General features: G+C 39.9%; 1 protein-coding gene across 1 annotated transcript; it reads right to left on the bottom strand.

The window, feature by feature from the left end:
- Positions 1 to 42,985: 42,985 nt before the first annotated feature.
- On the bottom strand, positions 42,986 to 63,873 carry LOC137040011 (SLAM family member 5-like). The gene is made up of 4 exons (XM_067415418.1): positions 63,555 to 63,873; positions 48,047 to 48,361; positions 47,767 to 47,945; positions 42,986 to 43,051 (listed from the first exon to the last, which is right to left on the bottom strand). Exons 1-3 carry the CDS (start codon positions 63,844 to 63,846, stop codon positions 47,770 to 47,772), a joined length of 783 nt encoding a protein of 260 aa, XP_067271519.1. The 5' UTR covers positions 63,847 to 63,873; the 3' UTR covers positions 42,986 to 43,051; positions 47,767 to 47,769.
- Positions 63,874 to 72,089: the final 8,216 nt, after the last annotated feature.

Genomic DNA, 72,089 nt, shown 5'->3' with positions numbered 1-72,089 from the left:
CTGTATAGGCTGGAAAGCCTACTACCAATTCAGCATATTAGGTGATGTGCATCTCTGTAATGAGAAGGGGTGTGGTCTAATGACATCAACACCCTATATCAGGTGTGCATAATTATTAGGCAACTTCCTTTCCTTTGGCAAAATGGGTCAAAAGAAGGACTTGACAGGCTCAGAAAAGTCAAAAATAGTGAGATATATTGCAGAGGGATGCAGCAGCTGAAGCGTGATCATCGAACAATCAAGCGTTTCATTCAAAATAGTCAACAGGGTCGCAAGAAGCGTGTGGAAAAACCAAGGCTCAAAATAACTGCCCGTGAACTGAGAAAAGTCAAGCGTGCAGCTGCCAAGATGCCACTTGCCACCAGTTTGGCCATATTTCAGAGCTGCAACATCACTGGAGTGCCCAAAAGCACAAGGTGTGCAATACTCCAAGACATGGCCAAGGTAAGAAAGGCAGAAAGTCGACCACTACTGAACAAGACACACAAGCTGAAACGTCAAGACTGGGCCAAGAAATATCTCAAGACTGATTTTTCTAAGGTTTTATGGACTGATGAAAAGAGAGTGAGTCTTGATGGGCCAGATGGATGGCCCGTGGCTGGATTGGTAAAGGGCAGAGAGCTCCAGTCCGACTCAGACGCCAGCAAGGTGGAGGTGGAGTACTGGTTTGGGCTGGTATCATCAAAGATGAGCTTGTGGGGCCTTTTCAGGTTGAGGATGGAGTCAAGCTCAACTCCCAGTCCTACTGCCAGTTTCTGGAAGCAGTGGTACAGGAAGAAGTCTGCATCCTTCAAGAAAAACATGATTTTCATACAGGACAATGCTCCATCACACATGTCCAAGTCCTCCACAGCGTGGCTGGCGAGAAAGGGTATAAAAGAAGAAAATCTAATGATATGGCCTCCTTGTTCACCTGATCTGAACCCCATTGAGAACCTGTGGTCCATCATCAAATGTGCGATTTACAAGGAGGGAAAACGGTACACCTCTCTGAACAGTGTCTGGGAGGCTGTGGTTGCTGCTGCACGCAATGTTGATGGTGAACAGATCAAAACACTGACAGAATCCATGGATGGCAGGCTTTTGAGTGTCCTTGCAAAGAAAGGTGGCTATATTGGTCACTGATTTGTTTTTGTTTGGTTTTTGAATGTCAGAAATGTATATTTGTGAATGTTGAGATGTTATATTGGTTTCACTGATAAAAAAAAATAATTGAAATGGGTATAAATTTGTTTTTGTTAAGTTGCCTAATAATTATGCACAGTAATAGTCACCTGCACACACAGATATCCCCCTAAAATAGCTAAAACTAAAAACTAAAACTTCCAAAAATATTCATCTTTGATATTAATGAGTTTTTTGTGTTCATTGAGAACATGGTTGTTGTTCAATAATAAAATTAATCCTCAAAAATACAACTTGCCTAATAATTCTGCACTCCCTGCAGTGACTGTGATGTACTCGGAAATACAAGCATGCAAAAACACCATACTTAAAGGGATCCCATGGTGTTGAGACTTGTATAGCTTAATATAACATAAATGATGTCTCTTACTGAATTATGTAGTAGAAAACCCATGAAAGATCTACGTTATTTAAAAAAAAACGATTTTATATTTGGACCATGGGCGGCGCCATTTTGTTTGCGTTCTAGGTTGATGACGTAGAATGGTTGCACTCCTCAATCAGCTGGCGTTACCCGTAGCTATTTTTACCACAACGCAACTCGAAAATTGTTTCAGAGTTAAACAAAACCAATGAATTGCTTTGTAATTGTACTTAAAACACACTCAAACATACATGTGCACACAAACTCTCTCTTTTTCTCTCACAGACTCGCACACACCCCAACAGATCGGCGCGATCTCACACACACACACACACACACACACACACACACACACACACACACACACGCACGCACGCATGCACTGCATGCGCGCATACATAACCCTCAATCACTATTCCCTGTGTTGATATCATAGATAGACTGTTGATAAGCAGTAGATTAACTGTAATGCCTAATGTATCCAGCAGAGGAAAATGTCTAGGTAGGACGATGTGATAGGGTAACGTGAGGAAGAGAGGCAGGATGTTTTGGTGATGATGCATGGGATTGGTTTGTGCATTAAAGTTTGAGCACAAGCTCAGTGAATTAACCTCAATCTTTAAACTTTCATTTTTAAGACACAAATAACATTCCCTACTTTTGTTCACTAATACAACTTGAACAACGGTGCAACGTGAGACTGATGAGTGCACTCGAACATGTCCACTATGGTGTCGGACAACACTACAAATGGCCGTCCCTTCAAATAAGGCCCTATTTCAGGGTATAGGGGGTCGATTTCAGATTCAGCCCCTGTCGTGGAGACTGAGCAGCCCAACATCTCGATTGAGACAGAGCAGTCTGTCAGGTGTGTGTGCGTGCCCGCCGATCTGTTTGTGACTTGTGTAGGTGAGTTTGTGTGCACATGTATGTTTAAGTGTGTTTTAAGTACAATTACAAAGCAATTCATTGGTTTTGTTTAACTCTGAAACAATTTTCGAGTTGCGTTGTGGTAAAAATAGCTACGGGTAATGCCAGCTGATTGAGGAGTGCAACCATTCTACGTCATCAACCTAGAACGCAAATAAAATGGCGCCGCCCATGGTCCAAATATAAAATCGATTTTTTTAAATAGCGTAGATCTTTCATGGGTTTTCTACCACATAATTCAGTAAGAGACATCATTTATGTTATATTAAGCCATACAAGTCTCAACACCATGGGATCCCTTTAAGTTCTCAAAAATATTAATATATATATAATGGAGATCAAAATTAGAGAACAATTTAAAAACAGTAGAATTTTTTTTTTTTTTTAAATAGTGTTGATATTCAGTGGTTGAAATTTGAAGGAAGATTCGCTGTGGGTATACCATTGTTGTGCTAGCATGTCTTACAAAATAACAAGGTACTTATTTTGTCGAAAACACTGTGATCAAAATTAGAGAACAATAACCACTGCAGTACAAAAAAAAAAAATTACAACTAAAATGTGATGCTTACATCAGTCAAAAAATAATAGTAGGAGGTATAGAGGCCCTTGCTTTGAATGAGCTCAGCACATCTGCAGCCACAGGACATCACTACATACTCACACTGCTCTGCTGGGATCTTGATCCACTCTTCTCCAGTCTCTTCCACAGTTCGGTAACTGTAGTGGGTTTCTTAGCCATAACTCTGTTGCCAATGATTTTACATAGATTTTCAATAGTGTTTATATCAGACTCTGGACTGGCCACTTCATTATTTCAATCAAGCCTGCAGTCTCCCTCTCAGATACTGAAGCTTTCGCGCCTCGATCGCCCGCTCTGTGTTTTCTAATGGATGCGAGGCAAACTAAATAATAAAATTACACTTCAAATATTTTTTAAGTTATATATATAAGTTAGTTTGTCACTGAAGGCAGTTATCATCACGATGATTTCATTTCAAGTGTTCGTTTTTAAAATAAGTTTAGTTTTAGTTAGTTATTGATGCTATATAAACGGGGGGTGTGACGTCATGATTGACAGCTGAGACTGACGTCTTCTCTGAGTGAAGTTGTCACTGAGGCACTAACGGACTTTTTTCGGGATTTTTGGGAGCAGATTAGAGCTTTAGCTTAAATTTTTACATTTCCATAACTGTTTATTTCACACCAACATAATTAATTGTTCTGCATCTGCGAGAGTGTGGGCGGGCTTTTGATATCGCAGCTGTACTTCCTGCTCTACTTCCTGCGCTCTACTGCGCAACTCTGGTCCTGAAATGGCTACTGCGCAGACTCTGTCCCAAGATGTCCGCGCCGTGCAGGCCGCCTAAAAGCTTCAAATCTGACAAGCGGAAACGGATGATGTCGAGTCGTCCATATTTTTTTACACTCTATGATTTCAATGTTCTAATTTTCAAGGAACTGCTTTACCCGTTTTGCAGTGTGATAGGGGGCATCGTCTTGCATAATAATTGCAGGCTGATGGGGAGATGCTTGCAGTAAAGGAACCACATGTTGATGAAGGAGGTTCTGATAAACAGGTTCTGAGGTTCTGCGATGTAGCTGTATAATAGGCCCAACTCCTGCTGCAGAAACATCCCCAAAACCATCCCACTTCCTCCTCCATCTTTCACTGACTTCTTTGGGCACTTTGGGTTCAATCTTTTCCCAGTTTGATGCATAACAAAATGAACATAATGTTTCCCATCGGACCCAAATAAATTAAACTTGCATTCATCACTAAAATTAACTTTGGACCAGTTCTCCTCTGTTCACATAACATGCTCCTCAGCAAAGGTTAGTCTAGCCTTTTGATTCTTTCTGCTGATGAGAGGCTTGGTCACTGCAGAGTGAGCGTTCAGTCTGAATTATTTTTGTATTTTAGTGTTTTTTATTTTTGAACAAGCATACAGTACATTTTGCAATACAGGAAATAAAACTTATCCCCCCCAACCCCGCAACCCTTTGCACTCAGGAAAATCTTAAATACAGTCACGGTACAAATATACACACATACAGAAGAAGAGAGAGAAAAAAATAATTAATTTTTGCTGTAGATTAAGTAACCATCAATTCTTTAATTTTATATATCCAATCTTTCCACCAAGGCAGGGCCATTGGTTTAGCCTGGTTAGTTTGTGCGGATGACAGTTCCAAATATAATATCTCCAGTAAAGAATGCAGCCATTGCTTAGAAGAAAGTTCATGAGGTGGTTTCCATCGTTGAACAATTAACTTCTTTGCTGCCGTCAATGCAGCTAGCCAAAGTTTCCGTACCTTCTCATTTAAAGGCAGTTCAGAGTTGTCGTTCAACAGTAGAATGACTGGATCTTTGGGAAAACGAATCTTAGTCACCTTGTACAACACATCAAGCATCATATCCCAGAATTTTTGCACATCAGGACTGTCCCAGAGCATGTGTTACAGAGTGTCCAGGCATCCAGGTCCACAAAAATGACAGTATGGGTAGGGAGATATACAGGTTGTCCACTTGAAAGTAAATTCAGATTGTGCCAAATAGGAGTCTGAGCGTGCCGTATGATTTTAGGTGAACAGGCTTCGATCTTTTAAAATATTTGCAAAGTGTAAGAAAGTAAAGGTCCGTAATATAATGAGCATTTCCTGTGTGATAGGCCTGAAAATAAAAAAATCTTGCAAATGGATTGGTGCAATGCGCTCTTTTTCTATTTGCTTCCATGAAGGCTGTGAGTCTGGATCAAACCATTTCGCCACCGAGAGCAGGATAAAGGACCAATGATACAATTTAAAATTAGGGCAGCCCAATCCCGCAGCCCCCATTTATTTTACTTCTTTGAAGTGTAGACCATTTAAAACGGGGACGTTTCCCATTCCAAATATATCTTATCAACAAAGAATCTAGCTTTTTCCAATCATTTACTGGTGGGGGGAGAGGTAGCATAGAGCTAATAAAGTTAATGCGGGGAAGAATATTAATTTTTATAGTTGAGATTCGGGCAGATGGGCAGATGATTTCTTTGCCCGCCTCAATGCTTACTTCCTTCGCAGGATTTCGTCAGGCCTGAAAGGTGGTTGTTGACAACACAAACACAGCACCACACTGCAATTTTTAAGTGTATACACTCACAGCAAAGGACAAGGACTCACCCACTGCACTCCACACACTCTTGGTGAATTTAGGGTCAAAACCCCGTCTGACCAAGGACTCGTCCTGGAAATCGTGGAGACACTGATGCAACAAATGTTCAGGTTAATCGTCGCCGCCACGACACCCCAACTTCTTCTCTCACTCACTGGTTCCGGCTCACCCACAATCCTCCTCCACGGTGGGGCCGCTCACATACAATGCCACAAACTCACAACAAAGGCTCACAAATAGTTCACTCGAGATGATTATGCTACTGTACAATGGTTTTGGGGTACTCACACCGTTACTAACACGAGGTCTCCTTTCCCTCCTCTTTCCAGCTCCTGGATACTTCTCCTGCTACCCGTGACCTGTCGAAATAGCCTCCTTTGGCGATACTTCTGGTGAGTCTTCCTATTTTCAACCACTCAGAATTTGTTACACATGTCCATAGAGCATTTCACAGTTAGGTATACATCCCAATATACTCAGCACGGTTTCTGTTTCTGCCAAACCCTTGTCTCCGTCTTCGCCCCGCCAACAATATCCTCCGCCTTCTTTCCGCTGCACTCGCCCAAACACTCTAACTCGCTCGCCGCATCGGCTCCAAAAAGACAACCCCTTTCTTCAGTTTCTGTGGCCCTCTTTATACTCCCCCTTCACTTCACACTGCCCAATCCCCGATCGCCCCGCTCATCTATGCACCTGTGATCAATGAAACCCTGATTTCACACCCGGCACTCTTTTAGTTCTGCCCTTACAAGGGCACTTCATGACAAATGCAAACCTCTTTCCTTCTATTAACGTACAACAATATGCTACTCTACCATCATCATCGGCAAATGTGCTCTCAATGATAAAACTAGAGTTGCGTTTGAATAGAATTGTCACACCTTTTATTTTAGATTTACAACTTGATGATACTATAGGAATGTAGTGCCTATTTTGCATTCTTTGGTTGTCAATGGTGGTTAGGTGGGTTTCTTGAAGAAACACTACATCAATCTTTTTTCTGAGATTGAGTTTGCATTCGAGTATACTCGATGAGCTCTATCTATCTCGATCGGAGAAGAGCGCACTGTGAGCTCAGGGATCCATTTAGGTTGCATTTTCTGGAAAAACCCAACTGGATCATCCCCTTCCATTCCTGTTGGTATATTAACAAAGCGGACATTGCTGCGCCGTGACCTGTCTTCGAGATTGTTGCATTTTCGCTGGATTTGAGTAAGCTGGGACAGACAGTGGTTTGTGTCTTTTTTTGTTTTCCACAAATTGCCCTGGAGATCGTCCACTTTCGTTGTGACCGACGCCATACCTTTACTCAGAGAATCCATTTCTTCTTTCAACGAATGGAGGACCGCTCTGTTTTCATTGACAAAGCCATTAAAGGGATTGAGGGCTGATTTTATTGCCTCAGCCGGCATGCAGGAAAACGATGTTAATTAACAAAGATTCGGGAGGAGGGCTTTCAGATAATTGACACAGGTGGATAGCACTCAGCTAATCAACGAGAGGTGCATATATATACACAGCAGTCTTACCTCCATTCTGTTGACAGTTTATCAGCATCCCTCCTCCACCCCTTCTCCACTTTTTGCCCCTTTTAGTTCTAACCACTTACACGAAGGGGGGGGGGGTACTCTGGGTTCGGGCCAAGTTCGAGCTCGAATCCCTCCCCCCGGACAGCACGCCAAATACGCATTTATATTACTCTATATAATTATATGTAAGTGTGAACTCGTGAACCATTGCGCGCATAGCCTCCTGCTGTGCTTCAATTGCATGGCTAACAATTGAGGCTACGTCGTCCTCGAGTGTTTTGAGGTGTTTGCATCCCCCAGCCGATTTTTGAGGAGACATCTATTTTTTTGCTAGTTGCCATTTTTTAAGTTGACTCGTCAAGTTATTGAACGCTTGCTTTATATTTCCTCAATGTGGAAACAAAAACTTCAATTAGGTGGTTTTGGTCAGGAGCCTAGTGCTGTGCAGCCATCTTGCAGTGCGCACCACCGGAAGTCAGTCTGAATTCTCTTAAATGACAAGACACTGTATGGCGAGACAGATCCTTACTGTGTTCAGCTCTGAACTGGCGAGTAATTCCAGCTGCAGTGTTGAACCGATTCCACATTGAAAATCTCTGCATTGTCCTGTCCTCTCGTGCATTGATCTTGCATACCTTTTTGAGTACTTGAATGAATTAGTGTCTTTGTAAAGCTTCAATATTTTAGAAATTACAGATTTGGAATGACCAACTTCTTTTGCAATAGCTGAAAGGGTCATCCCTTTGGCCTTCATCTGGAAAACCTGGTGTCGTAGAGTTTCAGTAACCTTAGAGTGGCTTGCCATCTTGAAAAGTCAGTGAAAATGGAAAGTTTGCTTCAAGTTAAATAGGGTTTGCCAGATTATTACGGAAATTTGCACCAAGTGCCAGATTAACACCCAAAGCTTGAAGGTATCTGAAAGTGTTCTCTAATTTTGACCAGCGTTATTTTTCAATGGTCTTAAGTTGTATATACTGTACTTCAGAATATATTTAACTTGTGAAATATGCTTAAAAAACTGACCTTCTGCTCCTGTTAGGGTAATTTCAAAAAGAACTAAGCAGTGACCTTGAAATTTAGGAAATTGTATGTTGTTCTCTAATTTTGATCTCTACTGTATATTTTTACAAAATGAATAGCCTTGTCAAATGACTGTTGTTTTAACTTATATGGTGGAAAAGGTGACGTTTGCTAGAAGGATCGAGTGAACGATCTAAGCAAAGTATCTAAGGCTGTATTTTGTAATACAAAATAATATTAACCTTTGTCATTAGACACACTATTTAGTTTTGTGTGGTTCTTGGAGTTTCCTATTGTTACTGTACTTGCATCTTTCGTCATCTAGACAATGCTGTCTCTCTAAGAAACTTTCAATTTAATCAGAAATTGTTTAAACAGTCAATAAGTGGATAAATCGTTATTTACTGCTTGCAAGAATACAGTTGTAATTGCCACTTTCTTCAGTTTAAGATGCTGAGCGAAGCTTGCTTGAAATGGGCCGAACAAACGAACGATATTGAAATAAATTGTTGTGGTATCAGATTATAATAAACATCAACCATGACTGTTGACATTTTTTATATGTGGGAAGGGTAGAAAATTCATCACGTCTCCTGAACAGCCTGGAACATGCCGTTTTTGCTATCATCACGTGTCGCTTGTTTACCTGCAGTCCCGATGATTCGGTTTCATCATTTCCGCCTGACAATGAACATTTGGACAGATGCAAATGTTGTGGGCGTGCATATAAATGATCCACAATGCTTGCGTCACGGTTGGCGTTATGTTGAGAATCACTTATTTTTCTGTGGTGTTTTTCATTCACAAAATTTACATAAGAAGTAGGAGGCAATGGTGTTTGAGACTCACAGTATTGTCCATGTGCATGTACTGAACTCTTATTATTTCACAAAGGCAAGGTTAATTCAATTTTTAATTCTAGGGCACCTTTAAATATAAATGTTAAGACACGTACACACTTTGAAATATAGAACATTTTAATGTACTATATCATATACATTACAAAATAAATTCCTTGACTATATTCAAAGATTACAGCAGCATACAAAATGTCTTGACAAATACATTATAATAAATTAAAAATCAATGAAGTGCTATGGCAGAGCTATTTTCATCCACTTGTAGAACATTTCAGTTATACCTGTATTACTAAAAAGCACACTTTCTCACAAAAATGCTTATAAATAATATGAGTGTGCAATGTCGTGGGAATGTATACAGCAAAATGGGTTTTGGCGTTGTAACCACAATGAGTCTTGGGGAATAATTATTTCAAATGGGACTCATATTCAAGAGTCTATGAAAATAATTGGCTGGTTGTACATTAAATATTAACTTTTTAACGGGACTTTTAATCATGTAAAAGTAACCTTTATCAAAGTCGATTTCAGTCATCCAAATTTTCCTCTCGTCTTGCGAGTGGAAAATGAGATTTCTTCATCTAATATCAATCTTACAAGCTTGAAGAAACATTCATCTGTTTGATCAGGACAAATTATATTTTATAAGTTTGTACAATTTGTATTACTGAAATAGTAACACGAAAATCAAGCTTATTTGTAGCTAAGATCTTACGTCATTAGTGACTTCAAATATTTGAGCAAACAAAAAGGGTTCCCTTCAATGAAATTATTGGGTTTTAATAGAAATCTAGAGTATACAAACTAAGATTCACACAAGGGAAGCATGCATATGTGTAGGTAATAAAACCTAACATACAGGGAAAAATCTAAACTTAACGAATAATATAAAGTAAAAATATATAGAGAGAGAGAGCGAGAGAGAGAGACATACATACATACATACATATATATATATATATATATATATATATATATATATATATATATATATATATATATATATATATATATATATATATATATATATATATATATATATATATAGGTCCTTCTCAAAAAAAAATAGCATATTGTGATAAAGTTCATTATTTTCCATAATGTAATGATAAAAATTAAACTTTCATATATTTTAGATTCATTGCACTCCAACTTAAATATTTCAGGTATTTTATTGTTTTAATACTGATGATTTTGGCAAACAGCTCATGAAAACCCCAAATTTCTCACAAAAAAATTAGCATATCATGAAAAGGTTCTCTAAACGAGCTATTAACCTAATCATCTGAATAAACTAATTAACTCTAAACACCTGCAAAAGATTCCTGAGGCTTTTAAAAACTCCCAGCCTGGTTCATTACTCAAAACCGCAATCATGGGTAAGACTGCCGACCTGACTGCTGTCCAGAAGGCCATCATTGACACCCTCAAGCGAGAGGGTAAGACACAGAAAGAAATTTCTGAACGAATAGGCTGTTCCCTGAGTGCTGTATCAAGGCACCTCATTGGGAAGTCTGTGGGAAGGAAAAAGTGTGGCAAAAAACACTGCACAACGAGAAGAGGTGACCGGACCCTGAGGGAGATTGTGGAGAAGGACCGATTCCAGACCTTGGGGGACCTGCGGAAGCAGTGGACTGAGTCTGGAGTAGAAACATCCAGAGCCACCGTGCACAGGCGTGTGCAGGAAATGGGCTACAGGTGCCGCATTCCCCAGGTCAAGACACTTTGGGCTACAGAGAAGCAGCACTGGACTGAAGATTTGATTTTTCAGCACAACCTGGCACCTGCTCACAGTGCCAAAACCACTGGTAAATGGTTTTACTGTGCTCAATTGGCCTACCAACTCTCCTGACCTTAACCCCATAGAGAATCTGTGGGATATTGTGAAGAGAAAGTTGAGAGACGCAAGACCCAACACTCTGGATGAGCTTAAGGCCGCCATCGAAGCATCCTGGACCTCCATAACACCTCAGCAGTGCCACAGGCTGATCGCCTCCATGCCACGCCGCAGTGAAGCAGTCATTTTTGCAAAAGGATTCCCCACCAAGTATTGAGTGCAGAACTAAAAATAATTATTTGAAGGTTGACTTTCTTTGTATTAAAAACACTTTTTTTTGTATTGGTCGGATGAAATGTGCTAATTTTTTTAGATAGGAATTTTGAGTTTTCATGAGCTGTATGCCAAAATCATCCGTATTAAAACAATAAAAGACCTGAAATATTTCAGTTGGTGTGCAATGAAGAAGAACAGCGTACTTTGATTAAAATGTTGATTAGAGAGGGGAAAACCTATAAAGAGGTGCAAAAAATGATAGGCTGTTCAGCTAAAATGATCTCCAATGCCTTAAAATGGAGAGCAAAACCAGAGAGACGTGGAAGAAAACGGAAGACAACCATCAAAATGGATAGAAGAATAACCAGAATGGCAAAGGCTCAGCCAATGATCACCTCCAGGATGATCAAAGACAGTCTGGAGTTACCTGTAAGTACTGTGACAGTTAGAAGACGTCTGTGTGAAGCTAATCTATTTTCAAGAATCCCCCGCAAAGTCCCTCTGTTAAAAAAAAAGGCATGTGCAGAAGAGGTTACAATTTACCAAAGAACACATCAACTGGCCTAAAGAGAAATGGAGGAACATTTTGTGGACCAATGAGAGTAAAATTGTTCTTTTTGGGTCCAAGGGCCACAGGCAGTTTGTGAGACGACCCCCAAACTCTGAATTCAAGCCACAGTACACAGTGAAGACAGTGAAGCATGGAGGTGCAAGCATCATGATATGGGCATGTTTCTCCTACTATGGTGTTGGGCCTATTTATCGCATACCAGGGATCATGGATCAGTTTGCATATGTTAAAATACTTGAAGAGGTCATGTTGCCCTATGCTGAAGAGGACATGCCCTTGAAACGGTTGTTTCAACAAGACAATGACCCAAAACAAACTAGTAAACGGGCAAAGTCTTGGTTCCAAACCAACAAAATTAATGTTATGGAGTGGCCAGCCCAATCTCCAGACCTTAATCCAATTGAGAACTTGTGGGGTGATATCAAAAATGCTGTTTCTGAAGCTAAACCAAGAAATGTGAATGAATTGTGGAATGTTGTTAAAGAATCATGGAGTGGAATAACAGCTGAGAGGTGCCACAAGTTGGTTGACTCCATGCCACACAGATGTCAAGCAGTTTTAAAAAACTGTGGTCATACAACTAAATATTAGTTTAGTGATTCACAGGATTGCTAAATCCCAGAAAAAAAAAATGTTTGTACAAAATAGTTTTGAGTTTGTACAGTCAAAGGTAGACACTGCTATTTTTTTGAACACACCCCTTTCAACTAATTGCGCAATTGCACAGCCTTAAGAGCGTGCATATCATGAATGCTGGGTCTTGTTTGTTTTCTGACAATCTACTGAACCTACTGGTAACTTGTTGGCCACGTAGCAATAAAAAATATACTAAAAACCTTGATTATTCTGGTTAGTCACATTGTACTGCTATTATTTTGAACAAGACTGTATATATATATATATATATATATATATATATATATATATATATATATATATATATATATATAATATTTTATACTTTAGTTACTCCATTACACACCTCAGACCACTTTCTCATCACTCTTAATCTCATACTGACTTTCGGCGTAATCTACGCTCACTCTCTCCCTCTCGCCTATCCACTATGGTTTCATCTTCACTCCCTCCACCTGCTCAGTTCTCAGCACTGGACACTAACAGTGCTACCGACACTCTTTGCTCCACTCTAACATCCTCCTTAGACAGTTTTTGCCCCTCATCCAGACCAGCCCGCCCCACCCCATCTGCCCCCTGGCTGTCTGATGTTCTCTGTGAACATCGCTCTGGACTCAGGGCGGCAGAGAGGAAATGGCGGAAATCTAAAAACTATACTGACCTTACCTTGTATCAGTCTCTTCTCTCTTCTTTCTCTACAAATGTCTCCACTGCTAAAACAACATACTACCACAACAAAATCAACAAATGCTCTGACTCTCGCAAACTCTTTAAAACATTCTCCTCTCTCCTTTGTCCTCCTCCTCCACCTCCTTCATCAACTCTTACAGCTGATGACTTTGCATCATTTTTCACAAACAAAACATATCTCATCAGCAACCAGTTCTCCTCACCACAAACTGACATGCACATCTCAACAACTAACACGAACACGCTTCCATCCTTCTCTCCGCTCTCCGAGGCAGATATTTCTAAACTCATCCTTTCCAATCACCCTACTACCTGTCCACTTGATCCTATACCCTCTCACCTCCTTCAGGCCATTTCTTCTTCAATCACTCCTGCACTCACTCACATTGTCAACACTTCTCTTCACACGGGAACCTTAACCACAGCATTTAAGCAGGCTCGGGTAACCCCACTGCTTAAGAAACCCTCTCTGAATTCAGCACTTTTAGAAAACTACCAACCGGTATCCCTTCTGCCTTTCATTGCAAAGACACTTAAGCGAGTTGTGTTCAGTCAACTCTCTTTGTTTTTTGAACAGAACAACCTCCTGGACAACAACCAATCCGGCTTCAAAAGCAGCCATTCGACTGAGACTGCCTTGCTCTCGGTAACTGAGGCACTGAGACTGGCAAAAGCAGCTTCCAAATCCTCAGTGCTCATTCTGCTGGATCTGTCTGCTGCTTTTGACACAGTTAACCACCAGATCCTCCTGTCAACACTTAAGAAGACGGGGATCTCAGGAACTGCTCTCCAGTGGTTCAGGTCTTACCTCTCTGGTAGGTCCTACAGGGTGTCATGGAGAAGTGAAGTGTCTAAGTCACATCATCTAGCTACTGGGGTGCCCCAGGGCTCAGTGCTTGGACCACTTCTCTTCACCATCTACATGTCATCATTAGGTTCTGTCATTCAGAAACACGGCTTCTCCTATCACTGCTATGCTGATGACACTCAACTCTACTTCTCATTTCAACCAGATGATCCTACAGTCAGTGTTCGTATCGCTGCCTGTCTGACAGACATTTCTGACTGGATGAAGGAGCATCTCCTTCAACTCAATCTTGCAAAGACAGAATTACTTGTTTTCTCAACCAACGCAGCACTTCATCAAAATTTCTCCATTCAGCTTGGTTCATCGACCATAACTCCATCCAGGACAGCCAGGAACCTTGGAGTTGTGATTGATGACCAGTTAAACTTCACTGACCACATTACTGCAACAGCCCGGTCCTGCAGATTTGCTTTATACAACATTAGAAAGATTAGACCCTTCCTATCAGAACAGGCTGCACAACTCCTGGTTCAAGCTCTTGTTCTCTCCAGACTGGACTATTGTAATGCTCTTCTGGCTGGGCTTCCAGCATGCACTATCAAACCCTTGCAGCTGATCCAGAATGCAGCGGCGAGAGTGGTCTTTAATGAGCCGAAGAGAGCGCATGTTACACCTCTCTTCATCAGACTGCACTGGTTGCCAATGGCTGCTCGCATCAAATTCGAGGCACTAGTTCTCGCCTACAAATGTAGCGTCTGGAGTCTCTCTCATCAGGATCAAAGATGAGTCAATTCTGATGTTTAGGGTGGATAGCTTTTAGCCACATATAAATTAGGGGCCTGATGCCAACGAGTCTGGGCAAGTGACACCTTAGACAGTTTTGTGACCGAATTGAAATGAGACAGGCAGCATCTTTGGAAAACTGTGACAACTTCAATCAGATTGTTATCTGGTCACATGACTTGAACCTTGTTCCCCCCCCTCAAATTCTTTCAGACAGAGAGACGTCGAAGCACAAACACACACACACTTTCCTTATGAAGTTTTAATTAAGACTATTCTAGACTGTATATGAGGTATAATTGTGTGTATGTATGCTCCCTATGTCATACCAACATAGTCATGATGTATAAACAATGTAAGTTAATTTTAAATGCTTGTATTCCTGTGTAAGAATGTATCTCTACTTTAATATCTCCCAGCCATAACGTGTTTGATATCCAAATATTCCTCTCTCTTTGTCTTAATCAACGATGCACAGAATAGGATTATGAAATGTATCATTAATACGTTTAGCAAACTTGGGAGTAAAACTGTATAAAATCGACACCCTTTACGACACCTGATAAAACATGCAAAGTAGGTCGTAAACAGAGACAAAGAGAATTTTTCCTGCTCAGAATTCACCCTCTGGATTGGGTAAACTAACCCAGAAGGGGTGTGGATTAATTGTCTTAAAAGACAAGTGGAAACATTTCTTTGGTCTCTTCTCTACTCGTCCTCGGACCTTTCCTCCCGTCCTCTGAAGCCGGTTCACCTCTTGCCGTGAGGCTTCGGCCCGGCTAAGAAGTGAAGTCAGAGTGGTTGTTTCCTTTGAAGTCAGCGCACTCCGCTACTCAGTCCTTGGACAAAGGCGGACAGGCACTGAACACCATCAAGGAACTTCCATAACTTCGAAGGAAACCTTCCTCTCCTTTGGCAACATTCACTTTCAAACTACCTTCAAACTTCCCGCTGATCGGAGATCACTTGGAAAAACTGAGAGAGAGCGCTCCAGCTCACAGAACACTCTTGAGAGGACCCTTACGCATTCTTTTATACTCAACACAAAGCAACCCATGCAAGTATAAATTCCATTGAAATTTAGATGCGTTTAAGACTAGTAACCCTGTTTAAGCTGATATTGTTCTTTGCTGGCTCTCTGTAGTAATGTTTGTGAAATGCCATTCTGAACCCTTCCTTTCTCTTCTTTCTCCTTTCCTATTTCGTTACCTGTCGTTATTCTGTATATACATGTATTCTTTATCTAGTCGTATGTATTCGTTGTATCAATTATTAAAACCATTGTATCCATGTTTAATTAGGGGCCAAGCACCGAAGGTGCGTAGGCACCTATTGTAATCGTAGCCGTTCCTATTCTTCTTCTTCTTCTTCTTCTTCTTCTTCTTCTTCTTCTTCTTCTTCTTCTTCTTCTTCTTCTGCTTCTTCTTCTTCTGCTTCTTCTTCTTCTGCTTCTTCTTCTTCTGCTTCTTCTTCTTCTGCTTCTTCTTCTTCTGCTTCTTCTTCTTCTGCTTCTTCTGCTTCTGCTTCTTCTGCTTCTGCTTCTTCTGCTTCTTCTGCTTCTTCTGCTTCTTCTTCTTCTTCTGCTTCTTCTTCTTCTTCTGCTTCTTCTTCTTCTTCTGCTTCTTCTTCTTCCGCTTCTTCCGCTTCTTCCGCTCTTGAGTCTATGGCAGCCCATAGAACCGTATGGTAAAAAGTTGTGAAATTTGGCACACAGATAGAGGACAGTCCCATCTGTCAATATAGCAAATTTTGAGTCTCCAACTCAATCCCTCTAGCGCCACCGCCTGTCCAAAGTTGCACTTATGTTTATGCTAATAACTTTTGAACCATAAGGCCTAGAAACAAAATTCGTTTTTCCCTTGATTCCTTGGCTCAAGCCGATTCGATTGTGCCCTATGACGTCATTTTCCGTCATGATTTTCCAAAAAAGCTACTTTTTCAAACTCCTCTTAGGCTGTTGCTCTGATTTTCACGAAAATTGAACCAGATCATCTTCAGACCATGCCAACAAAAAGTTATTTAAGTCAAGTTGATTCGTCGAATCGTTTTTGATAAATGTGCAAACAAATTTTACGTAGCAGTTGCAAAAATACTCTTAAGGCTGTATCTCTGCAATGCTTTATCGTATTCAACCCAAACTTGGTATATGTCATCAGGAGCATGACTTGAAATGATCTGCAGAATTTCGATGCAGTGCCACCTACTGGTCCGGAGATACAAAAAAATGCTATTTTGGCTTATAACTTCTGATGGGTTTTTCCAAAAATCATAAAAGTGGTCTTGTTAGATTCGGGACATCATGCCGAGTCGATAAATATCCAATTATCCCGTATCACCCATTTTGGGCGTCGGCCATTTTGAATTTTGTCTGAAAATGTTGTATTTTACGAATGCATTAGCATATCATTACGAAACGTGTTGTGTCTTCTGCACCATGCCCTGAAGGTGCTCAAAAAGTTTCGGGGCAGTGCCACCTTGTGGTCAAAATGTATAACAAAATATACACAAAGGCTAATAACTTTTGAGTAATTTAACCTATTATGATGAAACTGGTCATAATACATTCCTTGGCTACTGCTGAGAACATAGATATCAATTTTGCTATATTTGGTAAAACGTCATCTCCTCCATCTTGTTATTAGTTAAAAACATACTTTTTCAAACTCCTCCTAGGCCGTTTGTCCGATTTTCACCAAAATTGAATTGTATCATCTTCAGACCATCCCAAGAAAAAGTTATTGATTTCACATCAATAGATTAAATGTTTTTTGTTTAACACAGCGACGAAGCTGAGGCATGATGCCAAAATGACACCAAACTGTCCATGTGTCATTGTCACCTCACTCTGACCACACCACATTCATTTGGTCACAACGCCACCTATTGGTAAAAAGTGATTTATTATTATTATTTATTTATTTGCTTCAGCTTATGTTAATGGGTGTTTAATGGTTCATTTTTACAGCTGGTCACTCCCAGCCATGCTGGCATGTCTCATTTTCTTCTTTGCGCTTGGCCCCGGAATTGCTGCTTGCAGCTATATTTGTCATTGTTACTGCTCACAAGACATAAGTCACTTTAATGTTCAGATCTAGCGACAGCTCTCATGAGTATCTTTGAATACTTTAACTAATATCCCAATAGCTCAGAAAGTTTATTCTTTGTGGCCAGAAGAGTAACCTTCCCAGAGATTTGGTAGAAAGAATAAAAGCTTTGAGAGTTGATAAGAGATTGTACTGATCGTTCGTTAAAAGAACGGATCAGATGAGTTTTGAATTAATTCTTTAAAGGTTATTCTGTAATGATTTAATATATATTCGTTAATTGCAATCCATTGTTGTTAACCAAATTTATATTGCTTAAATACCTAGGTTAGGTATGTCCTATTGGGTGATTTGAAGATTTATTGTTTGATCATAACCAGTTATGATTAATAATAAATACTTAAATATTAATCCCCATAATTCCCTATTGAGCTCATTTAATTTATTAATATATGTTGTCCAGTCACTAAACAAAACACCAATATACCTAAACTCACTTGTTCAGACTTACACACCCTCCAGAAGCTTGCGTTCTGTGAGCGAGCGCCGCCTCGTGGTTCCATCCCAAAGAGGCATGAAATCGCTCTCACGGACATTTTCCTGGACCGTTCTCACCTGGTGGAATGACCTGCCGATCTCAATTCGTGCTGCCGAGTCTGTAGCCATTTTTAAAAAACATCTTAAGACACATCTTTTCCAACTGTACTTGACCAATACAGAATAGCACTTACTGATCACCACAGCAACGACCAAAAAGCGCACACTCCCGGATCATATCTACGTCTCTCATCCGGATTTGGGCCTTCAGGCGGGTGTGTTGAATAGTTATCATAGCTATCATAATCCGGTGTACTGTATTTTGCGTACGTGAGTTTTTGTTGTAGATGGCTATTGCTGCGCGTTTAGCTAGAATGCCATACAAAACCAACCCATTGGGCCACTGAATCTGCATTAACGACAACAGCTGGGGCAACAGCCTTAGTCCTAATGGGTTGTTATCATGGCTATCAAAATCCAGTGTTCGGTATTTTGCGTACGTGAGTTTTTGTTGTAGGTGGCTATTGTAGATGGCTATTGTAGATGGCTATAAAAAAAAAAAAAATTGTGTACTGTGCTAATTAATTGAGACTTCTTACAGCTCATACAGGTTGTTGGCCTTGTTTGTTTCGTTGCTTCTATTGCTCTCCCCTTTTTTGTAAGTCGCTTTGGATAAAAGCGTCTGCTAAATGATTAAATGTAAATGTAAATGTATTAATACGTTGAAGAGGTACTTTTCATCTAGATGTCCATATGTAGCTTATGTGTATGCGAATAACTCTCTCTGTGTACGGGTGTACGTGTGGGTCAGAGGTTGAAAGAAAGGGGGTTTGTGGGCTCTGGTGGCCTGTGGCGTCCAAGACTTCAATGCACAATACTCTGTCATAAGGTCTTTGGGACGACAATGCAGCTCTTCATCTGTTAATTTGTTGTACAGTTGTCCCATGTGATCGTGTTGAAATATGACATCATTGAATAAAAGTGAGAACAAAGCCCAGGTGAAAAGAACATCTATTAAATGTATTAAAAATGCACTTGAAATTCAAGTAGTATGTTTATATTATATTATATTTGAATTGTACTAAAAACATACTTAAGTAAATGTTTAATACATTTAATAGTAATAGTCTTTTTCGCCTGGGAGTGCAGAAGTGAATGCATTTTTTTCTTTACAATTAAGCCTGCAAAAGACCAAACGAGGAAACAGAAGAATTTAAATCCACACCACATCATGTTCAAGTGGACGATTACTTCTTTGAGTACGACTAGCATCCCATTACGATACGTCGGTTCTTGTACATTTGACCTGGTACAAAATCTTCATTTGTGTTCAAATGAAGAAACAAACACACCTACATCTTGGCCCTGGGAGTAAGCAGATAAACATCACATTTTCATTTTTGGGTGAACTATCTCTTTAACAGTTTTACATCCATGTTTAAATACATAATTTTTAAAATTGTCATGAACTTGCTTTTTTTATTTTTTATATTGTTGTCTGTGGTCAACTAATGATGTCCATGGGGTTTTTACATTCAAAACATCATAACTAATAAGTAATAGGCTATTTTCTACACTGGTTTTGAGTCTCTCTCCTGAACACTGGGTTCTGATGGGCCTGCCACTGGAGACTCTCAAGTGAACGCCCACGGCTAGGATTGGATAATATTTGCATATTTAATGAGCTTATGCTCTCATGTCAGTTCAGTTCACATGAGGGAGAGGAGAGATTGAGGGAGAAGAGGCAACCAGAATGATTATCTCGATCACAGGGCTCGTAAACGTCTTTATCAAACAAACAATGATTTTTTTTCGCATCGACATGTGATTGATTGGAATATTATTTGTATATTACACATCACAATTTATATTTTTTATATTTTATTTTATATATATTTTATATTACACGCCCGCAAGATCGGACGATATAAGTGCGAACCGAAGCGCCGCCCTTCAGATGTCAACAAGAGAGAGAGAGAATAGCAGAACAAGAACGGAATATTATGAGATTCATCAGCCTGCCGGGCTTTGCGAGCGATGGCCCGTACGTGTCTGAGTCCAGTGTGCTAAAAGTATGTTTATGTTAGACACGTACAGATAAGCAAAACCATCTATAACAATGCTGCACTATAACATATAAAAACACGTTTTACTCATATAAGTGTGTTGCACCATTCCTCCTGTCAGATCCAAATCCAGCATCGATCCAACGATCCCGCAGTGAACTGAAGTGAACATGTCTTCCCCACGTGAGCTGGAACTTCATTAAAGGGGGGGTGAAATGCTGTTTCATGCATACTGATCTTTTTACACTGTTAAAGACTTGGAATCCCATACTAAACATAGACAAAGTTTCAAAAGTTAAGGTGGACGTTTGATGGGAGTATTTCTTTGTCAAAAATACTACTTCCGGTTAGTCATAAGTTTCGGCAAGTTTTTTGAGATCATGCGTCCCCTTTGACGTTAATGGGGGCGGAATTTCCTTGTATGGGCCTTACGGACAATTCTACCGGAGGCGCGTGAGAGAGAGAGAGGGAGAGAGCAAAAGTAACAGGCTACGCCCATCAAAGCGCTAGCTTGAAGGATGCTGGACAGGTAATGTGCACATAACAATGTCACCAAAAAAGTGCGTTTTTGGTTGCCAGACCAAGACAGTCCTGCACAGATTCGCCAAAAACCCCGCGTTAAGGCAACAGTGGATGTAATTTGCTTTTCCGGATCAGCAACTGAGTTGCGCGAATGTTTATATCTGTTCGCTGCATTTCGGTGCCGACTGTTTCATAAACAAGGCCCAGCTCGACGCCGGATTTTCCCAATCGCCTAATGCTGAAGGATGGAGCAGTCCCAACGTTAGAAGGGTGAGTGAGACTGCTTCAAATGTCTGTTTTTTTTAGTCCGCTTACTGTCTACACAAACCACGCGTAAACACTCAAACACACATGCACAACTGCACTTCCCACATGTACACTTTCAAAGACAAAAATACGACGATATAATTCAAGTATAAATATGTAAATAACACAAGTCGCTAAGCATATTATATAGTTAGTGTATAACTTGTACCACATAGAGACGTCCTGCTCTAGTCGTTTTTGCTGCTTCTCCTGTTCAACTGCAGCCTCTGGGTCTGATTCCGGATCATAGATGTATGGCTGTATCTGATTAAAAGCCATATTTTTATTTTGAATAAAGTTTTTTTCCCGCTGTTAGGGATGACACAGCTTTACGACGCACTCGACTCAACACAATAGCAGCGGCGTGCACACGTCATTATTTAGCTCCGCTCACACGATACGCCCCCACCCGCTCGGCTTTTTTCGGAAAGACTCGGAACAGCGCATCTTTCTTATATAATTATTAAAAAAATAAAGACTTTTCGGAGATATGCAGGATGCAATGCTACTCTATAGGTACTCAAGATTGACATGACACTGACTGAAACTGAGTGTTTCACCCCCCCTTTAAAAATAAAGTTCAACCACTCATTCCTAATATTATGATCTGAAGGAAGCTTATGCAGCGACTGTGTTTTTTTCCACAACCGGGAATAGCGCAATATCTTAATCTTCCTCGGCGGCATGTTTATTGTTGTTGACCAGCTAGCATGAGCTGATCAGCTCCATGAGTCGGTGGGCGGGGCTACTGGATCAGACGCGCGGTAGAGGTGTGTTTCTTCGTGCAATGACGTCAGTATGAAGCACAGGACCGTTTTCTGGGCCTGATGTCTATAAAAGCTTTTCCGACGATCTTCATCGTCATTTTTCTCCTCGTCTGTCTTCACTATATTGCATTATATAAGTATTACACTAAAACGTCACTAAAAGTATGCTTGTGTTTAGCATATTTCTAAAAAGTATAAATAAGCATATATTTATTACCTACATGCTTTTAATATACTTTTTAGAAATATATTAAAATACAATTCAGTATATTTTTAATGCACTTCAAGTAAGCATTTTGGAAATACAAATGTATTATAAGCATACTACTTGAATTTCAAGTATATTTTTAATATATTTAATAGTACGACTTTTTCACCTGGGACTGCACGAGGATAGCGTTGACCACAGAAGTGTTTTTAAAAAAATACTTTTCCTTCTTAAATAAGATTTGCTTCTGATGATCACCTAATCAGCACCTAATCACTTAATCACCTAATTCAGTAGATTGAGGTGTGCCTGTGTTGGAATTCAACAGACATTGGAATGGAATGGCTTCCATTCTTGTAGAGATGCTGATTTAAGAAAAAATTGCAGGAGTCTCTGAATTTTATTCAGAGCTGCATATAAATACCAGAGTTCATACATTGTTGTATGAAATAACTGTTAATTTATTGCCACAAATTCATTCTCAGTAAAAACATGAATGAGAAGCATTGCGTCTGATTGTTTATTCACAAACTCTTGACATTCATTCTGATTCCGGTTAGAGTGTACACTGGCGTGTTTGACTGACACTGCTCTCCCGGCTTGATCCTTTTAAACTTTTAAACTGTTGTTCAGTTATGTGCACCTATATTACATTTTGGAGCTATCCTTTTTGGATTCAAGGGAGCGGCTGTTCTACCTGACTGCCTTTCATCTGCTAAAACCACGAAAACTAAAACTATATCTGATGAGGATTATTGGCACTCGCTGGCTTGTTTGGATGGATTTTCGGTGGTTTGGGATCGCCTGAACTATACCTGCCTACATTTCGTCCACTTCAACATCGACATTGGCTTTGCTGGAGAAGACACAATTTGTACTCACTGGCTTGTGAGTGCAATATTGGATTGGCCATCTCGGCTGGATGATGATCGTGGGATTGCCTAAACAACCTGCGTACGCTTTTTCAACTTCAGCAGTGGCTTTGCTGCAGCTTTCAGCTGGAGGATCAGCTGATAGTCGTGGGTATTGCTTGAATCACCTGCTTGCCATCTACTACAACATCGATCGGCTTCACCTACGGAGGATGCTGTCCTTTCTTCTCACTGCTCTGGTACGTTACAGTTGTTTTAATGTACTGAGTCCTTTTTACCCTGCTGTTTTGGCTCTTGGATATTATATCTGTCCAAATATGGTTATCTTCTACTCACCTCTGGATTTGCATAATCTGAACTCATCATATCGTCTTTCTGTGGACATATTGTGCTTACTTGAAAAACCGTGCCATATAAATTTACAGAGGATCTTGGTGCCGTTTCTGTAAGGACACACAGTTCACTTCTTTGGTTAACGATGTCATTCCAATCTTTAAATCCATCTTCTTTAAAGTCAGGCACAGAGTTATGGTCAGTAAACCTACTAAATTTGTTTTACAATCAAGATTTCATCTCCAACTGATCATCTCCAAATGAAAAATTGAGTCGCCGACGCTGAGGATGGCCTTGATAAATGTAAGGTAATTATCTAATAAATTGTTCATTTTAAATGACCTTTTCATTACATTTCATTACACTGGAATTTTTATTTGTGACTGAAACTGGATGAATTTTTATCTCTTGGTGAAATTTCTCCGCTGGATTGTGCCGTTTTTAGTACTCCCAAGACTCTGGCCAGAGTGAAGTTGTAACTGCTGTTTTTAAAAAAACATTTTAAAAACAAACTACGGATGTGTATTCCAGTTTTTAGGTACAGTTATTGAGACCCAACATATATAGGGGGTCCTGCATTATGTGCATTGATGCAGGTCTCCGAAATATAAAGGGGTGATGAACTGAGAAATCAACTTCCCCTTGAGCTTTTGAAATATAAAAGGTCATGGTAATATTATAATATCCTGAAAGTTTCAGAGCTGAAAACTTCCCTGTTAGTCAAAGAAAAACTTTTATAGACACCAGGCCCAGAAAATTATCGTGTTCGCAGCTTGACGTAATCCACTGATGAAACAGAATAATAAGCACGTGTAATCCAGTAGCTCCACCCACCGACTCATGGGATCATGCTAGCCAGCAGTAATAAACATGCAGAAGAAGATAGCAAGATATTGTGGAAGAACAGTCACTGCATAAGCTTGCTTTGGATCATAATATTAGGAACTTGTGATACTTCGTTTATTTTTAATGAAGTTCCAGCTCACGTGGGGAAGATGTTTGTGTGTTCGCTTCATTTCACTGCAGAATCGTTTGTAAACTAGTCTCAAGTGCTGAATTTGAAGACAATGTTGTGCTTCTATATTAGATCTGACAGGAATGGTGCAACAAACTTATGGGAGTAAAATATCTTTTTTATATGTAATAGTAGTCACGGGGCTATGTGTTTTCCAGACGAGCTACCAAAACGTAACCCCGTCGGCAGGCTAATGAATCTCAAATAGTAAAATAATATTCCCTTCTTGATCTGTGTGTGTGTGTGTGTGTGTGTGTGTGTGTGTGTGTGTGTGTGTGTGTGTGTGTGTGTGTGTGTGTGTGTGTGTGTGTGTGTGTGTGTGTGTGTGTGTGTGTGTGTGTGTGTGTGTGTGTGTGTGTGTTTGCGCGGTGTTCATGCTTATATCCCCTGATCGTGTGGGCGATATAATACAGAAATAATATTCCAATCAATCGCGGGTGGATGAGAAGTAAATAACTGTGCCCGAACTGAGTGTGCCATAACCGAGCCCTGTGGTCAATAGATCATTCCTGTTGCCACTTTTAAATCAATCCCTCATGTGAACTGAACGGACAGCGGAGCTGAAGCTCATTAAATATGCAAATATTATCCAATCCTTGCCGTGGGCGTTTACTTCCAAGTCTCCAGTGCGGCACGCCCATCAAAACCCAGTGTTCAGAAGAGAGCCTCAAAACTATGGAAGCTTATGTGTAGCAATATTCAATTTGCAATGCAATATGCAAAATGGTAATGCTTTATGTAAAATGGCAACGCATTTCAGTATTTAAATTAACATTTTCCATACCATTGGTGCAACATTTGGAGCAAAATGATCATTCAAATTGAATAATACAATTTACATTTGCTATTTCCTAAACTAGTTTTAACATATAATTTAAACATATAGTTTAATGCTTTATAAGTTGTGCAATTAAAATGAATATGTATTAAAGATTTTTTTTTTTAAATGTTCAAGAAAAAATTGTAGCAAAATTATCATTTAAATTATATTTTTCTTAATTGTTATTAATAAAGTTCTTAATTGTAATTAACTCTCTATTAACAGTTAAGATACTTGCGATTGCATTTTCATTACATGTCCCGCAAGGAATGTAGAAAAATTCAATGTGGAATTGAAAATGCAATCCGAGCCGATCAAGTCTAAACACCCCGTCACCCCCCACCCCCCAAATGATCAGCCAAACAGCGGCTCCACCCCAACACAGACACACATACCTACACACACACACACAAGTGTGAGACAACGAATTCATGAACCGTGACAGTACCCCTCCCCCTAGAAGCGTCTCCTGACGCTCACAGTAGAACCTACTTGTTGATTGTAATCATCGATAAGGGAGTGGTCCAGGATGTCCCTAGCAAGAACCTAACTTCTCTCCTCCGGACCGTAACCCTCCCAGTCCACCAGGTACTGGAAACCGCGTCCCCTCCGTCTCGAGTTTAGAATACGATTAACTGAATAAGTAGGTTCCCCATCTACGAGTGGGAATGAAAAACAGGTTTCAATTTGGATACATGAAAGGCGGGGTGAGTTCTCCTGTGCGCCGGAGGAAGTTTGAGGTGGACTGCCACCGGACTAAAGATCTTGGTGACAGTAAACGGGCAGATAAATTTGGGAGCAAGTTTATTAGACACGGAGCGGAGTGGAATGTTCTTAGTAGAAAGCCACATTTTTGACCCACGACGTATACGGGAGGCTTAGACCAGTGGCGACCGGCTTTAGCCTTAGTGCGCACGTCCACCTGGAACAGAGTCTCATGGGCTCTGGTCCATGTGTGGTGGCACCTCTGGACAAAGGCGTGAGCGGAGAGGACCGCGACTTCGGAATCCAGACTAGGGAAAATAGGGAGCTGGTAACCTAGACTACACTCAAAAGGGGAAAGGCCCGTGGATGACACCGGTAAGGCGTTATGAGCGTACTCAACCAAAGAGAGTTGTTGACTCCAGGATGAAGGATTATTGGACACCAAACATCGCAACACTCTCTCCAGATCCTGATTGGCTCGCTCAGTTTGACCATTGCTCTTGGGGTGATAACCCAAAGACAGACTAACTGTCGCCCCGTTTGTGCCCAATTTTGACACAAATTGGGAACCTCTGTCAGAGACCACGTCTATCGGGAGGCCATGTAACCGAAAGACGTGGTCTACAACAGCCACCGCTTGGCTGAGGGTAATTTGGGCGAGGGAATAAAATGCGCTGCCTTCGAGAACCGGTCACCTACGGTCAAAACGACCGCCATGCCATTAGAGGGCAGGAGGGCGGTGACAAAATCTAGCGCTATGTGGGACCAGGGTCTCGAAGGAATCGCCAGCGGCTGAAGTAGCCCATCAGGAGGTCGGTTAGACGTCTTACCAATGGCACAAATTGAGCAAGCCAAGACAAAACTGCAGATGTCGTGAGACATAAATGGCCACCAGAATCGTTGCTTTATTAAACTGCACGTGCGGTTTGCTCCTGGATGGCAAACGATGTTTGAACAGTGACCCCATTGAATGACTTCGGACCGTAACTTCTCCGGTACAAATAATCGACTCAAACGGGCGGAGACGTTACCTCTTCTAAGGCCAATTTGACCTTCGATTCGACCTCCCATTTGAGTGCAGAGATAACTATCCTCTCTTGCAAAATGCACTCGGGAGTAACCGGGCGTTCGGAGGGATCAAAAATGCGAGATCAACAATCAGGTTTGATGTTATTAGACCCGGGGCAGTACGAGAAAGAAAAGTCCAAATGTCCTAAAAAAAGTGCCCACCAAGCCTCCCTGGTGTTAAGTCTTTTGGCAGATCTAATATATTCGAGGTTCTTGTGATCAGTCCAAACTGTAAACGGTACCCCCAACCCTTCTAACCAATGTCGCCACTCTTCCAACGCTAACTTGACGGCCAACAATTCTGTGTTACCAATGTCAGTTACGTTCGGCAGGCGACAGACGATGTGACCAAAACGCGCAAGGATGCATCTTATCGTCTGAAGCAGAGCGTTGGGATAGAACTGCACCTACCCCCACCTCTGACGCGTCAACCTCTACCACAAACTGACGTGAAGGGTCAGGGGCCACAAGGATGGCAGCCGAAACAAAGTGAATTTTCAGGTTAGTAAATACAGCCTCAGCTGTATTAGACCACCTGAACGTAGTTCTGGAAGATGTCAAGGCGGTCAGAGGTGCGGCTAGTTGGCTGAAGTTGCAAATAAAACGCTGATAGAAGTTGGCAAACCCCAGAAACCTCTGTAGGGCCTTATGGGAATCTGGACTTGGCCAATCTACCACAGCCTTAGCCTTGTCAGGGTCTGTTACGCCCTTTAGGCATATGTGTCTTGTTTTTCTGTGTGTATGCTCTTTTGCAGGAGCCTGTTCCCTCATTGGTTCCGTCATGTGTACTTGCTCCAGCCAGTCGCTGCCTGTCTTGTGTGATTAGCCAATCACACCCAGGAACCTGAGATCATCAAAGACTATAAAAACCCAAGATGGCTGCTACACAGGACCCTTTTTCTTTTCTCTTTCCTGTGTGCTGGCCTGTGGCCTTTGTTGTAAAGTTTTCTACTTGTTTGTATTGTTTTTTTTTTAAATTGGGAACAGGTTAGGGGCCCTGCACATTTTTGCAACATGTAGTCCTCAACTTTGTCTAGTAACATCAGGTAAGGAGTGCCACACGTTGTAAGTTTTGTTTTAGTTAGAGTAGGAAGATTTATTTTTGATATTTTGTTTCTAGTAAGCTTCTTCTTACTTTGAGTTAGTTGGTCTTTTTTGGTTTTCCTTATTTCTTTTTGTTGGCAACACTCTTGTTCCCATTTCACCTTTTTGTTTTGTTCCCCTTTGTGGGACTGTAAATACGTAAATATATGTTTAATTACTTTCAGTAAAACTTTACTTATTTTTGCCCCAAAGTTCATTGGTCTGCTTAAGTCTTCTGTTCTCTGTGTAACCTGAATTTGTTTTAGCTGAACTCAGGTTCTAGTTTTATGTTTATGTCCCCTTGATACCTCTAGACAACTGGGGACGTAACATAAAATGATGGCTCGTCCGGGATCTCATTTAAATCATTGAAAAATAGATGAAACTGTGAACAGAATTTGAGTAGTAGGATGGCGTTGTTTGATATTAATCAGTTTGTTAGCAAACCTAGTGTTGAACAACTTGATCAATGCCGTAAGGATGATTTAATGGCAATCGCAGAGCACTTTGGTATCTCTGTATCCAGGGGTCTTGTTAAGAAATGGTTAAAAGTGGTAATTTGGGAAAAATTAGTGGAGTTGAAGGTTCTTAAAGGGCCAGTGCAATATGATGCAGCTAGTTCTGAATCTCAGCTTATAGGGGCAAGTATGCATGCCTCTGAAAGTGAACTAGATGTGTTGCAGGGGGATCTTAGTGCAACTAAGACAGCTGTTGATGCTAAGACTCCAGCTACTGCACCAAGTTTTTACCCATTTTCTCCAGCTTCCTCCAGTTTGTCTCCATCCAGATGCCAGGGTGAAGGTCCGTGTGGCACATCTACAGATGGAGGCTGAAGAGAGAGCCCAGAATCGTAAGGCTGAAATGGAGCTTCGTTTAGAAGTACGCAAGTTGGAAATCGAAGCTGATAAAGTTGTTCGTCTGTGTAAACTGGAACTGGAATCTACACGTCCTCAAGTACCAGTCACTTCTAATGTATCTTCTGCGGACCAACCTATGACTTCCTTTGATGCGAGTAAATACATTACTTTAGTCCCTTCTTTCCGAGATACTGAAGTGGATTCTTAATTTAGTGCTTTTGAGTGCATTGCAGCTTCCTTTCGGTGCCCGAAGGAAGTCTGGCCTCTTTTACTGCAATGTAAATTGTCTGGAAAGGCTCAGGAAGTAGTGTCAACCCTATCATTAGATGATAGCTTACAATATGATTTGGTTAAAGCAGCAGTCTTGCGTGCCTATGAACTCGTTCCTGAGGCCTACAGGCAAAAATTTAGGAGTTATAGGAAGGCCAATAGTCAGACATTTGTTGAGTTTGCCAGAGAAAAAGGAACTCTTTTTGACAAGTGGTGTACGGCTACCAAAGTTTCCGAATACAATTCTCTCAGAGAACTCGTTCTGCTGGAAGAGTTTAAGAACTGTTTGCCTGAGCGTATTGTGGTTTATTTAAATGAACAGAAGGTGTCTTTCTTGTCCGAGGCTGCAGTTTTGGCTGATGAGTTTGTGCTCACACACAAAAATGTCTTTGTATTTAAAGACCAAAAATCGATGTCAGTGTTTACTCCTTCAGCACCTGTCTTCTGCAACTGGTCAGGTAAAGTCACCATCTGTCCATCCAAAAGTTTTATTTATTTTTGTTGGCAACACTCTTGTTCCCATTTCACCTTTTTGTTTTGTTCCCCTTTGTGGGACTGTAATTATGTAAATATATGTTTAATTACTTTCAGTAAAACTTTACTTATTTTTGCCCCAAAGTTCATTGGTCTGCTTAAGTTTTCTGTTCTCTGTGTAACCTGAATTTGTTTTAGCTGAACTCAGGTTCTAGTTTTATGTTTATGTCCCCTTGATACCTCTAGACTACTGGGGACGTAACAGGGTCCATACACACTCCCTCAGACGAGATGATATATCCAAGGAAAGGAACAGACTGTGCATGAAAAGCGCACTTCTCTGCCTTGACAAAAAGCCCATTCTCTAGCAACCTCTGAAGCACTCGTCTGACGTGTTGCATATGTTCCTGGAGAGACGAAGAAAAAAATCTATATGTCATCCAGGTAAACATATATGAACTGATCAACCATGTCTCTCAACACATCATTGACGAGTGCTTGGAAAACCGCTGGGGAGTTGGATAGTCCTATGGCATCACAAAATATTCAGAATGGCCCCTGGGGGTGTTAAAAACAGTTTTTCATTGATCAACCTTCCTGATGTGAACCAAATGATAAGCATTACGCGAGTCCAACTTTGTGAAGATAGATGCTCCCTGCAACCTCTCGAAAGCTGAAGACATCACCAGCAAAGGATGAGTATTCTTAACCATGATGTTGTTCAGCCCTCGGTAGTCAATGCAAGGTTGCAGAGTGCCATCCTTCTTACCCACAAAAAAGAACCCCGCCCCCGCTGGAGAAGAGGAAGGGCGGATGAATTCGGAGGCAAGAGAATCAGAAATATATTTCTCCATGGCCTCCCTCTCTGGGACAGAAAGAGAGTAAAGCTTGCCTTTAGGAGGAGACTTGCCTGGAAGTAAATCTATAGCACAGTCATAGGGACGATGCGGAGGAAGAGAAGCAGACTGGGACTTACTGAACACTTCCTTCAGGTCGAGGTACTCCGAGGGCACGAAATTCGCCACCTCACTCTGAAAAACAGAACGGGACACAGACGGACAAGCAGATACAAGACAGGACTCATAACATTTAGTGCTCCAAGATGACACATAATTGTGTCCCCAGTCAACCCTGGGGCAATGCTGGATCAGCCAGGGATGACCGAGGACCAAGGGAGCCAGTGGTGAGTCCAGGAGAAGAAATGAGATCTGTTCTGTGTGATTTCCCGATGTGATGAGTGTCAGAGGGCCTGTGGTGAGCGTGATGGATGGGAGTTCTTGACCATTGAGTGCGCTGACAGATATGGTGTTCTCCACCACAGTACCTACAAAGACCACGGGATCTCGGTCTCTCTCTCCTCCCGGGAAAGCTGAGCACGATGCACCTGCATGGGCTCGGGATCGTAGACAGGGCTGACCGCATCCCAACTGCTGGCCTGAGGGCATTCGATACTCCCAGACTGTTCTCTTAGACCAGTGTGTTCTTAGAACCATACATATTTATGGTTGGAACGTCTTGCAGAGAATGTGCCTGGCGCTTGTGCACCTTACACGAGCGCGGACACGCTGAAGTGACCTTTGGTTTTCAACAGATTATTTTACTCTCAAATAATCTTAGACAAGCTGCCCATGATTATTGTTTGCTTTATCAGTATGATTGTAGTTTTTTTCTCCTTTCTACCATTCTGATTGTAGTTTAATGCATAAATTATATTAATAAAACAATGTGTAGTCCATCGAGGTGATGGGTGTTCTTTATAACAACAATAGGCCTAATAATAGGCCTAATAATAATAATAATAATAATAATAATAATAATAATAATTAAAGCTGCAAGCAGCATTTAGCGGGGTTCAAGCATTTAAGGCCTTTAAACAGTTAATGTCTTTTGCATTTAAGGCCTTTCAGCAGCAAAATAATTAGAGACAAAGTAATAAAGAGACAGGGACAGACAGACAGACACACTTCTGTTTTACATATCGATATTTTAAAATATTATTAGTAACAAAATGCTTACTCCTAGTCTTGTAGTCATTTTTACGCATTAATCATACCATCATTTGGGCAGAATTGTCAATACCACTGCTTAAATAAAAATGAATTGTTCAAATTTGACAAAATGTAATTGTAAATGTTATAATAGTGGTTTTATAATTTCTAAATATGAATTATAGAACAACAAGTAGGTAGTATGACAAAATGACTTTTTTAACCAGCAGGTGGCAGCAGAGAACCACTCATTAGCTAATTTGAAATGGCTGTTTATCATTAATGGGCACATTTTCCAAGTGAATGCCCTCAAACATGTTAACTCACATACACATTTTGTTGCTGATATAGATATTTGAAATAAATGATAGGTAACAAGTTGCTTATTCCAAGTGCCTCCGAACTGTCCTATGAATACTTCGACCTCGTCTAACATGGCGTTAGACAAAGTCTCCACCACAATACTGTCGCTGCGATCGCGGAGAGGCGTACGGTCAGCGTCCTTCATGGTGAGCGGGGTAAAAATCTCCCCCGGCCGCGCCTCGTTCCACACAACACTAATACACTTGCTAACTTCGCGATGAACACTCCGACCCCGGGAAACATTGTTCTCACCACTGACATTGGCAAAGGGCAAAGGACTGGGCAAAGGATTCACCGTTTATGCTTAGTGTAACTTGAGGGTTAGTTTCACTTTCAAAATCACTGTCATCTGATATTCACCTTCAGAATCAGGGTCCGCGAATGGAAGACCCAACACTTCATTGCGGGTAAGCTTTATTGATGCCATTAGAAAATAATAATAGTAATAATAATCTAATGCAAATACTCGCTGATGTTGACAATGCTCTGATAAAACAGCTCACTCGCACACCAGCTCCGCTTTTGTTCGCACTGATTCAATGTGTTCTTGCTCGAAGATTTTGTGTAGGATTATGATGTTTTTTTGAGTCGGGGATGAAGTATGACATGTCTAGCATCTAGTGGAAGGGAGGGGAGGAAATTTAACACCCTATTTGAAATCGTTTTATTCAGTGCGGCATCTTGTCGAGTATACTCGGCTGTGGCGCCTAGAGGGTTAAAACATATTTTCAGGTGTTATTTTTATTGTCATGTAATATTATTGTAAAAAACATACATCAAAATAACAAATGAATTGGTAAATATTGACAAAATGTGATTTGCAATGTTTTTATATGATTTTATCATGTTTGTATATGCTTAGTGTGTGGTTTTCTGCTGCCCTCTGGTGGTTTTATGGCAATTTTAGGTATAAAGCTTTGGCATTTTGAAACCTTTTTTACCTGTTATAGAGGCATCTATAGCCCGATCTCCATGAAATGTTGCATGCTTGTTTAGAGTCATATGTCACATGTACTTACCTCTTTTTGAGAAGATGTAAACATTAATAGAGGAGTTAGAAGCTTTCAGGAACACTTGGTCAAAATCACATATTGCTATGAACCTATTATAGACATCCAGTTGCAAAAGTTTTTTTTTGTTGATAATTATTGACTTTGAGTGTCAGAATGAGCAGCTCTAACAAATAATTTGAACATTATAATAGATGGAAAATACCATTTACAGCTAATACAGACAATTTATCGTAGGAAATGCATTGCTTTAAAGCTTTTTAACAGTTATAGTGCCACCTATTGTCTGATCTCCGTAAAACTTTGCATGCTTCTTTGGTATGTTATGTAACATATACCAAACAATTTTCGTGAAGTTTTGAGTTTCCCTAAGTATTAATAGGCTTTTGTGTGTATTTTGCCACACCTCTTTTGTAAATGAACCTGTTATAGCCATCCAAATGCAAAAGTTCAACTTTTTTTGATAATTATTGATCTAGAGAGGCCAGAGAATTGTCCTAGACTGGTTTGGTTCCGATCGGCCAAAAAACCAGGGACCAGTTTGCAAAAGTACATTTTTAACATAATCGTGAATCTTTAATGAACAATTTGATTGACAGCAATGGTTCTAGAGGCAAAGTTGTTCAGTATTAGGTGTTCTATCAAATGATATGCATATTTTGTGGAAGGGTGCAACACCACGTGATTACAGAGCCATAAAACTAGTTAGCGCCAGCTAGTGGCCGATTTCTTTCAAAGTTTTTACAGCCCTCTAAGATCATGAGTCAAACATGTCCATCAAGTTTCGTTCCGATCGGCCTCCAGTAACCTTGTCTTATAGGTGCTCAAATTTCATTGGCCTATGGTGGCCATGTTTTTTGAGATACGCCAATGTCCTCATAGACATACATAGTACCTTGGACCAAGACACTGCATACCAATTTCCAGGTTAATCGGACTAGCTGTCGCGTGGTTATAGCTATTTTCATGTTTTTTCACATTATAGCGCCACCAAGTGGTCAATCGTTGCAATTTTTTATAGTGACCTAAATTTGAGCTCATAGACATGTGAAACGAGTTTAGTGAAAATATCTAATTCCGTTCAAAAGTTATAGTCATTTTAGTAAAAGTGGCCACTGAGACATTGAAAATGTTGGTTCCCCTTAGCGACTATGCTGCGAAATTTCAAATTTCTTTTGTATTTATTAATAGTCTCTCTACAAAGAACATTTCTGCAGTGGTTTGGTTCTAATCAGGGAAAAACCTGTGAGTAGTTCGCAAATGGAGGTTTTTCAAAAAAAACAAAATATCTCAAAATTGGCGCCTGAAGGGTGAGCAAATCCAAGGCATGCTTCTGGTCCGTCCCAAGGATTCCAATGATACAAGGCACTTGAGGCTACGGCCAACAGTCTAGAAGTTATGAGCAGTTTCGTGCAATTGATCATTATAGCGCCACCTATAGGCCAATCTGGCTCATAATTTGATAACCCCTCCTCGATTTTTGTACTACCTATTGGCCAAGTTTCAAGTCTCTAGCCCTTACGGTTTGGTCTGCACGATGCGTTTTAAGGCAGAATAAAAAACGCTACAAATACAATAGGTTTTCAAGCACTTTGTGCTTGAACCCCTAAAAACGAGTGTAGAAAATAGCCTATTACTTATTAATTATGATGTTTTTGAATGTAAAAAACACACAAATGTCATAGTTGACCTCAGAAACAGTATAACATTTAAAAAAAAAACAGTTCATAACACCTTTAACAAGGACTTCATTCATCAGTTCTCTAAGTTCCTCTTAAATATTGTATCTCGTTTGTGATAGAGATATTTTTAGGTCAGGTGGTTCGGTCTGGACTTGACCCAAAGAGGAGTAATTATCTCCGAACAGAAACTGTTCGGACCAATGAAATCACCAGGGCGGGCTTTAGATGATGACGGACAGATGATCAACAGTAACGTAATCATCACGTCATCAAAGGGGCTTGGATTATATTTGTTCAAATCCTAAACGGAGAGCATTCATGTATTCCAGCCTGATTTCAGCGCACGTGCAGACAGGGTTGCCAAGTTTTTACAACAAAACCTGCCAACAACTAGCCCTAAACAATGGCTTCGCGGGGTGGTTTTCCGGAAAAAAATGTTGTTTAGGAGCTAAAATGTGCGTTATTTTGGCAAGATTGCCTGCTAAAATTCGTACTCATGGGTCTATATATCACATAATAGTCGCTTCAGCCCGCGGACATAGAAAACAACTGGCGGGGAAAAACGCAGACTTGGCAACACGGTGACAGTGGCAATACAGTTGAGCTTTGTTGACATTTGACAATGCGTCGCTTCGTTGCTCTGATTGGTTGTAGGTCTATCCAATCGAGGTCTTTCCTGGTTCGGTTGAAACACGCCCCATAATCACAGCCCATCTGAGCAGTTTCAGACTCATATTCTGACTAGAATTGGGTATGACCACGTCAGGCTAATAGACTGCTTAATGTTCTCTCTATATGTCTGCTTCCTTGCGTAAACTAGATAAACAGCAAGCCAAACTCTATTCAAGAGCCAGGATACGAGCATCTTGCTCTTTTAATGATCTCAACATTTATTGCAGTTTACATGGGCAGAAATCCGAGCCCTTGATCCGAGTATTAATCAAAATGGCATCATACTTAACAATAGAACAAGTAAATGTAGATAGAGAAAGATCGCTGACTCATTACGAGCATACAGCACTAGCGCCAATCCACAATAACATCTTCAATTATCACGTTTTAACTCCTGCAGTATATTACAGACAGATATATTATTCAGATAAACTTACAGCCAATGATTTCAACAGTGGTTAAGGAGAATTAAATCCGATGAATCAAATGTATGTTGAGCATTCATAGCGCCATGAGCTTATTTCTTGCTACTAACTGTGCGTTGCTCGTGAAAACACATCAAAATAAAATAAAATAAAAATCTCATAGAAACCTACACAATCGGGGCAGGCAAAACCGAAACTTAAACAAAATATCAACACAAACAAACAAACCAAAATAAACTAAATATTTATGACTGCAAATGTCCATTAAAAACTACACAGCCTCTTACAGAGGCAGAACACTGCTGATTTTAGGAGACTTTAATATTCATCTGTGCTGTCCATTAAAACCTTTGGTAAAAGAGTTTGTATGTCTTTTAATCTGTCACAATCAGTCGTTAGCCCTGTGCATAGTTTGGGGAACAATTTGGATTTGGTGTTGGCACATGTTTTTTCTCGTAACAAAACTGAGAGTAGCTGATGCTGCTATTTCAGACCATCTGCCAATTGTGTTTGAATCTGCCTGTGTTTTTCCCACCTCTAGTTGCTCTCTGTCTGTGAGTTAGTCTTGTTTTAGCCAACCTTCCACTGGCAGTTTATTTTCAAAGTACTATCAAGTCAGCCTTGCGGATACTGTCCTCTTCGACAAATTAAACACTGAAGAGATGGTGGAGGCTTTTTCTACAGCTTGCTCAATTTCTTTAGACTCTGTTGCTCCCCATAAGCCCAGAAGCTAAGAGAAAGGGCCCTGCTTAGCCTTGGTCAAATTATTTTACTTGGTTTCTTAAACAAGAGTGTCATAAAGCAGAGCAGAAGTGGAAAATTTTTCGAAATGATCAACAAAAACAAATAGAAAATATCTAAATATCACAAATGTATATATCACGCAATATCTGAATGATTTTAATAGGCTACTTCAACATAAAAGTGTACGTTTTAGGTCGACGCGTATAGCAGAGACTTGACTGGGCACACGACTGTTACTTGCTTGACGTTAAAAAGAGTTATTAAACGCAACTCCTTGCAGTCTCGCGCTGTCTGACACACATCGAAACGTGCGCACAAGCCACCTCTCAGAAAGCATGTAATCTCTTCAGTTCAGTTTCATGTCTGCATTACACTTGCATTACATTTTTTGTTTGTTTACATTGATAATAAAATTATATTGTCAGATTTGTGATATTAATTTTTGCTAAAACACTGCTGGTCACTTTAAGAAGTTGTAGTGATACTTTCTTTTCCCAGAAAGAATGTGAAACACAAAAATAATATCATTCTCAGTTCTTTTTTTTAAATGTAATTTATATAGATTTTAGCAATATCGTATTGCATTTCAAATATTGCATTATTTAACAAGGTATTGCATATCGCATTTTTCTTAAGTATCACACAGCCCTACTCCAAGTATGTTTAAGACTTGTTCCATCTCAGGAAACCTGTGAGAACTTATTTATTTTTAATTTGAAAAAAAAAAAAGTTTTGGCGATCAAGGTTTCCATTAAGCCAGCAGTATATAATCTCCTCTTGATCTGTTCATCAACTGATTCACTACCTTGTTTTCATCCAGTTACCATTAGCCTGGATGCCAGCCAAACTCAGCCCCGCCCACAACATTTGAGCTTGGGCGGTTCGGTCTGGACTCGATCCATAGAGGAGTAGTTATCTCCAACAGAAACTGTTCGGACCAATGAAATCATCAGGGTGGGCTTTAGACGATGACGGACAGATGATCAACAGTAACGTAATCATCCACGTCATCAAAGGCGTCCTGACACACACACTCAATGATTAAATTTGTTCAAATCCTAAACGGAGAGCTTGTTTGTATCTGCATTTACCTTCACTATTTCTCTCAGAAATGATCATGTTGGGTAAGCACTCTGTGTATCATTAAATTATTTTTTTTACAACACCGGCAAAGATCGTTTATTCCAGCATGCGTGCAGACACGGTTGCCAAGTTTTTACAACAAAACCCGCCAACTTCTAGCCCAAAATTCGCATTCGTGAGTCTATATCACATAATTGAGGTCGCTTCACTTCAACCCGCGGACATAGAAAACAACCCACGGGAAAAAACGCGGACTTGGCAACACAGTGCAGCTGAGTTCTGTTGACATTGGATAACTAACGTTATGCGTTGCTTCGTTGCTCTGATTGGTTGTAGGTCTGTCCAATTGAGGTCTTTCCTGGTTCGGTTGAAACACGCCCCATAATCACAGCCCAATGGAGCAGTTTCAGACTCATATTCTGACTAGAATTGAGTATGACCACGTCAGGCTATCTGCTCAATATAAGATACAGTTTTATCTACCGGCAAAAACTGACAGTTCTCACTTGGATATACAGTACAGTGTGACTGTTTTAATGCGATTAAATGTTGAATGGCTAGTCAATTTTTTTAATTAAATGAAAGCAAAAGCTAAATTTTGATTTTAGGCCCATTCAGGTCTTCATCTCCTTTTCATTTAGGCTTTTATCTCTGTCAGTGTTCAACCTAATGTAAGGAATCTAGAGGTTGCATTTGATTCATCACTAAATGTTGAGAAACAAATCAGTTCAGTGGTTAAAGGCAGTTTCCTTCACTTGAGATCAATTGTGAAATTAAAAATAATTAATTAAAATTAAATGAAATTAAAACATTTTGGCTCCAAAAGATTTAGACTGTAATCCAGGCCTTCATAACAACATGTCTGGACTACCTTATTTCCCTGTACTGTGGCCTGCCTCAAACTACAATCTCTCGCCTGCAAATTGTCAAAAATGCTTCAGTGAGACTTCTTACTGACACAAAAACGAGAGATCACATTTCTCCCATTTTAGCAACTTTTTGGCTTTCCTGTTGCAGTTTTTTTGTATAAGGCTCTAACTGGTGTTGCACAACAATATACACAAGTGACCTTCTGATTTCTTACACTCCCCCAAAGAACTCTAAGGTCTTGTAATCCTAAGGGTGGTCGTGCCTTCTGTCTAAGAATTAAATTAAATTTATCACAAGATTAAATTTGAAATAGAAATATAATTGATTTCACTTTTTTTTTTAAATTGAATGTTAATAAAATAAAAGTAAATTACAAGATCACATGGACAAAAAACAATAAAACTGACTATGAAATTTTTTTTTCCCTTGATATATACACAGACTGGTCAATTCAATACTCCAAAAAATAAAAAGAAGTAGAAGAAAAAAATATATATTTTTTTATAAAATATCTTTCAGAAAAGAGAAAAAATGCAAAGAACAAGGTAGAAAACTGGCCTCTGTTTCAACAGCTTTCACTCTTATACAGACACGTGGCCAACCATGGCAACAAAGAACTCTTTGTGAAAGTTTTGCTCTCACAGAGGTGTACCTCAACTACAGGCGTGTGATCATAAAATGGCGTTGTGAAGTAAAATGTATTTCTCTATATTCAGTTCTTATTCAGAATGCATCAAATTAATTCAATCTCCAACTTTCTCATAGTTTTTCAAAGATTTTTAATCGAAGATTTATAAACTGGATCACCACGATTAGATTGCTTCTATTCTTCTCCATCAAAGGCTGCGTCCGAAACCTGTAAAATGCTGCCTTCGGAGGACACATTTGAAGGCAGGAAGGCATCAAGCTGCGTCCGAATCTAATGTTAGCTTCTCTTCCTGCCTCCTGAGAGACCTTCATCTGATCGAGTTTTGAAGGCAGCGTAGGCTACATGTGTCTTTCGCTGCCTTTGATATCCCACAATCCTGTGCTTTCCATTCAGTGACAGTTGAGCTGGGAAAATAAGATTGTGTCCGAAAGTTGCGTTTGCTGGTCAGTTTGTGTGTAAATGTATGTTTTTACCAATATTTTCCACTTCTGATGTCATTTCTAGCGAGAAATCACTACTGTAATAATTAAATATGTCTTTAGTTCTCACCAGAGCTCTCTCTATTTTGCTGTCGATCATTAAACTGTTAAACTGCCTTAGAAGTCTTTCCGAAATCAGTTTCGTGAGATGCCTTCATGCACAAAACACTGCCTTCCAAGTCATTGTCTGATGAGGCAACGAGTCAGCAGCCTAGGTTTTCAGTCACTCGTCTCTTTTGTCATTGCGCATGCATCTCGTTGACATGCATGGTGCGAAATGACAAAGAGCTCTCATTGGTCAATCACTGAGCTTTATCTAGAATGAATGTGCTTTTTTTATATATTCTTAATTTGTACACTTCTTATTAACTTTTAGGGAATATGATATCCTAAATTGTATATAAATTAAATAATTCCCTTTATTTAACCTGTCTTACACTTTTCTGCTGCAGCACCCAAACTCTTCTGCCCTTCAATGTGCGGCCTGTTCCTTCTTTATCCAGGTTTTGTCACATGTCTGTCCTGTCTCATGTAGCACATAGTGTTTTGTTATTTTTTTTGTTATGTGCGCTTGTCTCTCTCTGATCCCAGAAAAATAAACTATTGCCGTATGTCCCCGTCTCAGCTCACAGATAAACACCACTGTCACAAGTATGCAAATCAAAATATATTTTATTCACAGAGGGGTTATAATCAAAATATATTGAAGCGTGAATCTTCTCGGGGGTATTCCAGAAAGCTGGTTATGTGACATACAAAGCATATGGCTTTCAGGGTATGTAAGTAACCATGGTAACTCACTGTCTGAACATAACCTGCTCTGGAGTAAGTTATGTTCAAGGATTAGTTTGCTTAAGAGTATTCAGATGTGTGTTATATCATTAATATAGTTATTTATATAACCAAATTTGTTTCAGTTATATAATATACAAGATATTAATTCTAAAGAATTATAATTAAAAAAATAAAAATAAGTCTAAATGTTAATGCAATTCAAATATATTTATTTTATTGTCATCTCTCATTTAGCAACAAGCAAACAATATAATCCGTATTCTCAGTGAATAAAATTTTTAATACTTATTAAAAAATAAAACATAGGGGAAAAAATGATTGCACAACCTCCCAATAGGTGGTTATTAATAGATGTGTATTAAGCATGTTATGTAAATCACCATTAAACAAAAGAAGAAGAGAAAGGAGAGTGGTGTGCTCTCTTTGTGTCTGTTTCCATGGTGAATTGTTGATTCTTCTCTCTGTTGAGAATGTCTTGTAAGTTAACCAGGAACACACTCGAGTTGTCTGAACTTACTCCCGAATGCATTTTTTGATACCAGCATATCTTGAGTAAACAAGGTTTGGGTTAATCAACCAAAGGAATCTTTACACAGCAAACACAGCACAGAAACCGATTCTGAAGTGGCATAAAATAAAAATATAAAATAAATCACAAAAATGTGCATTTACACAGACCGTTTCATTCTTCTCTAAAGCGGCATAAATGCATTTACACAGGAATTAAAATCGCAGGGAACAATGCATTGAACATTATTTAAAACTACAGTTTTTGCAAAGTGTTATAAATTAATTTAACACAAATAATGAAGTAATGTATAAAAATAGGCCTAAAATAAAAATACGGAATTTCAAATAATTTTGTTCTGCTCGTATAACATGAGCTTGAATATTTTACAATTCTGTTTAATTGTGAACAGAAATACACACGTCAATCCATTACTGACGATTTTTCCCCCGCTTCTTTATTAAATAGGCCTATAGCCTACAGAGACAGTTAGGTCTGTGACAGTTAGACAAATAGGCTAATAGGCTAACATACCCTAAATATGACATTAGGCTACGTTTTATTTAACCCTTTGTCCAACGAAATTAAGCGTCGTCACATTTTGTTCCTTTATCACAGCAGGAACAACTCACTCTGTAATTTTTTGCCATATGCTACAGATAGCCTAGGTGCAATAGGCCTACATAATTATAAACTTTCTACTCTTATGTCACAATAACAACAAAGGACATGGATTCTGGGAACATATTCTTTATGCACTTCAAAATTTCCAAACGCTGTCTTAATTCATTTTTTATTAATAAAAATTGTTTATTAAACGGAAAGTTTTAAAGTTCAAAAGCATTTCTAAATTCAGTTAATATTTCCAAAAAACAAAATTTCGGGCCAAAATAACGAAGTGGTAAAAACTACCACCATGCAAATTATATTTAGACCTTCTCGCGCAGTTAGGCTACAACCCGACTGGGGAATGGTAATAAGCTAAATGTTCTAAATAAATATGCACATAGCCTAATAATAATGATAATTAAAAAAATACACAACTTTAAATAAACTCAATTATTCTACAATGTTGCTTATAGACAAAATTACAACACCATAATGATTGAGTAGGCTACGTATAGGCTGCACTATGCCTAAGGGAAAAATCCAAACTTCAGTCTATTTTAACGACATGTAGGACAGCAGATAGAATATATCAGAAAATATCAAATCTAATGTAAAATATCATTCTCTCAAAAAGATTATTTTTGGAATATAATACTGGGCTGCACAGTGACACCGACTGGGTTAAGCATTTACCGTCTGAGGGGAAATGTTGCAGTGCGTTGATCTGCCAGTCTTTTCAAAGGAAGATTACAAACGGCGAACACTACAGTGGTTAGCTAGACGATGTGAGTACAGAAATTTTTTACTTTAATTCCTAGATGGTTTGTCTCCTTGCTGCTTCTTGATTCTCGCGCCTAGTGAGCTGGCTGACAGGCGGTTGTCATGACAATGATGTAGTTTAAGGCGGCACAAGTTAGTGTTCATTTACACTGAATCAAAACCGCTTCTATGTCGCCTTTGATACTAGGGGCCGAGGTGGGTCAGACCCGGCATATTTTAAGTCTGCTTTAATGCGGCATCGCGTCTTTACACAGAATTTTGAGCAGACACAGACCCGCGTTAGAGGCGCCTTAACTCAGGTGTGTAAAGATGCCTCAAGAGTTCAAGATATATGTGACGGTAAGTTAACCTTGCTTTCTGGAATACACCCCAGGAGGGGTCCAGTCCAAAATAACAAACAAACATACCTCTAACTAAGGCAAGAATAAAATTACTTACATAGCCAAAGAAAAAACAAAACAAAAAAGACAGGCCGACAGCAAATCTTACCTTTCTACCTAACTAAACCATAACCATGAGAAAACAATGATACAAAGAAAATGGCAACCTACTCCCTATGGCTTCCCAAAAAGAAATATACTTTACATACTTTACAACTTTACATAGCCTATTCGACAAAAGAAACCAAATGATATATGCACCTTAACTCAAAACATCATAATGAGAAAGAAACAATCACCCTCAAAACGGCAGCGCAATAAAGCGCTACTGTCTGGGACATAAGACAGAGGACAGTGCGACGACATCCACCCAATGGAACTCCACGATGCAAATACGGAGCTCTCCTTCTGCCATCCTTCTACTCCTTTTAAGCGCTCCCGCTCATCAACCCGATCAGCAGCAGCTGAGCCCAATTACCTACTGCACAGAGAAAGAGGTTAGAAAGAGAAGCTGTGTCTCATTTCAGAATTCTGCGTCCTCCGGAGGCCGCATTCGAAGGCTGCATGCGCCATAAGGCTGTCTCATTTTAAAAAAAGTGAGTATTCGGAGTGTGCATGAGGTGTATCCTTCGCTGCTGCAGATAACCCACAATTATTTGCGTCGCCGTTAACAACCATCATATTTAAGTTGGCTTGGGAGAGCCAACTTACTGAAATCCTAATAAACTTAATATTATTATTTTTCTGACTCAAATTCACAACTCTTTCTCCTCCTAGAGCTTTAACTCCACATACTCCAAACTCGGCTCAGATCTTCAGACTGTTTTGACTCGGTACTTTCAATAAAAAAGACTTTCAATTCTCCTTAAAAAAGACTCAGAAAACTCGGAAAAATATTGACTTTCATTAACGGAATGTTTAAATGAGCCAAGACTATTCAGAGACCAAGTGACCTTCAAATCTAAACACTGAAGCTCATCACACTCCACTAGCTGCCATTCTATGAATCTATATCTAAACCACTGAGACTCATTTAACTCCCAATCTGTCTATCTATCTATCTATCTATCTATCTGTCTATCTGTCTATCTATCTATCTATCTATCTATCTATCTATCTATCTATCTATCTATCTATCTATCTATCTATCTATCTATCTATCTATCTGTCTATCTGTCTATCTATCTATCTATCTATCTATCTATCCTCAAACTATTTTAAACTTTAAACTTATCAAACTTTAAAGGTGCCCTAGTTACAGAAAAAATTTAATTAACCTTGCCATAGTGAAATAATAAGAGTTCAGTACATGGACATCACATACTGTGAGTCTCAAACACTATTGCCTCTTCCTACTTATGTAAATCTCGTAAATCAAAAACACCACGGAAAAATAAGTGCTTCTCAACATAAGGCCAACCGTGACGCAAGCGTTGGGGATCATTTATATGCACGCCCCCAACATTTGCATCTGTCCAAACATGTTCATTGTCAGGCGGAAATGACAGAGTCGAATCATCAAACGACACGTGAGGAAAGCAAAAACAGCTCTCATGACATGTGTCATGTTCAAGCTGTGCATGGTTGAGGTTTATTATAATCGTATACCACAACAAATCGTTCATTTGTTCGGCCCATTTCAAGCAAGCTTCGCTCAGCGTCTTAAGGGGCAACTGTATTCATGGATGCAGTAAGTAGTGATTTATCCACTTATTGACTGTTTCAACAATTTCTGATTAAATTGAAAGTTTCTTAGAGAGATCGCATTGTCTAGATGAGGCAAGATGCTTACAGTAACAATAGGAAACTCCAAGTACCATACAAAACTAAATAGTGTGTCTAATGACAGGTTAATTTTGTATTACAAAATACAACCGTATTTGTCAAGTGTTTACTCAATCCTTCTAGCAAATGTCACCTTTTCCACCATATAAGTTAAAACGATAGTCAATGGAGATTGCTGAAATATAGCTTACTTGTTTATTAGTGTTTTCAGATTATCCGTGGGAGAGAGAGCGCTCGCGTGCATATGGTTGCCAGATGTTTGCGTATGGTTGCATATGGACATGTTTAGGTACAACACCGGAAAGTATACGGGTTTCTTTTCAAAGAAAAGCTCTGTTTGGGGGATTTAATTACTGAAATCTGGCAACCACACGAATGCGAGCTCTTTCTCGTGTGCAGATGATATGAAAACACCAATAAACAAGTAAGCTGCATTTTATCAATCTCCATTTGAGATGTTTTGCTTAAAGTGTCATTCAGCCGGTCTGTGTTCTGTCAGCACGGTCAGGACGAACTGCTGTGAGCTGCTGAAATAAGCCAATCAGAGCAGTGCTCTAATTTTAATATTAATGACTCTTCCAAATAAGGCAAAAACAGAGCATTACATCCTAGGGACATTTTATAGGGTTGTAAATGGACCTGTAAAACTCTATCTGGACAAATTTTGCCCTTAAATAAGCCACATACCCTCTATGTAGATATCAGAGAACAATTTACCATATTGTTTCAAATCATTCTAGGGCAGCTTTAAACTTATCGAACTATTTTAATTTTTTTCAAGCTTTCTGATCAATTCTCTCCCAAGCCAATTTAAAGTTTGTCTCGACGAACCTTTTAATCTATTTTTTTATATTATTTGAAAAAATGGCACCACCGCCATATATACATACAAGCTTAGATGTGGTGTTTAAATGGAAGTACATTTACATTTACATTTAATCATTTAGCAGACGCTTTTATCCAAAGCGACTTACAAAAAAGGGGAGAGTAATAGAAGCAACGAAACAAACAAGGCCAAAAACCTGTGAGAGCTGTAAGATATCTAAGTTAATTAGCACAGTACACCGTTTTTTTTTTTTTTGGACAAACAAACAAAAATTAATGGATAGTTAAGTGCTATTCTTTATTGGTCAGGTGCAATTGGAAGAGATGTATCTTAAGATGTTTTTTAAAAAATGGCTACAGACTCGGCAGCACGAATTGAGATCGGCAGGTCATTCCACCAGGTGGGAACGGTCCAGGAAAATGTCCGTGAGAGCGATTTCATGCCTCTTTGGGATGGAACCATGAGGCGTCGCTCACTCGCAGAACGCAAGCTTCTGGAGGGTGTGTAAGTCTGAACCAGCGAGTTTAGGTATATTGGTGCAGAGCCAGTGGTTGTTTTGTAGGCGATAACTAGTGCCTTGAATTTGATGCGAGCAGCCATTGGCAACCAGTGCAGTTTGATGAAGAGAGGCGTAACATGCGCTCTCTTCGGCTCATTAAAGACCACTCTCGCCGCTGCATTCTGGATCAGCTGCAAGGGTTTGATAGTGCATGCTGGAAGCCCAGCCAGAAGAGCATTACAGTAGTCCAGTCTGGAGAGAACAAGAGCTTTAACCAGGAGTTGTGCAGCCTGTTCTGATAGGAAGGGTCTAATCTTTCTAATGTTGAATAAAGCAAATCTGCAGGACCGGGCTGTTGCAGTAATGTGGTCAGTGAAGTTTAACTGGTCATCAATCACAACTCCAAGGTTCCTGGCTGTCCTGGATGGAGTTATGGTCGATGAACCAAGCTGAATGGAGAAATTTTGATGAAGTGCTGGGTTGGTTGAGAAAACAAGTAATTCTGTCTTTGCAAGATTGAGTTGAAGGTGATGTTGCTTCATCCAGTCAGAAATGTCAGACAGAAAGCGATACGAACACTGACTGTAGGATCATCTGGTTGAAATGATAAATAGTGTTGAGTGTCATCAGCATGACACTCAGCTCCCTCCACCTCTCTTTTAATGTGCTTGGACACAGAGCTCTGTGAACAGCCAGGCTCTTTTGCAATAACCTTTTGTGTCTTGGCTTCCTTGTGCAAGGTGTCAATGGTCATCTTTTGGACAACTGTCAAGTCAGCAGTATTCCCATGATTGTGTAGCCTACAGAACTAAGCTGAGAGATCATTTAAAGGCCTTTGTAGGTGTTTTGATTTAATTAGCTGATTAGAGTGTGGAACCAGTATGCACCGATCCGATACTCCGTATCGGTTCCGATCCGCCATTATTTGCCAGATTGGGTATCGGTCAGACAGGGCCGATCCAAATCCGATACAGTGCGTATAATATTCTGTGTCATTGTTAAGCCCCAGTGCCCCACCAAAGGCACAAAAACATTATAAAGCATCATTAACACTGTATGCATTATATTATAAGTGTTCTGAAGCCATTCTATAGTTTAATGTGAGGTACAAATGAATATTTAAGTCATTAAACTCAAGTTAACGTTAATGCATGCTTCCCTCCGCTGCGGCTCAGTCTCTCTCCATTCAGCTTTAAGTTCGGTTACGACAGTCAACACAATGAAACTCTCTCCAAGCTTGATCTGTAGATAGCGCTCTATGGTTTAGCATAAAATGACTTTATCTTGCTGGAGTTTATTGCTGTAAATGTATTACTTTCTACTGGGTGATCAGAACACTGGACTAGATATTGTATTGTTCTTCACACACAGTAACTGAAATATTAAAATGTTAAAATAAATGGCTTAATAAAATATTGCATAGATACACTACACGTTGATATATCTTCCCATTGTGTTTTGAACTGTGCCTCCGTCTTGCTTCAAGCGCATCATCCTGCACACGGGATGCACATACGCAGATGCACATACGCATGCTGCTCTGTATTATAATACTTTTGCACTATGAAAGATTATTAATATCCTTTCTTGTTCTGCCCTATCTATAATATGTTGCTGCCTCATTAAAAAGATGCACTATACAGTTAAAATAATTTAAATTTCTTAGTATAATATAGGCCCTATTTCTATAAATATTTACTTGTTTGTTTACTTGTTTTTCGTGTTTTGTGTAACATTTTACCAGATTTAGAGCTCACTTAATCACTTTTATGGTTTTCTTTATTTTTTCACCACTAAGTGTTTAGATTTTTTACAATTATTGTGCACTCGTTATTTTTCTAGAGTAACTTTTGCTGCTGAATTATCCACTAATGTAAGTTATTCACCATCTAGTTTATAGCACCCATTATAGTTTATACAAGTCAAACTTGTTCATGCTTTCATCACCACCACTTTCAGTTACATTTGGAATAGGTATCAAAAATATCTTCATATATGTTCTGAAGATGAACAAAAGTCTTATGGGTTTGGAACGACATGAGGGTAAGTAATTAATGGCAGAAATGTCATTTTTGGGTGAACTAACCCTTTAATTATTATCACCCCCTGGTGTCCTGGTATGAGAATATGATGTCTTTGATCTCTTCTGCTCAGCTCTTCTGGATCTGATGTCATAAATCAGCACAGAAACAGCAGCAACACCAACAAAAGCAGAGAGAGACAATCGGATCACAGCTTCAGTAGAATCACAGCAGAAGATGCAGTCTGGGGTAAGAAAAGAACAACACATAAGGAATTGTGCTTTTCAATAAACTCTCAATCAGACTTTGATACTTTGATAACCAAAACCGATAGAAAACCTGCACATGTGTGGCAGAGTTGAGTGATGTTGGGATGTGTGGTCTGGTTGCTGATGGGATTGTTCAGCACACAGCTGTAGGTGTTTTTATCCTGATATTCCACCTCCAGAGGTAGAGAGAGACTGATGCTGAGATCAGACACACTGATGCTGGACAATAAACTGTTTCCTTTGAGCCAGGAGAGAGTCACATAACTCACGTTCACCACTGATGAACACACTAGTGAACATGAGGATGATGATGATGATGATGATGATGATGATGATGATGATGATGAGCATTGTGAAGAGTTTCTGAATATGACAGGAACAGGCAGACGAGCTGGAAAACATGAGAGAATGTAAGAAATATGGAGAAATATACAGTTATTTTGGATGATTTATGATGATTGTGACTGTAATTACTCAATAAACACATCATATCATCTGTGCTGCCGTACCTTGACATGTGTGGCAGAGTTGAGTGATGTTGGGATGTCTGGTCTGGTTGCTGATGGGATTGTTCAGCAAACAGCTGTAGGTGTTTTTATCCTGATATTCCACCTCCAGAGGTAGAGAGAGACTGATGCTGAGATCAGACACACTGATTCTGGACAATAAACTGTTTCCTTTGAGCCAGGAGAGAGTCACATGACCCACATTCAACACTGAACACACAAGTGAACAATTTGATGATGATGAAAAACATTGTGAAGAGTTACTGATGATGACAGGAACAGGCAGACGAGCTAGAAAACATGAGAAATAAACAGGAAAAAAAATGTAAGGAATAGTGCACCATATTGTAACATTAATCACCATATTGTAACATCGGGCAATAATGAGGCGTGATAGTGAAAAGGGGTGTTTATTTGTGCTGTTGTAGGCCACAACCCACACCGTACACACCCCAACTTGAAAAGAGAACCACACTTGAAACAGCGAGGCACTCCTCTGCCCCTTTTTCTCTGCTTTTCCCCCCAAAAAAACCCTAGGGGTGAAGCCTCTTTGCATATTTAACTCAAACCTCCAATAACAGGTAATAAAGTTAATGAAAACAGTCCACAGCAGCAAAATGAATAGTGCCACATAAACATTAAACTCCTTGTCTACTAAAACACAATAACATTTAGAACATGTTACACTACCCCCCTTTTACTGAAGTCCTCAACCCCGAGGACAAAGTCTCTAAACTTGACTGGGGTTCTCCTTCTTCTCTTTGGACGCCCCCTGAGGAGCGTGTGACCTTGGCCTTCAGGTACTGATTCCTCAGAGCCCCTCAAAGACTCGCCTAGAGGGGTGTCAGTTAACATTGTCACTTGCTGGCCACTACTGGCCATCTCCGCCAATTCGGTTACCCCCTCTGGCCCCTTCGGGGTTTCAGCGTTTTGTGGAGGAAGCACTGTGCTGGCCCACGGTGATGCAGAACCCCGGTAAGGGGCCATCCTATCCCGATGCAGCAGCACTTTGCGCCCCCGAGGAGGCAACTGCACCTGATGTACAACCTCCCCCAGCTTTTCCAATATTGCGAATGGTCCCACCCAGTGGCTATCCTGTTTCAGGCACCTCCCTCTCTTCCTCACTGGGCTGTAAACCCAAAATAGCTCTCCCACCCCAAAGTCACGCCCCCCAGGCATGCATGTCATAAGCTCTCTTTTGCCGCACCCCAGCAGTCACCAACTGCCTTCTGGCATATGCATGGGTGGAGTCCAAGCGATCCTGGAGCTGTCTCACATATTCAGGTCCTGCGTGAACAGGTGGAGCATCTGGGGGCTGATCAAAGGCCATCTCTGCAGGGGTCCTAATCTCCCTACACAACATAAGCAGGGCCGGAGTGCATGAGGTAGAGTCCTGAATAGTAGAGCAACATGCCATCAATACCAGTGACAGATGAGTGTCCCAATCTGTTGATGAGTGGATGTTAAGATTGACAACTGCTCAGCTAGTGTCCTGTTGAATCGTTCCACAAGCCCGTCACTTTGAGGGTGGAGTGGGGTGGTGCGGGTCTTGTTGATTCTTGACCGCTCACACATGGAAGAGAATACCTTGGACTCAAAGTTTCTACTTTGTTCACTATGGATACTCTGGGGAACCCCAAACCTACTAAACACACCCTCCACCAAGGCGTTGGCAACAGTCACAGATTCCTGGTCAGGCAGTGCAAAGGCCTCAGGCCATTTAGTAAAATAATCCATTGCAGCCAAAACAAAGCGATTCCCCTGTGTGGTGCGAGGAAATGGCCCCATGACGTCTACCCCCACATGCTGCATTGGCTCCCCCACTGGAAATGGATGTAGCTGGGCCCTGGACTGACCGTATGGCCCTTTGCGTGCTGTACAAAGATCACAGCGCCTGCAAAAGTCCTCCACATCACGCCTCAGCCATCCTCAATAGAAGCTCTGACGCAGACGTTGAAGTGTCTTTGTCGCCCCAAAATGGCCAGATCCTTCAGAGCCATGCATGACCCTCAACACTGTCTCTTGCATACCCCCAGGAACCACTACTTGCCATCTCTTTTCTCCTGTTGCTGGCACCACGCATGCTCGCTGGAGAACCCCCTCCATTAGCTGCAAGCATCTGAACTTGGGGAGAGGGCTGCTACCTCCTCCCAAGGTGGCCGCTGCTGTGCCTCTACCCACAGCATCATAGGCTGCAGGTCCGGGTCCCGCCTCTGATTCTCTGCCCATAGAGTGACATCCACCTCTTGCAGCTCCCTGCAGACCAATTCAAGTTCATCACTTCCGTTGATTTTCTGGCTAAGTTCCAGCTCCCGGGCTTCTCTGCGCTCACAATACTTGCATCCCTGCGTACTACAGGACCGTCTCAACGGGGCGTTTGCGTTACCATGCCGTTCCCCCGCACGATGTGTCACAGTGAACTCTGCAATTCCTTGAGCCAACGAGCCACCTGGCCCTCTGGTTCCTTGAACGTCATCAACTACTGTAAGGAGACATGGTCGGAGCATATGATGAAATGCTGACAGCATAAATATTACTTGAAATAACAGCACTCGCCGTGTGACACAATAGCTCTTCTCAGCTTTACTAAGCACCTTGCTGAAATAGGCCACTACTCTTTCCCCATCTGGGTATACCTGGGACAGGACTCCACCTATTCCATTCCCACTTGCGTCAGTGTCCAGAATGAAGGGCAGGTGGAGGTCAGGAGGTGCCAAAATGGGCGCGCACACCAGGGCCTGTTTCAGAGTATCAAAAGCTTTTTGACAGCCCTCTGACCAGACAAAGCACTGATCTTTCTGTAGGAGTTTGTACAAGAGAGCAGCAATAAAGGAAAAGCCCCGTACAAACTTACTGTAATATGATGCTAAACCCAGGAAGCTTTTTAGCTCTCTTTGGCTCACCGGAACAGGCTACTCCCGTACAGCTGTCACCTTGTCTTCAGCATTGCCAATTCCCTCACTGCCTATGTGATGTCCCAAGAAGGTCACCTCCCTGCTAAACAGCCGGCATTTATTGGGATGTAACTTCAGACCTGCTGCTCTAATTTTCTCTAGCACTGCCTTCAAGACTGTGTCAGCTGAATTGAAAGAGCTCCCATGTGCCAGTATGTCATCCAAAAACACCAGACACTGCTGCTGTGGAATGCCTTAAAGTACCCTCTCCATTAAACGCTCAAATGTGGCAGGGGCATTGCAAAGACCAAAACAGAGAACTTAAGGCCGTCTTAGGTCTCGCCTCCAATGTCAGCTGCACTTGCCAATACCCACTTCTCAAGTCCAATGATGAAAACCTGCAAGACCCAGCTACATGATCCAAACATTCATCCACACATGGAAGAGGGTACGAGTCTTTCCGTGTCACTGCATTGAGCCTCCTGTAATCGACACACAAGCGCCACTCCCTCCGCCCTTGTTCGGTACCATGACTACTGGGGATGCCCAGGGGCTTTCAGAAGGTTCTATTATACCGGCACGCTGCATCGTCACTAAAGCCTGCTCCGCAGCCTCCTGCTGTCCTAAGGGCATGCATCTTGGTCGCTGACGTATGGGTGCTGTATCCCCTGTGTCGATATGGTGTTGCACCAGGGAAGTCTGACCCAGGTCCCCTTCATCACAGGCACAACAGTCCTGGAATTCCACTAGCAGCTCCCACAACTGTTCTTGTTGCTGCTTGTCCAAGCCGCCGGAGCTCCTCTGCATTATCTCCCATAGCACCCCCATTATCTCCCCCTCTCTTCCCAGAGCAGACCTAGGCCATGTGCACTGTAAAGGGGGCTGTTGTTGGGACTCACTGGGTGGTGCTGTGCAGCTTGGGCTGTCCCCGTCATCTAAGTGACATAGCCAAGAACCAACCACCGGCCCATCTGTTTGACGAGCTCCTGGAGGCCTCATCCTAACCACCTGACCATTACCGAAACTCAACATGGCCTTAGACAGGTCTAACTGACAGCCTGTATTACCTCACTCTATATACACCTGGTGTGCTTCTCAAAATCCTTCCTCGTTTCCTCGCTCCTTTGTCCTCCATCCTATGACACGGAAACCGATGGAGCTCAGCCATCTCGTAGGAGATCTCAATTCTCTAATTGCACCTCGAGGAGGCGAGGATGGAGGAGTAAGGAGGCTTCCTGAGGTGTCATGAGCGAGGATACACTGGAGTATCCTTTGCGGAAGTGTTTTATCGACTAAACGTTATGCACGCTTTAAATCTCCTCCCCCTTCACATTGTGCAACAGTTCATTCATTACTATTATTATGTTACATGTCCAAGACACAAATGTTTGTCAAATAACAACACCTGACAGTTGCAGAATTATATCAAAGCACAAGAAAATGAAAGAAACTAAGAGAAACTAATACTATACAATGAATAAAAAGCAGTTAATAACTGGAATTCGTGGTTAATAATAACTGGAAATATTAAATAAAATATGGACAAATGTGGTATTTTGTGGAGGTTGAAGCTTACAATATAAATAGTTATCTGTGATGTTCAAAAATATATCCAGCTGTGCAGTCATCATTAATTGACAACATTTTAAATTGCGAGGATATCGGTTCACTTTATTCAATTCCTCCGTCCTTGCATATTTTCCTCATGTCCTTCCATCACATCCTGAAGTGCTAAGGCGCGAGGAAAGGAAGGTAGGAAAGGAAACGAGGATGCACAAATAAGAATTGGGAAGCACCCTTGGTTATCTCAGTCATTCATCGCACAGTCTTGTCTAGAGTAACACTGCAATTCTGAGCGTTCTTTCTGGTTTCATGTCTTTCGGTTTATGGAATACTTGTTTCTGGATTACTATCTTGTCCTTGTTCCCAACCTTGTTGTGTTTGTTTGTTTGGACTGCCTGTCTGTGTTTTGACCTTGCTTGTACTTTTGACCACGATTTTGAATTACCCTTTAACAGTGTCATGAACTGGATTTTTTCCTTTTTTCATACTGTTGTCTGAGGTCAACTAATGACGTTTGTGTGTTTTTTACATTTAAAACATCATAACTAATAAGTAACAGGCTATTTTCTACACTGGTTTTGAGGCGTAGAAAAAGAGGCGTTTTAAAACTGATCGTAGTGTTTATATATTTGTAAGACTGGCCAATCTATAGAGCAATGGCAAGGAAAACCAACTTTATTGCACTCAGAGAGCCCCCTCTTGGACGGGAGCATTTCCGTTGTGTTGTGGCGATTCCGTTGTGCTGTGGTGATTTTGTTTGTGTTGTGGCTCGTTTCCGTTGTGTTGTGGTGATTTCGCTGTGTTGTGGCTCGTTTCCGTTGTGTTGTGGCAAATTCGTTGTGTTGTGGTTTAATTTAGTACGGCTGCACTACTGGGCCACGGTAGACTTGCCATAGACTAAAGATTTTTCTAGCCAACTAGTCATTTAAGCAATTAGTCGACTAATCTCATATTTCTGTGGAAATATTGGGTGTATGGAGGAATATAGCTTTTTTTCTGCAAAAGTATGCTAATAATAGCCCTACTGTATGTCAGGGGAAAAAAAGAGGTAAACTTAATAAACAAGTTTTTTCTATATCATTGTCAGCTACAGACTTATCTCTATACATCTCTGCTTTCGATTAGATTATTATATAATCAGACATTATTTGCTTTCGATTAAACTTTACTTTTATAATGGAGATTTCACCATTGTTGGTGCAGATCTTGTTTAAAAATAAAGCTTAGTTTGTTCTATTTTGCTGTGTCTTTAAAGCATTTGTTTTGCTCTTTTTATAAGGTTACTAAAGGTTAGTTTTTTAAATTTGTAATGATTTATTGATTCAGCAAATGATTGAGCAGATGGTGAACAGTGTTTTCTGTGGGACATGGCAAGTCCCTTTTGGGGTGCACTTTGGGCTTTCACTTTGAAAACCTATAACATAAAAAAAAAAATATTATAACACAACAAAGAACAGGGGGAAAAAAAAACATTAAAAAAGCATAATGAGCACTAAGTAAAAATTATCTACCTTTGCCGTTTTAACCTAGAAAAACAAATGCCGAAAACATCTCAACTTTCATTGCAACTTTTAAGAAAAGGTCTGCTGTCTTGTCCAAAGACACAGGCTCAGCGGCCATCTTGTCCCATGACACCGGTTCCACGGCCCTCTTGTCCGAGGACACAGGTTCAGTGGCCATTTTGTCAGAGGACACTGGCTCGGCGGCCATCTTGCCCGAGGACACAGGCTCGGCAGATGCAGTGGAAATGTCACAATCCTCCTCTATGACACCCACTGTGAAAGCAGAGCCGCTTACCTGAAGGGCATAATCAAGGAACTCACTCAGGTAACAAACTGCTCTGAGACAGAAAGGTTGGAGATCCAAACGCAGTATTTATTGAAGGATAATCCAAAGTCATAGTCCATAAAACATCCAAAAGGTCATACACAGGCAAGCAGTCCGAAAAGGCAAACAAAACAGAAGGAACAGGCAAAAGGGTAACACAGAGAAGGAAAGAAATCAAAGACCAAGATACATGAAACCAGGGAAACGCTCAGAAATGCAGTTGTGACACTAAACAAGACTTTGCACTGAATGACTGAGTGAACAAGGTATATATAGGCAGAGGTAATGAGGTGATGAGACACAGGTGTGAGCATTGAGTGCTAATGAGTCCTAGGCAAAGGATTATGGGTAATGTAGTTTGTGATGGAGTGACAGTCCGGGGTGGAGTTCATGGGCCTGGTTGTGATCATGGGCACTCACACTGGTGATTTGTGACAGCGTGCATATAAATGATCCCCAACGCTTGCGTCACGCTTGGGTTTATGTTGAAAAGCACTTCGTTTTCTGTGGTGTTTTTGATTTACGAGATTTACATAAGAAGTAGGAGGCAATGGTGTTTGAGACTCACAGTATGTGATGTCCATGTACTGAACACTTATTATTTCACTATGGCAAGGTTAATTCAATTTTTCATTCTAGGGCACCTTTAATGAGCTTCAGGGTAACACTTTAGAATACTGTTTCTTACTTAATGCATAACTAATAAAGAGTTACTGCAGTACTAATGAATAATTCTTCATTAACACTCAAGTCACTAATATTAACTACTAAGGAATGAGTGTTAACTAATCAATATGTAATAGCATTTTTTAATTGTGTTAAGTATCAATTAGTTAATCAGTAACTATTCAATTCAGTTATGCCTCCTTAAGAACTACTATTAAGTAACTACTAATTCAGCTTCACAAGGAATAACTATTAAGTAACTACTAATTAACAGTGATGCACAGTATCAGATCGAGGCCCTTTCTTCTTCTTTAGTACTAATGTTGTTAGATAAATGTACTACTGTTATGTGTACTATATTCATTTACATTCACTTGCAAATGTGCCGATTAATGTTTCTGTCTGTGTGTGTCCCCACGCTATAATGTTGCAGTTCTTGCAGCATTAAATCAGAGAAAACAATTCTAGTGAAAGAGTACACAGATTCATGAGTGCACATGCAGAGTGCACAAAATGTGAGCGCACACGCAATTTCTGTGAGTCCAGTTTTGTGCGAGAGAATGGATTGAGATTCCGCTTGTAAGCAGAGATTTATTGCTTGTAAACTTGATGTGCTCTCGCGGTACAATATTAATACTACATTAATGAGGATGTTGATGATTTCTTTTTCTTTTTTTATGTAAGTATTGTCTGCAACCAGAAGTTCAGGACGGAACCCCATCCCCAATCTAAGTGCCTTGCCAACATGGCTCAGGCATTTTATGTTTATGTGATACCAAATTATTTCTGTATTTAAGGCAATGACTGAGGGGAAAATGAGAATACAGGGAACCTATGAGTCATTAAAAAAGAATTACCAAATAGTTCTCAAGTAGTTACTTAGAACCTGGAACAGTATTCTAAAGTGAAAACAAACCCATTCATAATTATTGAAGAATTACCAAATAGTTCTCAAGGAGTTACTTAGAACCTGGAACAGTATTCTAAAGTGAAAACAAACCCATTCATAATTATTGAAGAATTACCAAATAGTTCTCAAGGAGTTACTTAGAACCTGGAACAGTATTCTAAAGTGAAAACATAAGGAACCCATTCATAACTAATGAAGAATTACCAAATAGTTCTCAAGGAGTTACTTAGAACCAGAAACAGTATTCTAAAGTGAAAAAAAAAACATTCACAATTAATGAAGAATTACCAAATAGTTAATAGTTAAATAATTAAGCCTAACTACCATTAATACAGAACTAATAAAGGAAATTTGACCCTCTATTCTAAAGTGAAAGTTTTATATCCAATTATGGTAGTAATTTATATAAGTTAATAAGCAGCTTCTACTGACACAAAACATATTTTTTGTCTATTTGGATAAATAGTGAAAGGTACAACATTAACGTATTGGCAACATTTAAACAAAGGTGTTTTTACCTCAAAATACATAAAATATATTTTATATCATATACACATTTACAATTTTCCTTTTACCATTTTATAGATACATGTTACTTCCCTAAACACAAACATAGCAATTTAACAGAGACTAAAAATGACAATACAACTTAATGGGTTAATGGGCAATCTAGCATTACAATTATATTTTGAGCCCCTAATCTCACTCAAACCTCTAAACATACACATAATGATTTTTTTTAAAGTGAAAATATATAAAGAAAAACATAACTAACAAAAGTGTAATCACAATCATTTCTTTATTGTGAAAATGTCAAAAGCGGTACCAATAGTAGTCCGAGTGACGATGTGTTGCAGTCGAAGTCATCTCTGGTGATATAGTTTTGTATGAGGTAACGTTACAGAGAATTTAAGTTATTTAATTTAAACTTAATCCCACTATTTGAAGGCGCGCGCGTTTCGGTTTCTCATTCACCACAGACTAAAAACTAAAACACGGCTTGTCGCAATCTGTGACGAAGCAGGCGAGAGCCAATGAGCGTTTGATATCACTGGCGTAAAACGCAATGTTTGAATTCCCAAACAGCGCGGGATTTGTTTACGGTCGCTGTTGAAGAGAAAGATGGAGCGCGGGATTTGTTTACGGTCGCTGTTGAAGAGAAAGGTGGAGAACGCTGGATAAAGAAGTTCCTCGTATGGATTCTAAAGATGTGGATTACACCGAACGAATTAAATCAGTGTCTTTTGTGAATTTATGTTGCGTTTTGGTGTACTTTCTAGTCATTGTGGCCCATGGCAAGCAACATAAGTATTACTTGATAAATAATGGTTAAATGATTACAGAAATCTTATTCATTTTAGGGTTTTAAGGTATAGTTTGTTTAATGTAAATCCTGAGAAAACTGAGTGTGCAGCAGACTGTTTATTGCTTTTAATGATTTACGTATTAGATTCACGTAGAACCACACATAAAAATACACATAACGGCTAAACAATAAGACCTTATCTTTAGAATAGAGGGTCAAATTGCCTTTATTAGTACTGTATTAATGGTAGTTAGGCTTAATTAGTGGCTTATTCTGGTTAGTAAACTTAAATATCATTCAATAAGTGTCATAATTAATGAGGATAAAACTTTCACTTTAGAATAGAGGGTCAAATTTCCTTTATTAGTACTGTATTAATGGTAGTTAGGCTTAATTATTTAACTATTAACTATTTGGTAATTCTTCATTAATTATGAATGGGTTTGTTTTCACTTTAGAATACTGTTCCAGGTTCTAAGTAACTCCTTGAGAACTATTTGGTAATTCTTCAATAATTATGAATGGGTTTGTTTTCACTTTAGAATACTGTTCCAGGTTCTAAGTAACTCCTTGAGAACTATTTGGTAATTCTTCAATAATTATGAATGGGTTTGTTTTCACTTTAGAATACTGTTCCAGGTTCTAAGTAACTCCTTGAGAACTATTTGGTAATTCTTCATTAATTATGAATGGGTTTGTTTTCACTTTAGAATACTGTTCCAGGTTCTAAGTAACTCCTTGAGAACTATTTGGTAATTCTTCAATAATTATGAATGGGTTTGTTTTCACTTTAGAATACTGTTCCAGGTTCTAAGTAACTCCTTGAGAACTATTTAGTAATTCTTCATTAGTTATGAATGGGTTCCTTGGGCTATGTTTTCACTTTAGAATACTGTTCCAGGTTCTAAGTAAGTCCTTGAGAACTATTTGGTAATTCTTCAATAATTATGAATGGGTTTGTTTTCACTTTAGAATACTGTTCCAGGTTCTAAGTAACTCCTTGAGAACTATTTGGTAATTCTTCAATAATTATGAATGGGTTTGTTTTCACTTTAGAATACTGTTCCAGGTTCTAAGTAACTACTTGAGAACTATTTGGTAATTCTTTTTTAATGACTCATAGGTTCCCTGTATTCTCATTTTCCCCTCAGTCATTGCCTTAAATACAGAAATAATTTGGTATCACATAAACATAAAATGCCTGAGCCATGTTGGCAAGGCACTTAGATTGGGGATGGGGTTCCGTCCTGAACTTCTGGTTGCAGACAATACTTACATTAAAAAAAAAAGAAATCATCAACATCCTCATTAATGTAGTATTAATATTGTACCGCGAGAGCACATCAAGTTTACAAGCAATAAATCTCTGCTTACAAGCGGAATCTCAATCCATTCTCTCGCACAAAACTGGACTCACAGAAATTGCGTGTGCGCTCACATTTTGTGCACTCTGCATGTGCACTCATGAATCTGTGTACTCTTTCACTAGAATTGTTTTCTCTGATTTAATGCTGCAAGAACTGCAACATTATAGCGTGGGGACACACACAGACAGAAACATTAATCGGCACATTTGCGAGTGAATGTAAATGAATATAGTACACATAACAGTAGTACATTTATCTAACAACATTAGTACTAAAGAAGAAGAAAGGGCCTCGATCTGATACTGTGCATCACTGTTAATTATTAGTTACTTAATAGTTATTCCTTGTGAAGCTGAATTAGTAGTTACTTAATAGTAGTTCTTAAGGAGGCATAACTGAATTGAATAGTTACTGATTAACTAATTGATACTTAACACAATTAAAAAATGCTATTACATATTGATTAGTTAACACTCATTCCTTAGTAGTTAATATAAGTGACTTGAGTGTTAATGAAGAATTATTCATTAGTACTGCAGTAACTCTTTATTAGTTATGCATTAAGTAAGAAACAGTATTCTAAAGTGTTACCAGCTTCAGCTCCCCTGTCAGTTCAGTTCACATGAGGGAGGGATTGATTTGAAAGCGGCAACCAGAATAATTCTCTGACAAAGCACTCCAAACATCTACACTCCAAATGATTAATCTCACATCCACTCACGATTTATTTATTTTTGTATTACTTGTCCCGATAGAAGCACGAACCACACACACACATGCTATTCAAACATCAAGTCAAGAGAATGAACATTAACAACGCAGATCAAGAAATTAATGTTATTTCTCTATTTAAGCTGACGTGCCTGCCTTTTGGTTACACAGCCATTGAATGCATAATTGATTTGAGAGCCTTGTTTTCTGGGCCTGGTGTCTATAAAAGCTTTTGTTTGACTAACAAGGAAGTTTTCAGCTCTGAAACTTACAGGGTATTCATCATGACCTTTTATATATCAAAGGCTCAAGGGAAAGTTGATAAAGCTGCATTTGCAACCCCAGATAGCATGGTTACATTGATACAATGTTGAGTTTTGATCCAGACCATCATTTTGGTTGAGATTGACATTTCGATATTTAAAGTATGTTGGATCGGTGATGACAGTCAACAGCACACATGGGTGGAGACAGTGACATTATACTGACAGTGATTTGTAGCTGTAGACACAAGCTCATGCAGGTGTGTATCTCTGTAGAACACTAGTGGGTGTTTCCCCAACGTTGGGGCGTATTCAAACCACAATGAGCATTTTTAATATTTTTCTTTGATGTGCTCTTATCCACTGTGGGCTTGGTTTAGGGATGGGCCTTCATGAGTTTAGCAAGTCTGTTGAAAAATGGTTGAAATACATCTATAGATGTATAGTCCCGCCGAAACACACCCTCTCAGCCGAGGCTGAGTGGCAGAAGAACCTCTGCGTGACTGGAGCTAACAGAGGAAAACACGAGTAGAACAAACGATTATCAGTTTAAACTAAAGGTTGGGCTTGATATAACGTTCCTTACAACTTACCAAATATTCAGTGATCCATGGATAATGACATGCAGCCAGTAATCGGTTTTTCCTGACATTTTTATGAGCCTGATTTTGACATTTATAATATTTATAACTGTCAGTCATAACATTTTTCGAGTGAATCCCGCATGTATATGCGGATGGGTCAGTGTATTGAAGCGTCTATGTGGCCACTTGTCAAGAATAGAAAACAAAAGTTTTATTTTAAATTCTGAATATATTATAGACCTGTTAAAGGTGGGATAAGTGTTATTTCAAAACCGTTAGAAAAAGGACACGGGCCGAGTGGAATAACAAACTTGTAGCCAATCAGCAGGTAAGGGGCGTGTCTACTATTGATGGTGAGAAGAGCGCTCGCACTCGCTCTCGTTCTGTGCACGTCATTATTCAAAACACACGAGTCACACATGACGGACATTATATTAGTCGACAACTAGCCTAATATATGCTGCTTGACTATGCTTGTGTGTCATGTTCGCTTGTTAGTCCATTTGTGATCATATTGTGGCTCACTTCAGCGATGATAAAGACCCGTTAATTTCCACATCGAATGGAGCATCTAAATCTAAAGCACTGTGTGCTTTAAGCATCAGCTCACACAATGTCTCCGACAAGTTAGATAGGCTACTATACTCCTAATATATGTTTGCTTACTCTTTTCATGATCTATATAACCCTTATCCAGTCCTAATTGTAATATGTCGTTAGCTGGACTGTCGTGCTTGTGTTCTATAGAGTTGTTCATAAGAACAGTTTGATCGCTATCTCTAATCTTGTCATAATTGTAATATGTCGTTAGTTGGACTGTCGGCTCGTGCTATAGAGTTGTTCATTAGAACAGTTTGTGATTTTGTGATCGCTATAACTCTAATCTGGTCATAATTTTAATATGTCGTTAGTTAGACTGTCGGCTCGTGCTGTAGAGTTGTTCATGAGAACAGTTTGTGATTTTGTGATTGCTATCACTAATCTTGTCATAATTGTAATATGTCGTTAGTTGGACTGTCGGCTCGTGTTCGATGGAGTTGTTCATGAGAACAGTTTGTGATTTTATGATCGCTATGACTCTAATCTGGTCATAATTGTAATATGTCGTTAGCTGGACTGTGTGCTTGTGTACTATCGAGTTGATCATGAGAACGGTTTGTGTGTGTTTTTGTGATTGCTGTAACTCTAATCTTGTCATAATTGTAATATGTTCGTTAGTTGGACTGTCTTGCTCATGTACTATCGAGTTGTTCACAAGAATGGTTTGTGTTTTTGTGATAGAAGGGATGACTTTTTAATTGAATATTCGACCTGGATTAGATACACAGAGATTCTGCCATAGCCGTTGATGCCTCTGGGTTCACGTATGTGTGGGGCGGCACTATCAAAATAGGGGCGAGTTTCTTTTGGGGGTAGGGGCGTGTTTGTTTTGGTGATTTGAAATACCAACAACGGTTACCAGATAGCACTTACCCCACCTTTAATAAATACTAATTATATTTCCTAGACAGCGTGCAAAGAGTGCTCCCTTTATAATCACTGAAAGCTCTCACTCATTCAATAAGCGCAATCTCACAAGGTTCCGCTATATTAATCAGTGAAGCTGGTATAAAATGAATCTCTTATTTTCACAATATCTGCACTTACAGAGGATTAACGCATGTGAAACTGAACTAATGCACCTGTTTTTTTATTGTATTGTTAGGTGGAGCTAGTGCGAATAGCACTTGTTATCAAGGCACTCTATTTGCACTTGTTGTGAATAGACACTCCAAATGTAAAATATTTCAGACTTTTCAAGGAACCTCTCTCCCCTTGGGGACCTGGTAATCAGTACTGGTTTTACCACAGTCTGACACCCATGTGTTTAGCACAAAACCAGATGCTCTTTACCATACAATGAAAACAGACAGTGACCAGATGTTTAGCTCCAAAAAGCACAAAACAAGTCAATTAAAATAAAAAGTACCATACAAATTGTCTATGGGACTCTATGAGTTATACAAAGCTCTATGCATAGTCAGTTATCAGCCAAGTTAACTGATGTTGCTGATGGTACTATTGACTATAGTCAAAATGTTGTCTCTGAATCGTGACAAACCCTGATCATGTATGCTTTTGTTTGTTTTTTGTAAAAACTTTAATAACGTAACTAAGATGTTGGTGTCCCATTACAATCTTATGTTATTTAGTTAAAGGTCCCGTTCTTAGCGATTCCATCTTTCAAACTTTAGTTAGTGTGAAATGTTGCTGTTAGAGCATAAATAATACCTGTAAAATTATAAAGCTCAAAGTTCAATGCCAAGAGAGATATTTTATTTAACAGAAGTTCCCTTTCAAAGCCTACAGCGAACGGCCAATTTGGACTACAGCAGGAAGTGCAGGGATGTAATGACGTCACTAGAACCATTTGTTGACTAACCCTCCGCCCACAAGAACACGCAAAATAGGGGGCGTGGTCTTGTTGCTCTCCCACGTGGAGAAGAGAGCGCATTCAGCGCTTGCATCTCCCCGTTATGGTAAGAGGCGGGACCTTTCCGGGCAAAGTGCGCTAAGCTGCTGTCCAATCACAACACGGGAAGCGCTGGCCCAATAAGAACTCTTTACGTATTTCTGAAGGAGGGACTTCATAGAACGAGGAAATCATCAGGCCGTTTTTAGGACAGAGGAAACAGCGCTGTACAGATAAGTAAATTGTGTGAAAAATACTGTGTTTTTTTTACACGCGAAACATGAACTCATGTTATATTGCACACTGTAAACATAATCAAAGCTTCGAAAACATGCGAAGAATGGGACCTTTAAATTCTTACCTAATCTAAAGTGAATTAGGTATAGAAAATTGTTAAAATAGTTTAGTATTTCTGTATCCACGAACATTTTTTATTTATTTATTACAGTAAAAATTAATTGTGACAAATATATGTAGTAGACAGGGTGAACAAACTTAATTTGTGACTAATTTGTGATTTGTAATTGTGACTCACCATAGACAGTAACAGTGAATCTGTGTGTGGTCGTTCTGCTGCTGCTGATGGTCACTTGATAAAGTCCAGAGTCTTCAGTTGTGGTGTTCATGATGGTCAGAGATCCAGTCTGATGATTCAGCTTCAGTCTGGCTCTGAATCTCCCATCATGACCATCAGATGTGGAGAAGGTTCCTCTCTCTTTATCGATTTTAGCTATTTGAGTCTCTGTATGTCCAAATGTCCATGTTATCAGATCTTCCGTCAGTATTTCAGTAACACCAGACTGTAGAGTGACTGAATCTCCCTCCATCACGTTCTTCACGACATCTGCATCAGCAAACACTGGAGAACAGAGAGAGTGCATTTCAAATATCAACTATAGCTTTAATAATAAGTGTGTTTTTCACTTTATAGCCTACATGCTTAATAAACCCTGCTTTAAGGTGGTATTCCATTTAATAATTTAAATAAAAATAATAATTTACTCTGTTATCATTGCATCCTGTTAATGTACAAAACAACTGAGGTGCAAATAGTATGAATCTGTCAAAATAAATGATAAATTACATGTTATTATTTATATGGCAAAGAACTGCTACTTTTATATGGTGTAATAACAATATCTCACTATTTTCTCTTAGTAAATAGAATCTACAGGTATTTGCACTTAGTGTAAATATTAGGGATGTCCAGATCTGATTACGTGATCGGAAATTGGTCCCGATCACATGGTTTCAGACTCGATCGGAATCGGACATTACCTCCCGATCAGGACTCGGATATATGTGCATATTCTCATTATTTTTTTAACACATCCATAGTTATGCGGTGGCATAGAGTAGACCCTTTTGACAGAGTAGACCCTAGCTTAGAGAACTCTGTAGCTAACTTGTTTGGTTCTGGCTAAGCCCTTGCAGCAGGGCTGGGTGACGATGAAAAAGCATAGTTGCGGATCAAAAAAACACTCTTCCGTTCCCATTAGAACATCAAACAGGTTCTTCCCACTCAGTGACACACCCACTGAGGATCCTGTTGAAAGTACCCTAGTTATTGACGTTTTATTACATGGAACGTGAAAATAGAGACACCAGCCACCATAGTCATATGTTTACCGGGAGCCAGAGTGCCTGACATCAAAGCAAATTTAAAAATGCTGGCTAAAGCTAATCGTAAATTCTCTAAGATTATTATTCACGTCGGCACTAATGTTGTTCGACATCACCAGTCGAAGATCACCAAAATTAACATTAAAGAGGTGTGTAAGTTTGCAAGAACAATGTCAAAGGCAGTTTTTTTCTCTGGTCTCCTCCCTGTTAAAAAGAGTGATGAGAGAGTTAGCAGATTATCATCACTCAATGCCTGGTTTTCTGAGTGGTGTCTGCAAAATAACATAGGGTTCATAGACAATTGGAAAAGTTTTTGGGTCATACCTGACCTGTTGAAGATAGATGGCATTCATCCCTACTGGGCTGGTGCTGCTCTTCTCTCTAGTAATTTGGCACATAGTCTTAGAGCTAAACCTTGACTCACTGGGGCTTAGGGTTGGGCATCGTTTTGATTTGAATGATTCTGATTCCGATTCTTACTTTCGATTCCGGTTCTTTTCGATTCTCGATTCCGATTCTTTGAGGGGTGGAGTCAAAACATGTCACATCGATATTCAATGCTATTTTCAATACCACGGGGGAAAAATGCTGCATATACTGTCAATTAGATATATATATATATATATATATATATATATATATATATATATATATATATATATATATATATATATATATATAATTTTTTTTTTCTGTCTTTTGAAAGTCTAGGCAATCAAAAAGTTCTTCTGAAGAGATCACTTTATATGATAAAGTTTTTAAGCTTTTTCTCCTATATAAACATTGATCAATTACTATTAAAATTCTCTCACAAATATTTGCTAACTCAATGTATTTTTTACAACGGGGTAATTGTGTTGCAATAGCTTACACACAGCACAAGTAAGCTTGATTTCAAATGGTAAATTGATTTTAAAAAGACGACTAAACAGTAATCAAATAAGAACAAATAAACATATTACAAAAAATAGCACAAATAAATAAAATAAAATAAACTATATAAATGAAATAGACTGCTTTATTTTTTTCAGGTAGGTCTAACATTCAGGTAAGAAACTGAATTAAAAAACGCAAAGTGGCTAATTAAATTTAAAATAACATTGGATAATGTTTTTTTGCAAAAAATTAAATAGTTTCACATAAAACCATTAAAGTTACACACGTTGATCAGTCAAGAGCAGTGTGATCGTTTGTCTTTTTGTAGTTTGACTTTGAATAACAAATGACTGCTGTCCCTTTAAGAACTGCCGCACTCATGGATCCTGAACACTGTTCCTGTTACTCATTCTTCATTTCTTCCTGAATTGTTTACGACTGTGTTTACATTAATACTCTTCAAAATGTGCACTGACAATTTGGTTGATTGTATTTGACCAATAATAAGCTGGAAAAAGAAGCAAATATTTGCACTTGTATGTCAGAGTGGGCTTTATTACAGTATGTGTGTGTGCGCTTCAGATGTGAGCTTGAAATCTGAGGGATTCGTAGAATTATGTGCAATCCCGCGCAAAATTCAGACCGATCACACACACTAACACTAACACGCTGTCGTAAGGAAAAGTCCAGCAGAGCGCGCGTTCGGCGCGTTCAGAGGGTTAACCGGGCTGAGTGAGAATATGCGGCTGCACGTCAACTTGCTGTCGGTCAGAGAAGGAGAGGAGAGGAGAGCAGCTTGGATCGATTCTGTAGAAACTGAGCAGGCTATTGTATCTTTCTTATCTTATCATTTTTGACAACACTAGTTGCACTGTGCCGACCCAGGCTTTTTAAAAGTGAAATAAATCCACACTTCAGAGCACCGTTTACCGGGCTTCCATGGTTAAAGGACAAGCGGGCGCGCAATCACCGGGAATCAGGTGGCCATGATGGTCAAAACTTGCGCGTTTGGAACCGATGATCGGAACCGAAAACAAATTTTCTAAACGATTCCAATGGTATCGTTATTTTTTAAATGGTTCCAAGTTGGAACCGGTTCTCGATGCCCAACTCTACTGGGGCCCAGGTCAGGAAGCAGACAAACTGGCTAAACCAACCGTCTGCTAGCTGTCTCACGTCACCAGAGTCAGCTAAATCCCAGCACATAGAGACTCTTTCACCTAGATATTATCACATAGAGAATGTGTCTGTTCCCCGAATTAGTAAATACAAAAAAAAACATCAAAACCATTCAACAGTAAAAATGTTATTGATGTCCAACAAATCAACAACAGATATAATACAGATGAACAAATGACAAAGCTCAGGCTGCTGAATATTCAATCCCTTTCTCCAAAAGCGCTTATTGTTAATGATATGATTTAGGGCTGGGCGATATGGCCAAAATTTCATATCCCGATATAGCTCATTTGATATCCCGATAACGATATACATAACGATATAGCAACCTTTCTATTAATTCAGTTTATGAATAGTCTATACAAAATTTCAATGTGGAAATACAGTTTGAAATGATATACAAAACAAATAAAGGTAGTATGGACTACATTTTTATTTTATTTAGAACCTTTTTTTAAAGCAAGACTGTTAGTAAAGTTAACACCTGCCTAGGGATGTTAACCGATAACCGTTTGACCGATGGCTGACCGTATCAACGTGAACCGATCAAAGTTGTCTCATTACAAAATCTTTCTGTGTGAAGTGAACATATCCCTCGCACTCACTACAAACTCAACTGTTTGTACTTAATAAACCAATAAAAACATTTGGCGCGAGGTCACAGCGTTTGGGTTTGCGTGCTCACAAGGTTTGCAAAAAGTAAACACTCGAGGTTAGAGCCAGAGCAGACGACAGTATGAATCGTGCATTTCGCTTAAGATGGGCTTACATTTGGAAATATATTACATCTACATTTCAGTGGTAACACATAAGGTGTTGATCGTCTTTCTTTATTATTGTTAGCACTACCTCAAACTAAAGCGGCGTCTCTTCGGAGCTGTCATTTTCTTAAATGAGCCGCGGCAATGATTCAAATGAGCTTCTAAGGCTGGACAAACGCCTTTATTTTCAACGCGATCACCTTGTACCCAAACCATTTCGAAACTAAGGAGCCATTTGTCCTCTGATTACAAACAAACTCCTCTGCGGCGCGTTTGCGGGACTCGTGTTTCGCGCTGTGGGGGATTTTAAAAAAGTGACGTGAGTGGAAGGGAGGCTGCAGCGCGTGTTTGTGTGTGAGTGAGAGAGCTAGAGAGAGAGAGAGGGAGCGCGTTTATGTATTGCATGGGCATGCCGTGGCGTGAGGTGCATCTTGACGTAAAATTCTGCCATAAACGCCTTATCGTGGCGTAAGCGATAGAGGCTTATATAAAACGATAGACATTTTCTATCGTCCAGACGATATATTTCGTCATATCGCCCAGACCTTATATGATTATAGATTATAACCTAGATGTGCTGTGTTTGACAGAAACCTGGCTAAAACCTGATGACTACATTACTTTAAATGAGTGCACCCCCCGAGATTATTGTTATAAACACGAGCCACGTCTGAAAGGTAAAGGGGGAGGTGTTGCTGTAATTTATAATAATATCTTCAGTATTACTCAGAAGTCTAATTTCAAATATAATTCCTTTGAAGTGTTGGTGCTTTACGCAACATTTTTGTAGTGTAAATTATAAATCCCATTTGACATTTGTGTTGGCTACTGTATACAGGCCACCAGGGCACAATACAGACTTTATCAAAGAATGAAATTATTCAAAGAAATGATCATTTCACAATCAGTTTGTCTTTAGTGATTTTACCTTCAAAAAAATTGAAAATGTATTTGCAGCAGTGTTTTATTTTGAGATGAATTGAGAGCTTTTAATTTGAGAAATCTGAAAGATATTCAAAAGAGTCTTTGGAACAGATTGCTAGACAAGTCTCTAAAATTCAAGCCTCCGGGCTTCCGGTTGCGGTTGATAGTACGCTGTGCGGGAAATGGCTGCCGTTTCTCACCGTTCGTTCGTTGTTTTGTTCATTCGTTTTTTGTTTTTGTTTTTTTTTGTTACAGTTTTGTCTCTTAATTTACATTTACATTTACATTTAATCATTTAGCAGACGCTTTTATCCAAAGCGACTTACAAAAAAGGGGAGAGTAATAGAAGCAACGAAACAGACAAGGCTAACAACCTGTAAGAGCTGTAAGAAATCTCAATTAATTAGCACAGTACACAAATTTTTTTTATTTATTTTTTTTAAACATCTACAACAAAAACTCACGTATGCAAAATGCAGAACACTGGATTTTGATAGCTATGATAACAACCCATTAGGACTAAGGCTGTTGCCCCAGCTGTTGTCGTTAATGCAGATTCAGTGGCCCAATGGGTTGGTTTTGTATGGCATTCTAGCTAAATAGCCATCTACAACAAAAACTCACGTACGCAAAATACAGAACACTGGATTCTGATAGTTATGATAACTATGTAACATACCCGCCTGAAGGCACAAATCCGGATGAGAGACGTAGATATGATCCAGCAGTGTGCGCTTTTTGGACGTTGCTGTGGTGATCAGTAAGTGCTATTCTGTATTGGTCAAGTGCAATTGGAAAAGATGTGTCTTAAGATGTTTTTTAAAAATGGCTACAGACTCGGCAGCACAAATTGAGATCGGCAGGTCATTCCACCAGGTGGGAACGGTCCAGGAAAATGTCAGTGAGAGCGATTTCATGCCTCTTTGGGATGGAACCACGGGTTTAATAGTGCATGCTGGAAGCCCAGCCAGAAGAGCATTACAATAGTCCAGTCTGGAGAGAACAAGAGCTTGGACCAGGAGTTGTGCAGCATGTTCTGATAGAAAGGGTCTAATCTTTCTAATGTTGTATAAAGCAAATCTGCAGGACCGGGCTGTTGCAGTAATGTGGTCAGTGAAGTTTAACTGGTCATCAATCACAACTCCAAGGTTTCTGGCTGTCCTTGATGGAGTTATGGTCGATGAACCAAGCTGAATGGAGAAAGTTTGATGAAGTGCTGGGTTGGTTGAGAAAACAAGTAATTCTGTCTTTGCTAGATTGAGTTTAAGATGATGCTCTTTCATCCAGTCAGAAATGTCTGTCAGACAGGCAGCGATACGAACACTGACTGTAGGATCATCTGGTTGAAATGAGAAGTAGAGTTGAGTGTCATCAGCATAGCAGTGATAGGAGAAGCCGTGTTTCTGAATGACAGAACCTAATGATGACATGTAGATGGAGAAGAGAAGTGGTCCAAGGACTGAGCCCTGTGGAACCCCAGTAGCTAGATGATGTGACTTAGACACTACACCTCTCCATGACACCCTGTAGGACCTACCAGAGAGGTAAGACCTGAACCACTGGAGAGCAGATCCTGAGATCCCCATCCTCTTAAGTGTCGACAGGAGGATCTGGTGGTTAACTGTGTCAAAAGCAGCAGACATATCCAGCAGAATGAGCACTGAGGATTTGGAAGCTGCTTTTGCCAGTCTCAGTGCCTCAGTTACTGAGAGCAAGGCAGTCTCAGTCGAATGGCCGCTTTTGAAGCCGGATTGGTTGTTGTCTAGGAGGTTGTCCCGTTCAAGAAACATAGAGAGTTGATTGAACACAACTCGCTCAAGGGTCTTTGCAATGAAAGGCAGAAGGGATAGCGGTCGGTAGTTTTCTAAAAGTGCTGGATTCAGAGAGGGTTTCTTAAGCAGTGGGGTTACCGAGCCTGCTTAAATGCTGTGGGAAAGGTCCCTGTGTGAAGAGAAGGGTTGACAATGTGAGTGAGTGCAGGAGTGATTGAAGAAGAAATAACCTGAAGGAGGTGAGTGGGTATAGGATCAAGTGGACAGGTAGTAGGGTGATTGGAAAGGATGAGTTTTGAAATATCTGCCTCGGAGAGTGGAGAGAAGGATGGAAGCGTGTTCGTGTTAGTTGTTGAGATGTGCGTGTCAGTTTGTGATGAGGAAAACTGTTTGCTAATGAGAGCTGTTTTGTTTGTGAAAAATGATGCAAAGTCATCAGCTGTAAGATTTGATGAAGAATCATCTGCCAAACACTGATCGTCTGTAAATTGTCTATCATCAATGGGACTACTACCAGTGGATGTCGTTGTTGTGGACTTTAAGCTGGATAGTTACGTTGCTTGCTTGGGACATCAAGTCTGGATCTGGTGGAATAACTTAGTTTAAGACGCTTGGAGTGAAGCGTCTTGAGCTGCTGTGTGACTCTGTCAGTTCTGGGACATGAATAGCTCTATGACTTTCTCTGAACTGCTTTTGCAAACTGCTGTACAGCGTCTCTCTCTGTGAAAACCCTGCAAGCCCTCTACCCATTACCTAGGCTTTACCACGCTGTACTCACTCTTGGTAAGTAAGCGACCTCTTATTTACTGAGTTGTGTCTCTTTGTGGTTTTCCTACTCTGGGCTTGGCTGACGTGGAGTGCTGTGGCCTCACTTTACTCTTCCCCGGGAGCCCTCTACCGCTATTGTGTATACCATAACTTTGACGTAACAGGCTGGCAAGTTTTCACTTGTTTGGCGAGTTACTCTGTTTGGTTGTGTATCACTTTTAGCATCTGCTGGGTTTGGCTAACGTGGTGTTGTTGTTTAGGGTGGTCATATTGCTTTCTGTGAGTGCTGTCTTTAACTCTGTGAGGAGATGTATTTTGCTTTTTATAACTCGGTGGCAGTAAGATTGCTGTCCTGGTCGTTCTTGGACTTGCTCTGGTTCTCTATGACAGAATGGATTTTCATTTGAAGGGGGGATTTTGAAATCCACTGCCGCTTCAATATACCTGTATATATTTATATCCTATAACTTCATAATCAAAACCTTAATTAATATTCATCTTCCTATATTACCTATATTATTATAATGATTCTATCCAGATTGATTTTGTTTTAGTTTCTTGTTTTCTAAAGTGTGTATTTGGTCTCTGAGGAGTGACTGAGGGTCTGGCCTAGAGATGTGTGATGTGTCACTAAACACTGGCAACAAGGTCGTGTGTTTGGATTTGAGGTATCACACACCCCTAACATGTCAGGAGTGCAGTAACAGGGTTTGCTCACTTAGCCCGGCTTCCAGATATGAAATATGGATTTGTCTTTCATTTAATTTTATTCCTTTTATATTTTCTTTTACTGAAACACTAAAGACTCAAGATGAATATTGCCTGTACTATTGTGTGTCCCTCTCACTAAAAGAAAGCACATGTTATCAGTATGTTTTGGTAAGAACTGGAGCTTAATCAGCTCCAACCTTGGAGAGACTGTGTATCTGTGTATGTGCGCAATATTCTGTGTTACAGATCAGAATGGTGTACAATGGGCACCCTAAGCGATGGGTGGACTTGTTGTTCTGGGCAAGCTGGCGCCTGCTCCAGATCTGGAAGGTCACTACGGGCCTAATTCTGGGTGAAAGCATCAACAAGTGACACGTCAGTGGAAACGTGCATCAGATTAACTGACATGAGTGGAAATTTACCATGACTGTGCATTGTCTCTGAGCCAATCAGAAC

This window comes from Pseudorasbora parva, chromosome 14 (genome assembly GCF_024679245.1).
Source record: "Pseudorasbora parva isolate DD20220531a chromosome 14, ASM2467924v1, whole genome shotgun sequence".
Lineage (NCBI taxonomy): Eukaryota > Metazoa > Chordata > Actinopteri > Cypriniformes > Gobionidae > Pseudorasbora > Pseudorasbora parva.
This window is presented reverse-complemented; position numbering and strand designations above follow the sequence as displayed.

Excerpts from the sequence above, each read along its gene's own strand:
- LOC137040011 (XM_067415418.1), bottom strand. The coding sequence starts at position 63,846 with ATGGAGGGAGATTCAGTCACTCTACAGTCTGGTGTTACTGAAATACTG. Across the intron at positions 48,362-63,554 it reads ATTCACTGTTACTGTCTATG|CTCGTCTGCCTGTTCCTGTC; the intron begins GTGAGTCACAAT and ends CATGTTTTCCAG. Across the intron at positions 47,946-48,046 it reads CACTCAACTCTGCCACACAT|ACTGCATCTTCTGCTGTGAT; the intron begins GTGCAGGTTTTC and ends TTCTTACCCCAG.